The sequence below is a fragment of the Bidens hawaiensis genome, unplaced genomic scaffold (genome assembly GCF_021521415.1).
Source record: "Bidens hawaiensis isolate Kalapana, Puna unplaced genomic scaffold, B.hawaiensis_p1.1 tig00000955_1, whole genome shotgun sequence".
In the NCBI taxonomy this organism is placed as follows: domain Eukaryota; kingdom Viridiplantae; phylum Streptophyta; class Magnoliopsida; order Asterales; family Asteraceae; genus Bidens; species Bidens hawaiensis.
In genome coordinates, this window is record NW_027491057.1 from 79,299 (window position 1) to 151,387 (window position 72,089).

The window sequence follows — 72,089 nt, forward strand, 5'->3', positions numbered from 1 at the left end:
GATTATATGAGGAATAGAGAGGGGTGACAGCTGAGAATGCTTCTTAGGGTTTAGGTAAAGTTTGTGGTAGAGATTATGAGTCTTGTTTATAAAAGTATATAAAAAATGAACCATATTTGGAAGATTTACTCGTTTAAGTAACTAAATACGATACTAATGACCAAATCAATGAAATAAGTTGTAGATTTTGTGCATTATCAGTAATTTATGAATATGGACGTGTATTTTAGTTATAATCATTTTCTTGGACCTTAATTTACTCGATTTATGCAAAAAATAAGCGATTTGGATGCTAAAAACAAATAGGAAACAAAATAAGCTATTTAGTGAGAAAATATAGTACAATAACTAACAAAATTTGGTTTGGACACCAAGAAAACAAAATTGGACCAGCTATAACATTTCTTGGAGTTTAAGTTTTGTTAATTTAATAGAAAATAGGAAAGAATTTACAAAATTAGTCCCTGTAGTTCTCGAAAATACGATTTTTAGCCGTTTTAAGCGATTTTAAAGGTTTCTAAGGATTATTTGGCATGATTGAAAGTTATGAAATTACAAAATAAGTTAAACCAAGTTAAATACAAGTTTTAATCAGTTTAAAAGATCTGAATTACATTCTCGAATTGGTTTAAACAAATACGAAAAATCCGAGATGTTACAGTCTCCCCTAATTTAGGGAATTTCGTCTCAAAATTAAGGAAAACTAGAACACAATCATTTTTGAAAATAGTTTAACTTTTAAGGAAAATATCATAACATAGAACTTCTAATAATCGAAACAACGCTTCAAATGACAATCCGATAAGGGTATTTATATGTAGAATGCACCAGCGGTGTATCCACCATGTCCTTATCATCTCATCATTTATACCGTTACCCAAGCTATCTTAGGTTCTAAATCATGACACACAATTGTACGTATTATGATTCCCATGCGTGGACTTGAATAATTATGTTCCGGACCATAATTACTCTTATCGTCGGATGGTCCGCATAACTCGTTTCATCATATGGGTCATAAAACATTTAAAGCCATCATTTTGAAAGAAGCAAACATTTTGATAATTTTAAATCCAAGAGATAATTAATAAATGTTCGTGCTGGATTATTAAAACCGTGTAATTCATAATATATGTTTTGATTAGTAGAATTTGGAAGATCAAAAGAAAATGGATTTCTTGAAACAGACGCTATAATGGATCATGATGGATATGAATAAGATAATAAGATAAGAGCATAAAAGCCTAACAAATTATAAAGGAAACGTCATTCATAAAATGAAACGTGCAACATAGTTCGACTTAAGATCATCGAACGTCATAAATAGCCAAATAGTCGATACGATGCATAAATGGAAAGGATAAGATAGTCTTAAAATGGAATTAATAAAGCAATAAAATCTTCAAAGTCTTCAAAGATCTTCAGTTACGATTGACTTGATTCCCTTGACTTGGAGCACTTGAGGTACTTGGATCCATGGTGACTTGAGCAGTCGGGATGGATGGGTTTGGGATAGCTTGAATAGGTTGAACTTGCACAACTTGCATTAGTGGGGTTTGATTAAAGTGAGTTGGGTAAACTTGAGCTTACGGGTAGGGAGTTTGATAAGGTTGAGTCATGTTTGAGGAACCTTGGTTGACGAGAGGAGCTTGCAGCGGATATGGTTGATGGATTGGGACTTGAGGAGCATTGGTGGTGTAGTAGGGGGCAGGCATAGCCTGAGCTTGATGTGCATGAATAAGTCGAGGGCACGCATTGCGAAGATGGCTAGGATCTCCATAATTATAGCAAGTACTGGTGTTAGGAACACCGGGTTGAGCATGTGGGGTAGTTTGAGTACCGGGCGGTGCACGGAAAGTGTTAGCAAGGTGACCATAACGGTTGCAGTTGGTGCATAAGCGACATGGAGATTGAGGCAAGTTATGGTAGTTACAAACGGAGCATAACGTAAAAGGTCCGGTATAAGTGTTTGATGTAACACAAAGTGTACATCTTATTGCATTGAATTATCCCCATATTTTGTGTTAAACTCCATGCAAATTCATTGTTTTTGGTACTTATTTGAGTCATTTGTGCATTTGCAGGTCCGGGCGCTCGCCCGACAAAGAAAACATGAAAAGAGGACGTTTCGGGGATAAAATACAGCATTCTGCCAGACCTGCACGCCCATGCCAGCCAGTGCACAACCGTGCATGCCTGTGCCTAAACAGAGAAATCTGACTTTTTGGTCAGATTAAAGCAAGAAGTTGACTTTCCAAATTGGTGCACGACCATGCATGCCCGTGCATGACGCCCGGAAAGCTTAAATAGACCCCCATTATCCTCACTTTGGGGTGTGGAGTCTTGGGGATTTTCTCTCAACCAAGTGTAGCATTTTTAGGGGATTCTTGGAGGCTTCCACCAACATAATATTGATCATTCCATCCTTCAATCCTTGCTTGATTTTGGTTTGCATTTCTATGTTTAAGAGCATGTTTTGTAAGCTTATTTCTAGATTGATTGTAGTTGTATTAAGCCTTATGGGCTAATAACATTTACTATCTAGACATTGTTGAAGCTTTTACTATTGTGATTTGTAAGTCCCCCCGGGGCGTCGCCGATCGATACGAGATCCGCACGAGGTCTAGGAGTGCGGAATCCTCCTAGACTCGTTTAATGGTGTAGAAGACGAAGAACACGATTACACACATACAAACACACGAACAAACACACGAATGGGATAAACACATCTGCAGATCTTTTATATAATAACCGAAACACATTACATACCAAACACGAAAACAAATGATGGCTGACCCGAGGTGAGCTCTACCTCGGGCCGTCCCACACGACTCTCCCTCTCGGTTTCTTTCTAGACAAATAAACTGATCACAAAACACTCTTACTTTTTTCGATACTCAAACCTAAACAAGACACATATATATATATCGAAACAACTTCGCGGGCTTGGGCTTGGGCCAGTAGGCGAAGTTGTACAACTTCGCCTGTGGCGAAGTTGTTCTAACTTCGCCTATGGCAGAAGTTGTTACAACTTCGCCTATGGCGAAGTTGTTCTAACTTCGTACTTCGTTTCCGCTGATCAGAATTGCATAGCGACGGTCACAAAATGCACCAACAGACTCCCCTTTGACCGTTGCTCTCAATTCTAACAAACACAAAAGATCATCTGTTACAAAACATGCACCAACAGACTCCCTCTTAACTGATGATCTTCTGTTTGCTCTTCAACCAGCCGTGTCTGAAACTATCTTGTATCTTCACAAATCTACTAATCACCCAGCGTCTTCCATATCAGATCTCCCCTTCAGTGTAAGCTTCTTCGACTATATAGATTGAGGTCTTTGAAATGCATGCATCCCCGTGCCTAATTGATCATCTCAACCAATCACGTGAGTCCTTCTGACTTCACAACACGTGAAGTTCTTCTAACTTCACCAACACGTGAAGTTGGGCTCCCTCCACAACTTCACCAACACGTCGGCATACGATAAGGTTTAATCTTCAACTACTCAACATCAAGTGATCAATTTCATCACAAAACCACCTTGACAGAATCTAACACACATGACCATTAATTAATCTGAAGCATCTTCAATCACCAGGGATAACGATCAAGAACATATAACACTTTAATTCCCGATTAAATCCAACTTGTTCCAGAATTTTTTCACTTTAATAAATAAGCATCACGTTTCAGGATCCAATTCTCGAACGCCTTGAAAATAACATAAATAATATGCTCTGACCGCAATCCAGTAATGACGAAAACCTTCAGTTCAATTTGACTTTCTTCAGTTGGTCAATCTCGAACAACAACATTTTCATTGCCCACAAACACCCAAATATGTGTCAATATCCAGTTTCAATCAATATCCCATTCACAACCTCAACTCCATATCCAGAGTTGACACGTATTTGTTCACACGTAAGACCAAGAGATAACAAGTTTCACTCGTTGACGGAACAACGTCTTCGGTCTCACAATAATCGCATACACCTGGCCATACAGACGAAAACTCTTTTTTTTTTTTTAAACTTCGCCTAAAGTCAACTTCGCCTAAAAGTCAACTTCGCCTGTCCATAACTTCGCCTGTCCATAACTTCGCTTAACCTTATATCTTCGCCTAAACCCTAAAATTTAAGCGACAACTTCGCATGAACCCCATAACTTCGCCTGCGGCGGCTGTTCGGCCAAAAACGCATCAGATTCGTGCCAGAAACACCAAAACGCAGATCTCGAACCATAGCATAAGAGCCTAAGGCTCTGATACCACTTGTAAGCCCCCCCGGGGCGTCGCCGATCGATACGAGATCCGCACGAGGTCTAGGAGTGCGGAATCCTCATAGACTCGTTTAATGGTGTAGAAGACGAAGAACACGATTACACACATACAAACACACGAACAAACACACGAATGGGATAAACACATCTGCAGATCTTTTATATAATAACCGAAACACATTACATACCAAACACGAAAACAAATGACGGCCGACCCGAGGTGAGCTCTACCTCGGGCCGTCCCACACGACTCTCCCTCTCGGTTTCTCTCTAGACAAATAAACTGATCACAAAACACTCTTACTTTTTTCGATACTCAAACCTAAACAAGACACACATATATATATATATATATATCGAAACAACTTCGCGGGCTTAGGCTTGGGCCAGTAGGCGAAGTTATTATAACTTCGCCTATGGCGAAGTTGTTCTAACTTCGCCTATGGCAGAAGTTGTTACAACTTCGCCTATGGCGAAGTTGTTATAACTTCGCCTATGGCGAAGTTGTTCTAACTTCGTACTTCGTTTTCGCTGATCAGAATTGCATAGCGACGGTCACAAAATGCACCAACAGACTTCCCTTTGACCGTTGCTCTCAATTCTAACAAACACAAAAGATCATCTGTTACAAAACATGCACCAACATGATTTTTATCTATGTATGGTTATGGTAATTTGGTTTTCTTTCAAGGAAATGTTGAAGTTATGAGTTGATATTGATGGTGTTCATGCTTGTTAGAATTGCATACCTTGTTACTCTTACAAATGTTTAGGCATTCATGTTGGAAAACTATGTTCTAGATGTTTGTTTGCAAACTTTGAATGTTCATGTTTCTTTGTTTACATTGCTAAGTTAGGCATGACTAGTAAAGATTAGTTTGGTTATAATATTATTGATGAGCATAAAACCCTACACTTGATATTGGAAAATTGATGAGTGTTGTTATAATTCTTGACTTGGTGATGACTTGCCAGTTAAAGTTTCATAAGTTGGTGTTTAATTCATGACTTTAGCTAATTTAGTGTAATCTTAGGTGGTTAGAATGTTGTTCATGCTAGCTTTCCTTTGATTATGAGACTTTGTTCTTTTGACAAAGAAGTTAGTCTATGTTTAATTCTTGATTGAAAACCCATCATGATGATTAATTGTTAGTATTAGGTCGCTTGATTGTAATCTAGTATTTATGTTTAGATTCATGATGTTTACCATATCATTGCTATTTTATCACATTGGTAGAGTGGATGCATGTCTAGGTAGTTTTGTTGGATTGATTGTTTCTTGTATTTTTACTTGATTTGTTTTCATTGTATGCTAGTTTAGTTAATTAAAAACTCAAATTAAGATTTCTTTGTTCAGTTGGTTATTCACAAATATTTAGTACTAGAAAATTACCGTATCCATGGATTGACACTCGGTTCTTGCCAACACTTTATTACAAACAATAGGTACACTTGCCTTTCGTGTGTGGTTTAGTTGTAGGTGAAAACCTATTTTTAAAACCCGATTTGTGTGGAACTTTTATCCAAATTTATATATATATTCACACACGTCAGTGTTCTTGTTAGGAGCATCTTGGTTGGAGGGTTGTGGGTTGGCTTTGTTAACAGCATAGTTTTGATGATTGGATTTACGCTTGTGGTGAGAAGGGTTACTAGTGGGTTTGGGTTCGGCCTTAGCATCGGTTGAGGAGTCGGTCTTAGAGGTTTCAAGAGTAGGTTTAGCATTTTTACGAGGTAGGGTTCCCTCTCTAACATGGTCATCAGTAAGCGAAGCAGCAAGAGCTATGGCTTCCTCGATTGAGAGAGGGTCTCGACTAACCACAGCATCACGGAAAATCGTCGGTAATCCACGAATGTACTGTCAAATCCCACGAATGTACTTTCGAATCCCACGAGATCTGTGTGAGAGTGATGTGATTGGTGTGAGAATGAAAATGCTGCAGACCTTGCTATTTATAGTAACTTTTGGACTTCTTCGCGTCGCGCGAAGGATGAAGAGTATGGCAGTTCGCGTGGTTTGCTGAGTCATCGGTTGGGTTGCCATGTGTCCACATGTGTCACCCATGCAAATCTTCTACTTCGCGTCGCGCGAAGAAATCTTATCTCAATACTTCGCGTAGCGCGAAGTCACTTAAAGTTGGTTTCAGTATTTGTCTTTTGCATAGCGTGAAGATCTCGTTTCTGGTCCGTTAGCGTCGGGAGAAGGACTAAGTTTTCATATTTTCACTTTTGGTCCTCGTGCTTTCCAAAAATACTAAAGTGGTACTTATGCGACTCGCGGCGATGCGAGCGTGCGAGTGCAAAGTGCGCCATCAATGCGCCACATTGCTCCCATCTCCGGAGTCCCGCGTTCGTGTTCGAGTTTGAGTCCGTGCGCGTCGGGTGCTTTGCATCCTCCGCTAGGACTAGGGAGAGTGGTTAGTCACATAAGAACATTACTATGGAAACTTTCTTCCTTATAAAGAGCTTCCATTTCTTTTCTTCTTTCCACGTGGGATGAAAGTTCCCTTTCTTATTTATACCCATGTGGAATGCTTCAATTACTTCCATCTTTCTATGTGGGATGGAATTTTTCTCATTTCCTTAATATGAATGACTCTAATTTCTTGCTATTTGTGCTATACTTTCTTTCCTATAATGTGGGGGGAAAATACGTCAGCGATATGCTGGTGAATTGTTGACTCTAAAAATATTTAATAGATATTTGACTGACAAGATAGTTTTCTTGAACAATCTCAGAAGAAACGTCTCTTATTTCTGGGAACTTGTGCCACTGCCATACACACACAATTATGGTTCTCCGGGAACTGATGCCCATTGGAGAACTTTCGTTGTGTCTGTTAGCCTGTGGCCACGTAGCCTTGATTGATAGGTTAACAGATATGTTTGGATCCAGACACATGTGTACTCGGTTTGAGTTGCTTTTATTTTCTACCTTGTGACTTAGGGATCACGTAATCCCTTAAATTTAGAGATCACGTAATCTCATATAAACATTTGACTGACTTGTTAAGATAATCAACCCGTTTATCTTAATTACTGAATGTAAAAGGTTTAACGCATTCACCTGTGATTGTCTTTTCTGAATGAGTGGTGATCTCGTTCGAAAACTTTTGTGAATGATAATTGGCCTATAAAATAGGTTTATATTAATACCCGAATCGTCTCTTGATCCAGCTACAGACCTTTAGTCTGGTTTTGATAGCTTTAAATCTTGACTTATCATTTGTTTGAATAAAATATTTAGACCCGTAGTCTTTTCATTTATTTACAAATCATGTGCTGAGTTTCTTCTTCATGAAGAAACATCTATTGATTGGTTTCTTCTTCAAGAAGAAACATTGAATGACTATAACCTTGGTATGTAAAATCTTACGTAAACATATTTATGATCAAGGTTTGGGCTATACCCCTGACTATGGTCTAAGCCATATAATAATAAAATAATACTTAAAAAAAACCCCTACCTTACACGGTTATTCAGAGTTTATACGCCTAAGCCTGTACGGGCAGCACTTATACTATCTATCGCGTATTGAGACTTAAACCTTCAGAACCTTAGGGCTTGGCACGCACTACGAGAACCAGCACGTAAAACGATGTTAAGTGCGTGAGAGTGATGTGATTGGTGTGAGAATGAAAATGCCGTAGACCTTGCTATTTATAGTAACTTTTGGACTTCTTCGTGTTGCGCTAGAAGAGTATTTTGTCTTTAATGTAGCGCAAAGATCTCGTGTCTGGGCCGTTCGCGTTGCGGGAAGGACTAAGTTTCCATATTTTGCGAAAATCTCGTGTCTGATCTGATTGCGTCGCGTGAAGGACTAAGTTTTCATATTTTTACTTTTTGTCCTTGTGCTTTCCAAAAATACTAAAGCGGCCCTTATGTGGCTCGCGGCGATGCGAACATGCGAAGTGCAAAGTGCGCCATTAAAGCGCCACATTTAGCCCATCTCCTGAGTCTAAGTCCGAGTCCGTGCGCGTATGGTGCTTCGCACCCTCCGCTAGGACTAGGGAGAGTGGGTAGTCACATAAGAACATTACTATGGAAACTCTCTTCCTTATAAAGAGCTTCCATTTCTTTTCTTCTTTCCATGTGGGATGAAAGCTCCCTTTCTTATTTATGCCCATATGGAATGTTCCATTTTCTTCCATCTTTCCATGTGCGATGGAATTTTTCTCATTTCCTTAACATGAGATGCTTTTTTTTTCTTATCTCGTTTCTTTCTCTTTACTTGTTGTAAGAATATTTTTAATTGTTCAACTTTCAAAATTGATATTTTTAGTCCAAAATAAATATGGGATTTTCTAGGATGTTACAAGTGGGATGTGATGTGGACTGAATGTTATTAGGCTGATGTTGAGATACGGAGTTGGCTAATTCGGTGCCTGATGGGTTGTGTTGAGAGGTGGGTGGTGTATGTGGCTATGTAGAGGGTGTGTCATCAGTTTGTGTTTGTGGCCAATATAGGGGGTGGAGACCATTGGTGAGGAAGTGATATGAGTGTAGGGTGGGGTGTTTTATGTTAGTAAATGGGAAAGTAGTTTCATCAAATTGAACATTTCGACAAATGATGATTTTATGGGTTGTGAGATCGAGGCATTTGTACCTTCTATGTTGGTTGGGGTAACCCAAAAACACGCAAGGTATGGAACTGAAATTGAGTTTGTGAATTTTAGTATGTGGTTAGAGGGGATAACATAGACATCCGAACACCCGTAGATGGTCATATGATGGTATGCGATTATAGAGAAGTTGGGTAGCGGATTTTGAAGTTAAGAGCTTTATTAGGTAAAATATTTAAGAGGTATATGGCGACTTCTAAGGCGTTATGCCAAAAGGTATTGGGTAGGTTGGAGTGAGCTAAGAGTGTGCGAATTATGTTATTGATCGAGCGGATTTTGCGTTCCGCTTTGCCATTTTGTGAGGATGTGTAAGGGCAAGAGAAGCAGAAAATCATACCGTTTTGTTGACAAAATTGTTGAAAAGAGTTGGTATATTTTTTCTCATTGTCACATTGAAATTGCTTTATTTTTCTATCAAATTGAGTTTTGATTAACTTTGAAAATTGGACAAAGGTAGGGTAAACTTGGGATTTGTGACTTAGAAGATACGTCCAAAGAAAGTTTGTACAATCGTCTACAAATACAATATAATAGCGGTGACCCCCGGTGCTAATTATCAGGGAAGTCCATAAATCGTTATGCAAAATATCAAATGGCAAAAATGTAGACGAATATGAACTCATGAAAGGAAGTCTAGTACTTTTCCCAAAAACACACGATTGACAAAGTTTAGAATTCAATTTTCCATACTTAATAGAACAAGAATTTTTAAGGGAATGCAATAAAACGGGTCCTGGGTGACCCAAACGTTGATGCCAGATGTCTTGTTAAAGTACTGCAAAATTTGATGGAGAACGAATCTTGGAGAGAAGTTGTGGTGTGAGCGCATAGAGATCCCCAGAGCTATTTCTGCGTAGGATACGAGCCTTAGTCTTTAGGTCCTTCACAATAAAACCATATGGGTCAAATTTAATGGAAACTTGATTGTCAGTTGTAAGGCGGCGAACAGACAAGAGATTTTTTATTATATTAGGTGAAAGAAGTACGTTGTTTAACTTTAATGGTAGATAAGGAGGGGGAAGGATTTGATTGCCTTGTCCAGTCACGGGAATGGTATTACCATCACCGACAATTATGTTTCGTGAAATGCCAGTATAAAAAAAAGAGAATTCGCTGATCCAAGAACCATTGTATGGAGAGCCTGCTCAATATCGGTCGGTGTTTAGCCCATAAGATAAGCTTGGGTAGGTCGTGATCCAAGAATTCGATGAGCCGAAAGAGCAGACTGGTTTGATATTGGGTAGGGGCACTGCCAAGGAGTTTGAGCCTGGTGGGCTAGACCTGGATTAGGCCACAAGCCCGGAAACGGAGCACACGGAGCATAACCATAACCGGTTTGAGATGGAGGCTGAGGGTATGAACTATGGCCTCGGCCATGTGTTTGATGACCGCGTCCCTTACCGCGACCATGACCGCGCCCCCGGTCAGATAAGTAGGGTTGGTTTTCTGGTGGTGATGTGTCAGTTTTGGAGGTGCCGACATGAAGGGCAGTACCCATGGTTTGAGCCGAATGCATAGCCTAAGCAGTTTTGTGAGTTTTTTCATGACATAAACGGGACCGAACTTCATTGAAATCAGGAAGCATTTTGCTTTGTCGAATAATGGTAGCTATCATCTCATACTGTTTGGTCAACCCCCCGAGAAGTTGAAGGACCAGCTGGATTTGGGAGAGGGGAACGTCAACATTGAACAGTTGATTAGACAAGACTTTTACTTCTTGACAATATGCCGCCATATCTTTAAAATTTTCGAGGCGGGTGTTTGTGAGTTTTGTTTGAAGATGAAAGGCTCGAGAGCTTTTGTTGTCCTGAAAAAGGTTTTCTAGAGCTATCCAAGCGTCATATGCAATATTTTTCTTTAGGATTGTTTGGAGAAGATCAGGGGAGATGGTGCCGTAGATTTATTGAAGGACTATGGAATCTAATCTTTTCCAGGAGTCTTCGGTGGGTGGGGCTTTATCAACTTTGTCTTTGTCAGTTGCAGCAACAGTTGAAGTGGACTTGGGCTCAAGGTGGCCGGCTACCAGGTATGCCGTGCAATGAATGTTAAATAACTCAGACTAAGTTATGTATTAGCCACTTTCATTATCAAGAATGATTGGAATGAAATTCTTGATATGTGAGACAGTGATGGCAGGGTGGATTAGACAGTGATGGCAGGGTGGATTTTAGAATCCATTGATGAATAGGGAGAGGATAATTGAAGATTGAAGAAGGTGCAGGATCGATGAAGATGTTGAAGACGCTGATTAGGGTTTAGAAAAAACTTGCTTTGATACCATGATAATCACGATAATATTTTCCACAAAATCATTCTGATTAATCTCTCCCTATAAATAGGTTGTACAATGATATCTCATATTTTGAGATAATATATTGCAATTAATATAAGCATATCTAGCATAATAATACAGTGATTCTATTAAAGTAAAATAGTTATATGTATATCATGAATAAAGGAAAAGAAAAACAAATCTCTATGATAATCTTGTAGGAAGTGGTTGAACATTATGAAAACTTAAATTGTATAATGTAAAGTATACTACGAATCACAATGGTTGATACTTTTTCTGATAATCTAATATAACTTGTAATAATTAACTTGGAGTCATATTATTAAGATCACTATTGACTCATGCAAATTGTAACTATTAAATTTTGAAATTGCAACATGGGATATTGGGGTGAGTCATGAGTATAGTGCATGACTAATGAGCGATGACTATTGACTAGAGACTTGAGAGAGCTTTATTTTAATGGACAAGTTATGGTCTAAGTATAATGGGCTTGAAAGCCCAATTCAGAGTGTTGTTGGACTTGGGACTTGTTAGGAGAATCTTGTGTGTCACACCACAATCTAAGGCAGAAATGCCGGGGTGCGAGCCGATTATTCACAGCTTGAAATGCTATCATAAATAAAATGTGACACTATCTATTAAGTTAATTATTTTCAAATACAGTGCACAAATATTCAAAACACAAATAAATAATTTAATACAGGTAATCCAATTAAGATTTAAATAATAATTGTCTTCATTAAAACCCTAAGGTCTTTTTAAGTGTCCATACTTCAACTTCTTTTCAATGACAACCTGCATATGCGTAGAAAATAGAGTTTGTCAACAACACATATTGAGTGAGTTTATCACCAGTTTTTGCAATGTAATAATATTAATATAATAAATAAAAGAAATAAGCAAAACATAATAAATTCGGTAAGTAAATAAACCATGAGCAAATAAGTTGTCAATTAACCATTGCCAAGCAAATCGGGCGCCGGTAAATCAACCATGAGCAAATAATAAGACCGTTGCGAAGCGAATTGGGCATGGGTCAATAATATGATCATACTACAAATATGAATATGTTGGACCTCTCTGAAATACGAATGAATAAACAAGTAAGCAGGTAACATGTATATTTGATCAACCATACACAATTACATGTTTGCTATTTTTGAGATATGTAGATAATATGAAATATGAATAAGTACTCATATGTCCCCAAAACTTTGTGAAAATTCCGTAAAATAGGGGAATGATAAAACTCACCTTAATTCGAAGGCAAGTGAATAAATTAATGTTAAGCGAGTTAATAATTAAGCAAGTCGTCCACTACGCATCAAACGAGATAAACAACCAGAACCTGAAACTTTGAGATATGATAATATAAGTAAAAATAAATGAACTCACTCGTTTCCGCTGGAATCGATCCAAACGGACGTCTAGAACTCCGGTTATGTTAAATTGAAGATTTAAGCGAGCTGTTACTGACCAGAATCCGAACAGAGAGTCGGAAGTCGGTTTTGGTCAGCAGCCTTAAAATTTATTTACGAGAATAAAAGTCTTTTGGACCAAAATCTAATTCCGATAAGAAGATATAGTAATTGAAAAATCATTAAAATTGACTTTTATGCCCCTAAACGGGTCGGAAAGCAATTGACCGACAAAAACCCATCAATCTATGAAATTTATTGAGGGATTTTGTTAGTTGGATAAAAATAAACATTTTTCATGAAGACAACTTACCCAAACGATGAATGGAACAAGAGATAATCGAGGTCAAAGTGATCTGGAATATCCAAGTCAAACTGTAGATGAAAGAACTTGAACAAACTTTATGAAATTGATATAGGGAATGGGAACTTCATGGGATATAGGGAGGATGGCTGGAAATCAGTAGTTTTTAGGGTTTAGATATGTGTTTTGATTAAATATAATAGGTTATAGCTTGTTTATGAAGTAATCCGCTCGATTAGGAAACAAAATAAGCTATTTAATGAGAAAATATAGTAAAATGACTAACAAAATTTGGCTTGGACACCAAAAAAATGAAATTGGACAAGCTATATGTAACATCCTAAAATTTATAATGTTGAATAAAGAAAGTTACGTTTAGTGATTTCGCGTTATTAATTAATTAATATCGAGTAAAGAACGGATCATGGACTTAGATTAATTGAGATGGGTTAAATGAGAATGGGCCTTAGGTCCATGGGCTTTAAGGGATATAAATATCCCCTAAACCAAGCTAAAACCCTAAATCCTCATTTCATTTCCATCTTATTCTCTAACACACTCCAAACACACACACACCATAAACGAGCAAGACCCGAGAGAGAGTAAACGTTAGTTGGTATTAGATCTTATTACACGAGATCTAGAGTGCATAAACAAGCTAACCAAGATCGAACGAGCGCTAAAGGTATGTTCTTGACCTTTAAAGTTTACGTAGTATTGAACGTTTTCACTTAAGATCCAAGCTTTATAGTATATACGGGATATATATACGACCGAAAATGGTTAGGGAACGTAGTGGGTGATGTCAAACCATAACAAGGGTATTAAAATCGCCAAAATGCTTGATAAAAACCAAACCCGTAGCTGAACTGGGCAACTTCGCCTGCGAACTGGGCAACTTCGCCTTCAAAGCTTAACTTCGCCTACGGCCAAGTTCGCATAACTGGTAACTTCGCCTACGGCCAAGTTTGCCTAACTGGTAACTTCGCCTAAGGCCAAGTTCGCCTAACTGTTAACTTCGCCTAAGGCCAAGTTCGCCTAACTGATAACTTCGCCTAAGGCCAAGTTCGCTTAATTGATAACTTCGCCTACGGCCAAGTTCGCCTAACTGATAACTTCGCCTAAAGCTAAGTTCGCTTAAGGTTTAACTTCGCCTAAAGTTAAGTTCGCTTAGAAAATAAATTAAAAACCTAATGGAAAATGTGTTAAGACAGTTAATGTAAATAAAATCTTTCCAAGCTGACCTGGCAGCTCGACCCTAGCCAGGGGCTCTGCCCCTTGGACCCTGCTAGGGGCTGCCGCCCCTAGAACCCGCTGCCAGGGGCGCTGCCCCCGGACCCCCGTTCGTTGTGGGTAGTAGTTAAGACTAGAAAGATGATATGAGTAGTGATAGTTAATTGATACGTATACTTGTTATACAGTCAGCCGTGCACAACTGAAGAAAGGGATTACGATTAACGGTGAACGTAACCGTGTTCAGGTGAGTTTCTAGCCCCATTTACGTGTTATGTTTTCGGGGCTGCGTGCATACTCAATATGTTTGTTAATACGCTTATCCTAAGAGATAAGTGTATGCCTTATGTGAATAATGTGAAATGTATGAATGATTGCTTGATGGTACGTGAACGATCTTCGGATATTGCACGTACTGTCAGGTTGTAACGCTAAGTATAAGGTAAGTATTATATGTATGCTTATGTGTATGAATGTGATAAAGTTAATAAAAGAAGGAAAGGATGGTTGTATGGTTACGAAGAGGGTACCGGGCCCTAATAATACTCGAGTTATGATGTATGGTTGTATGGTAACGAAGAGGGAATCGAACCCTACTAATATTCGAGAACTAGGGAACCGAACCCTACTAATATTCGAGGAAAGAGGGTACCGAGCTCTAATAATACTCGAGGAAAGAGGGTACCGAGCCCTAATAATACTCGAGGAAGGAGGGTACCGAGCCCTAATAATACTCGAGGAAGGAGGGTACCGAGCCCTAATAATACTCGAGGAATGTAGGGCTTAATGCTCTTTATAACGTAAGATATGAAAGTAAGTTAATACAAAAGAAGTATGAAAGTATGAAAGTATTAATGAAAGAATATAAGTTTATGTGTATTGTATAGTGTATGATTAACTAGAACTCACTCAGCGTAGCTGACTTTTAGTATGCACGCAGGTGAGTAGGATGAGGCAGCTCGCTTGAGGAGACACGTGGCACTGAATAAGAGGCTGGCATCGGAAGACTCAAGACGTTTAAGTTTAATGTTTCGTTCATTTTGAAAGACAAAATGATGTTTTAAGACAAGACGTGTTTTGTTATGAAATGTTTTATGAAAGCTTTTATATTCCGCGAATGTTTTAATTAACTCTGATATTTAGAACTGCGTTTATGAGTAAATCCAACACGAAAGTAGGGCTACCGGTAACTGGGCCTTACACTATAACATTTCTTGGAGTTTAAGTTTCGTTAATTTAATCAAAAATAGGAAAGAATTGGCAAAATTAGTCCCTGCGGTTCTCGAAAATGCGATTTTTAGCCGTTTTAAGCGATTTTAAAGACTGTTAAGGGTTATTTAGCATAAATGAATTATAAAATTATAAAATAAGTTTAACCAAGTTTAAAATCAATAAATACAAGTATTAAATAGTTCTAAAGATATGAATTACATTCTCCAATCGGTTTAAACAAATACGAAAAATCCGAGATGTTACATTGTGGGCCCATCTGCAATGTATTGTGATTAGAAAGGAGAATTTAGTGGTGAAAAAAAGAACCCAAATTCGGAACCGGACCCGAAATGAAAACCCGGAGCCGGATTTTTTATACCCATGTTTTTAATACCCGACCCTACCCGTAGGGTATGGATAGGGTATGCATTTCAGTATCAAAACCCGTACCCGATTTGTACCTGGTAATTTCCAAAAACTGAAATCGGATCCATAGCTGAAACCGGGTTTTTCCAATGCCTGAAACTGGGTTTTACAAATACCCGATCTATACCCAAAATTACCCGAAAAATACATGAAAAATACCAAAAGAATATCCCTAAAAAGTGCGACCCATTAACAAAATCCAATCTAACACAAAAATACCTGGAAAAAACCCGAAATAACCCAAAAATAGGGTTTTAACAATAGCAGGAAATAGGGTATTCAAAACCCGGTTTTAGAGTACCCAACCCAAACCCGATACGTATGGTATGATTTTTAGATGCCATACATGGACCCGACCCCAACCCAGGTATTGCTAATACCCGATTTTTGAACCCAGTCATACCCGAACCCGGTTCCATACTCGGAACCGGGTATTTGAAAAACCGATTTGTGCACCTCTAGGCGAATTATCTTATTTTTTTAACGGTGACTTTCTAGTATTTAGGCCACCACACTCTTCAAAGTTGGAGAGCTCCGATGCCCCACTCTACCCAGACTACGTTGTTTTAACTGGGACCATGCTGGCTTAAGAGTTTGTCCTGGGCATACCCTGGAAAGCCATTCCGCCGGCTGCCACTTGATAGGCATTGTGCTGCCATAGGAGCAGAACTCTCTGCGTAACACACGGTGAAACGAAAATCTCGGTGGGCTCAAAATCCGAACTGACAACCCTATACAAGGCCTAGCTCAAATCCTTCATTACCAATATCATCCATAGTAACACAAGTGAAAATCGAGCTTGGGATTCCACTAGAGAACCCAAACCATTCACCCACTAGGCCATAGGCAATTACCTAACTTCTTTTCTTTTCTTTCTTCTTTTTTTTCTTTCTGTTGAGGCTCTGCTTTCACTTGTCTGTTTGGTTATAAGCAATAAATGCATTATGCAAAATTATAGCTTTTTATAACTACTGCGAAGATTAACCTTTCTTTTTCCCTCAAGTTAATTATTTATTTTATTTAATATCACATGGGGCTGTTTGTTTGGCACTTATGAGACCATTCAGATGTGGATATCTGAATCAGTGAATGTGCTTGGTTCATTAAATAAAACGTCTTAATAGTTCAGTGTAGCTTTGAACCATTCAGCTTCAAAAAATGGCTGAACCTACATAAATATGCCCATTATACCCTAACATACACAACGCTCTTCTTCTTCACCAGCTTTCTACTTCACCACCATCTTCGTCAACTCTCTACACCTTCGCACCATCGACTACCGCCGCTGCCGGACTCGAAACCACGTCTCTTTTTTGCTCCATCGATATAACTAACCAGGTTTAATATTTATTTTTGATTCAATCAATTTCTATTCCAGTCTTAGTTGATTAATATTTAATTGATTTCTGATTTCTATGTATGAGATTTATGTTAATCCATTTATTTTATTGTTTGATTCAATTGATTCAGGCGACGCTATGAAATATTATAAATATAAATAGAAGCAAATGAATGAACTTGTAAGTGCGGGTACATAGCACATAGAGTATACATGCAGTTTGGGCCCTAAAATAAACTATAACTATACTAGGCCGATACGTCTAACAACCTATCTTATAGTTACGGCTCTGATACCAATATGTAACACCCCGGCTAAAGCGGAATACACCCGAGTGTGACGTACAGATCACTCATAAGCTCGTAACGCTATTAAAGCGATAATAATTATATTTAATTCATTTCAATACATCACAAATACACAATCCAATATTAATACAATAAACTTTGAATTTTCGTCTCTTGTAACCTAATGGTTCAACTATTCTATTCTTCGATCCTTAAACTTCAACCTGTAGCACGTTGAAAATAATATATTTCGTCAACAATAATGTTGGTGAGAATTCATATAGTTTTTTCATATATATAATATGAAAAGTGTAAAATTCACATGTCAAGATGTATTGCCTAAATCATAAAGCAAAGAAAAGTAAATATATAATATTCCCGTTCACTTGATAAAAATCAAATCTACTAAGGAACCCCGTTCGCCGCGCTACTTGGAGTATAGAATAATGATACTGCCATTTAAAAATGGACGGCGCGGATACCCCCCATCGGAACCTCCGGCTAGGAGTATGTGTATGAATCTCCACCAATAAAACAATAAACAACTAGCACATAACCGCATAGTTTACAAGCAATATGATTAAAAACAAATACATACAGGACACGCATGTGAATTTTGGTTTGCAACATGACACAATGAAATCAAAGTTTGGAACGTGCTACACCCAAAAACGTTAAAAGATGAAAAATGGGGTTATGAAAACTCACCTTATGAATCGAGTCGAAGTTCTACGAATGAATGAGAGCGTCAAGGGAGTCGAAGCAAACGAATGGGTGACGATCAATCCACACGAACTATAAATAAATAAATACGAATTTTAACGACCAATCTATCGGGATCATTATGTCTACTTTTAGTGGAAAAATCATATTTTAAGGCATGGATTAATTTTATGTTATTTTTTTTAAGCTTAACTAATTTTTAATGATTTACCTTACTTTAATATTGCAACTTTTGATTATTATATTAATACTTATGTTTTAATGGAAATGCGTTTAATATTATAATATTATTAGTTATTGACGAAGACGCAAAGTCAACATGTTCGGGATTCTAGGATTAATAATTATAAGTTAGAAAATTACTTAATATTTTAACGAAATGAATTTTTAATAATTTAATTGTTACGATGTGGGTTATATAACTATTTTTAATTAACGTGTTACAGCTGCGAAAGTTCGGTTTTTAAGTGGAAAATGTGAGATATAATTTATACTTAATTTATATAATTTTTATTTAATTTAAACTAATTTTTTATAATGTATTTATTATTTTATAATGATTTAATATATATATATATATATATATATATATTTAACTATATAATAAAAACAGAAACAGTCTTATAAAAAAATATATGCATGACTTGGGTTTCGAACGTCTGTTGTTTACGAACACAGGAGGTTAACCAGTTGGACTAGGTAGCATATTCGTTTAAGGTTTGATTTATATTAAATATATAAACTTATTAAAACAGCTAATAAAATTTCGGTAACAAAACGGCTGACCCGGGGTTTTGAATCCGGGTCTGGCCGTTGGCACGTAAGAGTTCTAACCACTGGACCAAGATGTCATTCAGGTTAAGTTTTGAGAACGAGTATTAATATATAAACATACAGTATCATCTTCAAGATTAAAACCCTAGCTTTTCAATTCTCCGAAATGGTTCCATGTACGATTAAATTAAGTTAGGGGTTTTATTTCTCGGCCGATTACTAACAAAAACCATATAAAGATTACCTCGCATCGTTATGAATTGATGGAGAAACGTGGTTGGCCGGAGTCAGATTAAAACGGCTGGATTATAGATTACAGGGAGTTTATGAATGCGTTATGAGATTATGGATGAGTTTAGCTTGTTAAGAGGGTCTTATTTATACTAGTAATTGAGTCAAACACGAGTTTATTCCATGATTTGATCGCGACTTGTTATCCTGCGAAGGTTACGGGATTAAACAATCGATTAAAGGCGTTATAATATAATTAATATATTGATTTGCATTTGTTAACAAAGTCCAAACGAGTTACAACGGATTAATTGGTCAAACGAAAAAAAAGGTGATTGGGGTTGGCCGGAGCCGTTTTCCGGTGACCGGAAAACCGGGCCGGAAAACGGGCCGCAGGGAGGGGGGTTGGGATTTAATTTTATGTAATTTTGAAATATTTACACTTTAGGTCCCCCTAAGTTTAATGTTTCTTTTAAATCAAATTAAAATTATAATTACCTTTTAACACTTGAACTTTAGTATGTTAAATAAACTTGCTAGAGTATATGTATTTGAATTATTCTCATATTATGCCCGATAGTTGGCGAATCGATCAAATACTCTTTCGACCTCGGCGCTTCGTTATTTGACCACTTGAATAGAAAACGAAAGAATAACAACTTTAAATCTTCGGGAATATTGCATAATGATAAATAATAAATGTTAATACACCGAAACGACTCAACGGGTCGGTTTAAATACGAACAAAAATATTGACGAACAAATACATGCAACGGAAAATTAATTATAATATTATAATACACACACACACACAAAACCGAAAATTCAAAATGGGTCGGGTTTTCGGGTTTGAAAAGTAACGAATGTTACAGGATTCACCACTTTTAAGAATTCCGTCCCGAAATTAATATAAAAATAAATTTTACAAGAAAACAACTAATATGCGGAGTTGTTTAAAAGTTTTAACGATTTTTATATATACATATTTAAATAATAGCGTTGATCTTTGGATGGCCCGAAAGACGCCACAGATGAGAATATGTTAAGGACACTTATATATAGGATTTTCCAGCGGCGTATCCACCATGCCCTTATCATACTGCATATGTCCCGTCTTTCAAAATCATTCCAGATTTTGAGTTATTGCACACAACGTACTTATTATGTCTTCCATGCGAGGACTTGGATAATTACGTGTCGACCCATAATTACCCTTATCATCGGATGGTCCACATAACTCGTCTCATTGTGTGGGTTTATAAATATAATAAGTCCTTATTTGAAAACTTTAAAATTTAGGAACGATGAACTATACAGATCAAAATTTAGTAAAAATATATAAACGAAACCTTGAGGTCAAATATCAAGATAAATAATGAAATGTCAGGGTTAACAATAACCAAGGAAATAATTAAATAAATTTAAATAACGGAAATTTCATAATTAAAGAATATCTAAACAAATGGTTGGAGTATTAGAGTCAAAAGGGGAACCCTTGATATTAAAGATATCATGGTAAATGAGAAATATTCATCATAAGTTGAATACATGAAACATCGGGGTCATGAAAGAATAAAATTTGCCGAAACATATGATAACCATAAGAAATTATCAACGAATTAGGATAAGTAAAAACAATGATGCTAAGATGTTAACATTAATAATTTTGAGGAAGTTAAAACGTCACGGGGAGGGGTTTATGTTTAAGACATCCGCATTGAGATGTTGGTAAAATGCAATTAGGATATCAAATCCTTTGAAATTTTAACAAGTACACGAGGCTCCTATTAGATAGCTATGTCTTACATAGCCCCAGTTTGAAAGTAAACCGGTCTTAGACAGCCAAAAGTGTGATTACGGTTTCTATTAGATAACCATGAGCATGGTCCTGGCTCCCGCTAACGCTTACGTTTGGGGTTAACCGGTCATAGACCGCTAAAAAGAGTGATTACGGTTTCTATTAGATAACTGTTTTGGTTAAAAATCGGGCTAAGGATCAATGAACCAAATTCGTATGTGAGGATTGGTGCTAGTATGAATATGCGTAATCAAAGTAACTATTATAGACGATGAACACGAAAATTTATACGAGGAAAAGCCCTTGGTAACTAGTATCCCGCCGGCATAAAAACATCGGGTAGTGAAAACTATCACTACCAATTATATTAAACTCAAAAGAATTACAAGAGATGGAATCAAGGCTGATCGTGATTACAGAGTGTTTTTGCTAAGAGTTCTAAGTGTGCTGTGTTATGTTGATCAGCCATGGTTCAGTATATAAATACAAAAATAATTATAACGTATATTAACTAACTCCTACAAATCCGACCACGTTTGTTTACTTTTTCTTCATGACCGTTCAAGAACATGGACGAGCTGGATGGACCTGGTAAAATATGCTTTCCATAAAAGTAGGAATTCCAGTAAGCACATGTTTTATCTGCAAAATAGATTAGAATAAAACTTGAAGTCGACTGTTGAGGATCCTTTAACCACTCAGGATCCTTTGTCCTGGTAACAGTTTCCAATGATAATTGATCTTTGAGGATCAAATATCCTGGTCCCAACAATTGCCCCCAAACATGATAGGTGTGAATGGGGTATAGTTGTCATGTTTATCCCGATGCATTTTTGAATCGGACTGTTAGCGATAATGTGATGTGACCATTGCCTGCAAGTGTATCATTATCCCTGATAAATAGGTCCTTAATCCTTATAATTTCTCCTTTATCATATTCAAATTCAATCTCCGACGACCATAATCCTCAGGTATTCACCACTTTTCTCTCAAGTTTTTCCTTTAATATTTTTCGCCTTTCCAACATTTTCAATCATGCCAAAGAAAAAATTGAAAGCCACTTATTGTTCGAACCCTAGGGAAGTTATTCCTGAACTTAAGCCCCAAGATCTTCTCGAAGACCTTTCATCCGAAATCTGTAAGTTTACAGACGAGGAGATTGAGAGTATTTCCAGTTGTTTTCCCGAGGGAACTGTTTTTAGACCCTATGATCCTCAGGTTAGAAGCGATTACATCTCCAGTTACTGGGTTTGTTTTCCAGCACTCCCTTTCCTACTTGGCTTCTCTTATCCTTTCCCTGATCTCACAAAAACCCTCTTTTCGTTTACCGGCATGAGCTATATCCAGGCTATGCCAATGATATGGAGAACCTTGCACACCATTGAGAGACTGATTGAAGAAAGGGACCTTGATTTCAATATCTCAGCATTATCTTATCTGTACACCTTAGTCACCCATGGCTCCAGCAGATTTGTGTTTAAGAGCAAACCATTCCAACCTTTTCCGATCACCAAAACCACGCATAATGACCGAAGTTTGAAAAACCAATTCTTCTTCGTTCTGAGAGACTCCATTCCAAATGGGAATCAGCTACCAACCAAATGGATCCTTAAGGTTAGGATAGTGGATCTTGCGGATAGAGGATCCTGATATTATTGGTTGGCTAACTGTAGGTTTGTTGTTTCTCATGCAGTGTCCAACTTCTCAGATCTTGCTACTGACCCGGACGGTGTTGAAAAGGCAAAGGTGTTCCTTTCGCTGGATCCTTTTGACAGGACCTTCAAGACAGTTGTTGAAGAGGTAAGCGATTCAGACGAGAAGACTGCCAGTTCCTCAGAAATGATGTCAAGTAAGTTAGAATTTATCCCTCAATTGTAAGTTTAGTAAATAAGAAAAAATAACAGATAATAAATAACTTATCTTTTCGCAGGCAGGTGCACAGAAGTCCTCATCCAAGCCTTCCAGGAGTTTGCTAGGTCATTTCCAACTGGAAGATGTCGACAGTCTCATCTCCTCCCGTTCCTCTGAGAAGAAACCCATGAAAAGTTCTAGCCTCGCACCGCCAAAGACCATGACTACCCATTCCAAGGCCATCATGAAAAGAAAAAGAGATTCTGACATGGAGATCCACAGTGCCCAACATATCTTTGATCAGCTCTCAGAGGTAAGGATCCTTTATTCTTAGTCATAAACTTTTCAGTTGTATTTTTAACTTGTAAATTTCTTGCAGGCTGTGGCCAGTTTCAAGGCTTTATACGACTAAAACATGGCCAGCACAGAGAAGGAACTCGCCAAGTACCGTGCCGGGATATCCTTAAAGGACAAGCTGATCATAGAGCTGCAGACTGAAAAGGGCACCTTGGAGGATAAGCTGGCTCTCGCTGACATCCGGGCTCAGGAGCAAGTGGTTGAAGTCACCGAACAGGCCAAAGTGTGGGCTAGCAAAGCGGTGTTAAAGGCCAGGATCAAGATCGCTGAGGAGGCCGAGGACACTGCTTTTGACAAGTCCAACTGGAATGTAGCTTTGTGGAAGAAGACACTGGCTGGGTTTGGTGACGAAGGTGAGGATGCTGGAGGCGACAAGGGAGATGAGGATGCTGGGACGAGAGGAACAAAAGAGGATGCTCTTGAGGTCAAGGGTGCTGGTGAAGGTGATGGGGGTGAAGCAAAGGAGTAGGGCGCAAATGGGCGATGATGGATATGAAGACAAGGCCGGAGCCCATTTTTTTATCAAGTCTTTATGGTATTTGTTGGTGTTTTTATGTGGACAATATTAGCTGTAATCCTCAGGATCGATGATCCTTATGACAATTATGAAAAGTGGTTAGGGTGGAGGGATCCTCTTTTTTGGGGATGAAACCTTAATCGCCTTTCTTTTCTTTTGTTTCCGTATGGACGTATGTTAAGTTTGATGTAACCTGATTCGTGTGGATGGTCCATGTTTTACTGGTGGAGCCCGAATCACCTTTTGCTTATAATAATATAACTCCTTTGGTTCTTGCTTTATCATCTGGGTCATTAGGATAGAGGATCCTTTACACTTTAGGATTTTCTTCTTGTATTATTTACCTGTTAGAACAAATAAGCAAGAGAAAACGTAATAGTCAGAAAAGTTGGATTGAACTCCAACTATCTTGGGGACAAGCCCAATAAAACGTGGTGACAAGCCTAATGAAACGTGGGGACAAGCCCAATGAAATGTGGGACAAGCCCAATGAAACGTGGGGACAAGCCCAATAAATACGAGCGACGAGCTGATCCTTGCTGTTGGCCCAAATATACGCGGTGACGAGCCTAACCTGTCGTTGACCTTAACTTGTGTATATGGTATGTTTACCATTTAATTCGTAGGATCCAAGATATGATTTTTAGCCATGAAATTGTCAGCCACGTATAGTGCACTGGTCCCGCAGCCTCTAATCATACCCAGATAATCGTGTGCTCCAGGCGAGGGTGTAGAAACCCTAATTCGGGAGATAAGGTGAAAACTTTATAAACCTGGTGACAAGGCCGATTAAACTTAGGAGAGAGTTGGCCAACCCGTTTTTTCCACTTGAGGGCCCTATTGCTCGGCATATCTGCAAACTTGACATACTTCGACAAAACAAAAGCGCAACATAATTAATATAGACATAAAGTAAAGTTTTACCAGATTCAGGATTGAAGCAAGTGACTAGGATCCAGGATCCTGATTAACAAAAATATTTTTTTCAAATGAATTGCATTCCAAGCCCTTGGGAGGAGCATGTCACCTTCCATATTCACCAAACGGTATGCCCCCTTTCCAGCCTATGACTCGATCAAGTAAGGACCTTCCCATCTGGGTGCTAACTTCCCGTCAACGGATTAGTTGTATTTTGGAACGCCTTTTGAAGAACTAGGTCTTCCACTTCAAATCTTCTAATTATGATATTCTTATTGTATGCACCAGCCATCTTTTGTCGATAGGCGGCCATTCTGAATCTTGCTTGATCTCTAAGCTCTTCCACAGTATCTAGATCTTGGATCAGATTCTTGATGTTTGTCTGAGGATCACGGATGCTTGTTCTGGCTGTTGGATACACCATTTATGTGGGGATCACTGCCTCAGCTCCGAAGACTAATGAGAATGGTGTCTGTCTTGTGGCATTCTTCGGAGTTGTCCTATCTGCCCAAAGTACGTAAGGTAGTTCCTCAACCCATTTCTTCACTCCAAGCTTCTTCTTCAGGTTGTTGATGATGACTTTGTTGCTTGATTCTGCTTGGCCATTTGCTTGTGGATGGACTGGTGTTGAAGTGATCATTTTGATTCCCTAGCTGTCACAAAAGTTAGTAGTTCTTTTCCTAATAAATTGGGAACCATTATCACAAATAATTTCAGAAGAGATTCTAAATCTAGTTAATGTTACGCTTGATAAAGGATATAACTTCCTTTTCCCTAACTTGAGGGAAAGCCTCAGCTTCGATCCATTTAGAGAAATAGTCTGTCATTGCTAACATGAAGACTCTTCCACCTGAAGCTGTAGGGAGCTTACATACTATATCCATTCCCCATTTCATGAATGGCCACGAAGAGACGATAGGATATAAGGGTTCCGCCGGTTGATGTAGAATGTTGCCATGCCTTTGACAAGCATCACACTTCCTGGAGTATTCCATAGCATCCTTTTTCATAGTATGCCAAAAGTATCCGGTTCTTAGAATCCTGGAGAATAATGCTCTGCCCCCTGTATGGTTGCCACAATCTCCTTCATGGAAATCTTTCAGCACTTCTTGGATCTCGGATCCTTTGATGCACCTTAAATACTGACCTGTAAGGGATTTCTTATATAGCATATTATGTACAATAGTATGTTGTGATACCTTGGCCTTAAAAGCTTTGGGGTTCTCTTCTTTTAGTATTTCTCCATCTTGAATATACTTCATTAACGATAGGATCCAAGATGAATGGTCAAGTGAATGATCCTTAGGATCCGTGTGTTGACTCCCATCTATTTCCATTGCTTAGCATTCCTCAATTGCGGGGGATAGGACATGGATGATAGGGATTTTTTTATTCTCCGAGAGCTTCAAAGCTGAAGCTAGGTTTGCTAAGGCACAGGCCCTAGCATTTTCTTCTCTTGGTACCTGCGTAATTGTAAAATAATCGAAGGATCCTGCAAGATCCTTTACTATATCTAAATATTTAATTAGTTTCTCACCTTTGACTGCGTATGAGCCATTGAAGTGATTAGCAATTAATAATGAATCTACAAAAATTTGAAGATACCTGATTCTCATTTATTTGGCTAGTTGTATACCTGCGATGAGTGCCTCATATTATGCCTCGTTGTTAGTGGCTTAGAATTCACAAGCTATCGAATGGGGTAGTATGTCCCCCTGTGGCGGTTTCAGTAGTATTCCCAATCCTGTTCCCTTGACAATTGAGGCCCCATCAGTGAAGAGTGTCCAAGGATCCTTGGTTTCTTCAAGTTGTTGAACTTCAAGATTGGCTTGTTCTTCTAAATCGCTACTGAAATCAGCCACAAAGTCCGCTAGTGCCTATGACTTAATCGCATTTCTATGCTCATATTGAATATCATATGCACTTAGTTTTACAGCCCATTTGGCCATTCTACCCGACATTTTCGGTTTTCTAAGGACATTTTTTATGGGATAATTAGTTTTTACAACAATAGTATGAGTTTCAAAATAAGGTCTTAACTTAGTTGAGGCCATGATTAGAGCAAGAATAAGTTTTTCCAAATGAGAGTACCTGGACTCGGCATCGAGGAGACTTTTACTTACATAATAAACAGGATGTTGGTTACCTTCGTGATCCTTTACCAAGACTGCACTTAAGGCGGTTAGGGAAACGGCTAGATACAGGATTAACGGTTCTCCATTCACAGGCTTCACAAAAGCTGGGACTGAGGATAAGCATTCCTTTAAAGCGGTGAGAGCGGCTTCATGTTTCTCCGTCCACTCGAATTTCTTGTTTTTCCTCAGGATGTCATAAAAATCTTTACATCTTTCTGAGGATTTCGATATAAACCTGTTAAGTGCTGCCACCCTTCCTGTTAATCTTTGTACTTCTTTGACGTTTGCTGGAGATTTGAGGTTTAAGATGGCTTGGATTTGCTCTGGACTCGCCTCTATCCCCCTTTTGGTTACTAAATACCCCATGAATTTTCCGGCTTTGACACCAAATACACATTTAGCAGGATTTAGCTTCATTTTGTATTTGCCAAGGATGTCAAAAGCTACTTTCAAATCCTTAAGGTGATCCTCTGCCTTATTTGACGTCGTCGATGTAGACTTCCATGGTGTCTCCCAACTGTTCCTTGAACATCATATTGACTAGTCTTTGATATGTAGCATTCTGAGACCAAGCAGCATAGCGATATAACAATATATGCTCGCAGGGGTTATAAATGCTGTATCCTCTTGATCAAATGGTTCCATCTGGATTTGTTGAAATCTTGACGAAGCATCCATAAAGGTCAACATTTCGTGCCCTGCGGTAGCATCCACTATGGAGTCAATGTCGGGAAGAGGGAAAGGATCCTTAGGACATGCCTTATTTAAATCAGTAAAATCAACACATACCCTCCACTTTCCGTTTTTCTTTTGAACTACAACCACATTGGCTAACCATTTTGGATATTTTACTTCCCTAATCATACCTGCCTTCAGCAGTTTCTGTACCTCTTCTTGGATGATCGCGTTTCTTTCAGGAACGAATTTCTTTCTCTTTTGGTGAATAGGCCTGAAAGAAGGATCAATTCCGAGTTTATGGGTTATTACATCTTTAGAAATACCTGTCATATCTTCGTGCTTCCACGCGAAGGTCGACTTTCTTCGGTGTAAGAAGGATACTAGATCCTTCTCAATGGACTCTTGTATTTCAACACCTATTCGGACTTTGCCGTCAGGATCCTTTGGATGCAAGACTACTTCCTTAGAGTCTTGTTCCCTAGTCTCCATGACATTTCTCCTCGCTTTCTGTAATTGCTATGCTTCTCTCAGCTTTTTTGTAGGCTTCATTGAAGAAGTGTAGCAGTCTTTAGCGTCTTGCTGGTCGCTCTCGTTCTTTGCTATCCCCCATGGGGTAGGGAGTTTTACACACTGGTGGTTGGTAGAGGGAACCGCCTTCATTTCGTGTATCCATGGCCTGCCAAGAATAACATTGCAACAAGACAAGGAATCTATAACACAAAATTTTTGAACAGAATTTACTCCCTCTATATATATGGGTAATTTGATGTCCCCCAATGTGCTCTTCGTTTCTCCACTGAATCCTACAAGAACCGAAGATCGTGGGACAATTTCCGACTCTGGGATATTCATTCTTCTAAGTACTTCTAGCTGGATGATATTAACTGAACTTCCTCCATCAATGAGTATCCTGCGTACATAATGGTTAGAAATAAATAAAGAAATGACTAAACCGTCGTGGTGAGGATCCTGAATGTTGACTTGATCATCCTCATCGAAGGAGATAACTCTTTGCTCAGTTGTTTTAGAAGTCCTGATCGGCCTTTCGCCATTCTCCAATTTGCATTCTTTGGCGTACGTATTTGCAGCTGAATATGATGTTCCACAAATGTCGGATCCTCCAAAGATCATGTTGATAACTTGAGCGTCTGGGGGAGGTGGAGCAGCCTTTTTCGGAATTGGTTTAGGATCCTGGTTCCTGGGCTTTTTTCTTCCGAACAACTCCTTAAGGTAACCCTTGCAAAGGAGGTAGCTTATCTCCTTTCTCAAGGCTATACAATCCTTTGTCATATGGCCGAAGTCTTCGTGAAAGGCACACCATTTTGATTTTTCTTTAGGGGGCGGTGCCTTCTCATTCTTCCTTGGCCATCTTGCTTTGTCTCCCAAGTTCTTAACAGCAAGTATCACTCCTCCCATATCAATGGAGAAGCAATAATCGGATATTCTTGGACAATCTTCATCATCCTCCCCTTCTACAGCGTTGATCTTTTGACCATTTGGTTTATTGTATGGCTTAGAGTTGCTGTTCCTGAAGTAGGATCCTTGTTTCTTGTCTTGAGATTCATTTTTCACCAGAGTGCTCAGTTGATCTTGTATTCTTTGATCCTCCTCCAACCTGATGAATCTTAAAGCTCTGTTTCGGACTTCATCTAAATTCCTGCAAGGGGTTATCACAAGATCTTGATAAAATGGAGAGTCCTTTTGTAACCCCATTTTGAATGCCTCAACAGCTATCGGGACATCCAAATTCGGAATTTCCAAGGCCTCTCTTCCAAACCTTGTGAGGAACTGCCTAAGAGGTTCCCCACGAGGTTGGACAACTCTATATAAATCACTAGTTAATTTTTCGAAAGATCTACTACATGAAAATTGACTATTAAATAGATTGATTAAATGAGAAAAGGAAGTAATAGAATAAGGAGGAAGACTTAGCAGCCATTTAAGGGCGATCCAGTGAGGGTTGAGCCAAAGCCCTTACACAAGCAAGCCTCCTTCAATCTTTCTGGAATTGGGTTGATTTCCATTCTCTCACGATATAAGGCCACATGTTCCTCAAGATCCGTAGATCCATCGTATAGTTTCATACTAGGGGCAGTAAAGCGCTTTGGTATCTCGGCATCGCAAATTGGTGGAGCAAACCTGGATATGTTATGGCTTCCTGCTAGTAATTCGGGAATAGGTTTGATGACTCTAGGCACACTCGATATCATATCCTTGAGCTTTTGTAGCTCACGGGCTATGGTTTGGTTGATCCCAGTATCCTACATACCACCATGATTAGTGCCAAAAGATAGATTATCATAAATGTTACCTCTCGTGTGATCAAAAGATCTAGCTCCATAGCTGCATCCGGTGTCACACCCTCAAAATCCACAAACGGAGTTTTACCGTCAGAGGGTGTGAACTAACATGATCGGAATCATCAGTTATAATCAAACCATAAAATAAAGTTTCAAAACCATGAAAACGTTTACGAGTAATTAAATGCGGTAGCGTAAAAACCTTTAATCTAAAGTTGCGTCACGCAGGACGACTTAAAACCAATGATAACCGTTAAAAATAAGTTTGCATAATAAAAGCGTTTTCAAGCAATGCATGTCCTAAACCGCGTGTCCGCCTCGGCTACCTGAGAATAACATACTAAAAGTGTCAACACAAGGTTGGTGAGTTCACAAGTTATGTAAAAATAAATGTTTAGCGTTTGCGTTCAGCGTTTTGCGTTACAGCGTTTTGCGTTACAGATAGTGTTACGTTAATTATATATCTATAGGTAGCTAGCCTATAAAGCAAGTATTACTAAGTGTTCGATACCGAAGCTGACTCGTTTATTAAGTGCCTTGTCACCAGGTCCTCCAGACCATGGTACGTGTTAGCCAAAATTACACCCGCTCGACCTCCAGTCGAGTTTAGCGTTGGGTGGGGTTTGTCAAACCCAGTAGTACTACTCAACAGTGACTCGCTATTCTAAATATTAACCGGTTCGATGTGTAGGACTTCAAATGTTTCGTTTGCCACTTAGCCTTTACAAGTGATATATAATTTATAACAAAATCTTAAATGCGTTGTGGAGTATGTTATCTCCCCCAAGTTAAAAGCGTTTGAAAACAGTTTAAAGAGGGGAAAGTGAAACTCACTGTTTGCGAAGAATTTCCTAAATTAAATCACCAAGATGCGCGTCACAGAAAAACTCTCTCTAGCGTTCTAAAACAACAAAGAGATTTTTTTCTAAGCGTCGGAATATTATCGAGTCTCTAGACCCGGCACATAATACCTATGTACATAACATGTTTCGTGTTTCGTTTGTGAATCGTGTGTGACTTTAACAATGTATTTGTGATACGTTACATGTGTAAGCAATCATTTACGTGTCACGTATTCATAAAGTACATCACTAGCAATTACTTCCCGTAAGGGCAATTTGGTCAACACATAACAATTAACTAGCAACTATTCCCCATAAGGGCAATTTGGTCAAATTATGACAATCAATTAGCAGTTATTCCCCGCAAGGGTATTTTGGTCAAAACATAACAATTATATAGCAAGTATCATGTTTCATGCATTTTCACACAACTCAGCAGCTAGTTTCACCGAGACAGAAATCCTACTAGAAAGATTGTACTATTTCACCGATCATAGCATCTCAATTAATTTACCAAAAATCATCACATAAGCATATATGTCTTAGGTTTCCAGAACATATTTTATTATATTTTTATTCCACATAGTTTTCTCACAATCATCAAATCATTACAGCAAACTCATAACAGTCAAGTTCATGCGCAACAGAATTTTATTTGCAATTCCCGTTAAACGAAAAATCCAATAAATGCAAGACCACTTGGGTTAGGTTCCTAACTCAATGAGTCAACTTCCAGAAGTGGAACCAACCCAATTAGTCTCGTAGTTCATGAGATATAACATTTACAAAACAACCTAACAACAGGTCTAACAGCTCAGCTTTGCACAACGTTTTTGTAAAATCATAAAAGTTAATTTTTACTTGTCCAAAAATTACAAATTTATACTCTATAGAAACTAGACTCAACCTAGTTTACTGTAGTACCAATAATCCCAAAAATTTTCACATTTACACTTCGTTACAGTCACTTAAACATCAAATACACATTCTGTCCAGAAACTGTTTGCATCCAAACTCAATATATTAACAACCTATGAACTATCATGCATTCATATAACACTCTAAACTCCATAAACACCATCCATGCACATCAATTACCCATTACATACATGATTAGGGTTTTTGTTTGAACTCCAATCATATACACAACAATTAACATGCAACAACATTCAATCTAGTTATCAAATCGTTATCCAATCAACAACAAATCATATTAACTATACATACATGAAATCGGTCAAGCTAGGGTTTTCAATTAACCCATTAAACATCAAAATCAAGCAATAAGGATGTAAAGGATGATCAATTATACCTTCCTAGCACCTAGTTCTTCAATCAAAAGCTTGAATTGAGGGTTGTATGTGTGTGTAAAGTCGACGGCAGCCAAGGGTTTGGGGTTAGAGGTTCCGATTGGGACTTGGGAGAATAATAATAATAGTTAGGGTTAAGTTATTAAGGATATATTTATAAACATAACAAGTTACACTCAAGTCCCTCCACTTTCAATTGTTGTTTCTCTAACTCAACTAACTTAGTTCTTGTTTCTTGTCTAGCATTACACACAATATAATCAAGTAACACATATGTTAACACATAATTATCACATAAATATTATGTTGACGTTTTTCGTTTATTCATCAACCGTTTGCGTCAACTCGTTTGCGTTTCGGTGCAAATCCCAAAAGACTACACATGTAGTAAGTGTTAAGCATCATTTAAACCCTAGTTTAAATGTAATGAAGTGTGCATTATAGATTCAATGATCTTTAAGTTTGAATTGACGGAGTTGAGTTAACGGAGTTAACCTGAAATTGACGATTGTCACATCCGGGGTACACTGTTTCAGCATCAACAGTTGGTCCAGTAGGAGCAGCGGTTTGCATGTGTATGAAGTCGCCTTCATGGACCTCCAATGGCCTGGACCGGGGTTCCTTCAGAGGATCTTTTCCATAAGGATAGTAGGATTCTGGATGCTGATGGATGATGGATTCTGTTTGGAAACCCAAGGATCCTGGTTGAAAGACTGAGGATCCTTGAAGTTGTTGGGTGGAGGATCCTTGACGGAATCCTAAAGGTCCAGGTTGGAATGCTGAGGATCCTTGCAAATGGTGATTGAAGGATCTTAAGGGCTGACCCAACGATCCTTGTTGAAGGATAGAGGATCCTTGCGAATATTGGTCGGAGAATTTTTTCTTGGAAAGGTCCGAGGATCCTTGTTGAGGATAAGTGGATGCTGGGCATCTTTGATCCGGGAAATCTGGAGTACTGAAATCAAGCATCCTCGGCATAATGGGGCTTGTGTTTTCAGCAGCCTTCTTGATCCTCCTGATTTCCTCAATCTCGTAGAGGATCCTCTAGTTAGTCTTGTTTTGCTGCTCCATATAACTCTTCATTTGTGAACACAAAACAGAAACATCATTGTTAGCCGTTACAGTTTGGGAGACAGTACTGGATTTTAATCTGGAGAAAACAGCAGTCTCCTTCTGAGCGACTGTTATAGGTTTTTGTGGCTTCGTAGTGCCAGGTAGCGGTGGCAAAGTCACTTGAGCCGGGACACTTGAAGTAGCGGTTGTGGGAATAGCTTTTCCTTGAGAGGCAATTGGGTGAGTGATAATAAAGGATTGAATAAAGGTAATGATTTTTTGTGATTAAAGCACCAAAGGCCCCACGGTGGGCGCCAATCTGTTTTGGTTAAAAATCGGGCTAAGGATCAATGAACCAAATTCGTATGTGAGGATTGGTGCTAGTATGAATATGCGTAATCAAAGTAACTATTATAGACGATGAACACGAAGATTTATACGAGGAAAAGCCCTTGGTAACTAGTATCCCGCCGGCATAAAAACCTCGGGTAGTGAAAACTATCACTACCAATTATATTAAACTCAAAAGAGTTACAATAGATGGAATCAAGGCTGATCGTGATTACATAGTGTTTTTGCTAAGAGTTCTAAGTGTGCCGTATTATGTTGATCAGCCATGGTTCAGTATATAAATACAAAAAAAATTATAACATATATTAACTAATTCCTACAAATCCGGCCACGTTTGGTTACTTTTTCTTCATGACTGTTCACAAACATGGACGAGCTGGATGGACCTGGTAAAATATGATTTCCATAAAAGTAGGAATTCCAGTAAGCACGTGTTTTATCTGCAAAATAGATTAGAATATAAATTGAAGTCGACTGTTGAGGATCCTTTAACCACTCAGGATCCTTAGTCCTGGTAACAGCTGCCAATGATAATTGATCTTCGAGGATCAAATATCCTGGTCCCAACAATAGCCATGAACATAACCATGCACATGGTCCTGGTTCCCGCTAACGCTTACGTTTAGGGTTAACCGGTCATAGGCCATTAGATTGAATTAATTCAAGAGTTAACAAAATCTTATTCTATAGATAACGTATGGAATGTGTGTCGTGCTTTGTGAGAATAGTAAATTAGATCAATCAAATGCAAACATAAATTCACCAATACCATTGAAAATTTAGTGTACATGGAGACATTATTCAAATGGAAAGAACAAAAACAAAATTACAAATGTAAAAGGAAAAGAAAGTTGTCCACATCGTTTGTCTTCTCGAGGGTAGGTGTGTCTTTGGGTAAATGGGCTAGTGTGGGCCGGTCAGCCGGTGCCATGATTTCTTAGCTGAAAATCATTGGCGTTGATGTATACGCGTCCTTGCGTACCTTTAGGCTGGTTTGACCTACTTGGGTTTGATCGGTTTGGTTTAATTGGGTTTGAATAGCTTGGATGGGTTGGGCTAGAATTGGTTGGGCTTGATCGGCTTGTGCTTGATTGACTTGGGCTTATGGTTGGAAGGTTTTGGCTTGATATAGTTGTAGTTGATTGGTTTGGTTTGGTTAGGTTTGGATTTGATAAACGAGTTTTGGGCATGCGTTGCGTAGATGATTTGGGCTACCACAATGATAGCAGGCTCGTAGGGTTGGAAGAGTGGAGGCAGGTGGTTGGGCATATGATTGTTGCGGTGGTTGAATAACGGGTTGTGGGATGAAGGGGTGGTGTTGAGTATGCATTGATGCTCGACATGTGTTGATGTGGTGACCAAAACGATCACAGTTGGAACATCTTCGGCATTGAGCGCTAGTGGGGTGTTGGAATTTACACGTGTCACACAAAGGGTGTGTTCCCGTGTAAGGCTTTTTGTTAGATTGGGTTTGGGTTGACTTTGTGTTAGTTATGGCATAGTTTTTGTGTTTTGTTGTGGTTGGTGTAGGTGGGTTAGGATGACTCAGGCTTAGTTTCTTTTGGTTTTGATGGTGATTTCTCGGTGTTTTCCTTCAAACCCTTCATTGTCAAAGTCCCAGCTTTGACATGATTATCAATGAGGGTTGCAGCAAGGTTAATGGCGTCACTGAGTTCTTTAGGAGAACTGCTGAGGACACTGTCTTGGATTTCTCTCGGTATTCCTCTGATGTACCTGTCGATGGCACGCGAATTAGGGGTAACAAGGTGTGGCACCAACACGCTAAGTTCATTGAAACAGGAGGTGTAAGCAGTGTGCTCACCGAAAACCTTCAAGATGTCAGTTGACCAAAGAGTTCTCTGGTTGACCAAGAGAATTCGGTCAATCAGCACCGAAAGCCTTTGGACACAACCCATCATCTTCTCCATTTCGCCAATCACCATTGATTACCAAACCTGCAACTTTTAAGCAACTCCTGTTAATACTCGACTATATCAAGATATGATTGTCGATTAGAGAGTCTGAGTTCTTTGGATGATTTTGAAGATGAAGGTTTTTAAGTGTTTGCAAATTTCAAGAGTAATCAATAACGTATCAAGAACCTTCTATTTAAACTCTTGAGATACTCATCTGGGCCGAGAACCCAGATGAGCCGAGAACAGCTTTCTGGGCCAATAGAATTGGGCCGAGATCACACAACTTTTGAACACATTTGGCCAAACAGAATGACCCAAGAATCATGACTAGCAACCGTCAAATTTCATGGGCGAAAAACAATCCCGATTCATGTTAAAAACGATTTCTTAAGGCATTTGCTTCGACATGAGTAAACATGAGATAAATTTTAAAAATTAAAAAAAAATAAAATTAGAACAAAAAACTAAACTAAAACAAAAATAATTTACCCATATGGCCTTTAGTAGATTTAACAAATTTTGGGATCAAATTTCAGCTATTTTAAACAAGCAACCCTTTTTATGTAAAGATCCGAACAAGAAATCATATTGATTAAGATACTTTCACAATGATTTATTTTCAATATTATTATGACATAGTGAAAAGATTGATAGCAGGTAATTAGAAACTTAGCATGATTTTCATTGCGCCAGTGATATGCTTAGATTTTAATTAGGCATAAAGCTTATGTGGACATCACTTATGAACCTATGATGCCCTTTATCTCTTCTCAAAGCTTATTTGGCTTTCCCCAGATCACCCCAATTTGACTCCAACCCCCTAGTGCTTGATCAAAGTTTTCTTTTTCTTTACAAAAATATTTTAAGCTTTAAGGTTGAACGTTGGACTTACATGCCATCCGAACTTACAAGCCTTACACTTAGGGTGTTTAGGAAGTATATGTATGCCACACCCCTGTAATTCCCTGGGGCCCCTTAAAGCTTTTAGAAAACAAATTTGAATGACATAATTTTCACACACACACACACAGATATATATATATATATATATAATGCTAATAAGGAAATACAATACTTTTGGCGATCAAGACACTAGTGGGCTCGTACATGACTGGCAACGTTGTAAAAGTAGGTTTACAAGGCCGAGTACTCCCCGAGTACTCGCTACAAGGTACGTCGTCGAGGGGAGTTTCTTTAACTCCGCCTAGTTACTAAGAATTGATCAAAGATTGTCAACCTCATCCAGAATCACATTTAGTCGGTGGACTTGAGCCGATTTTGACATAAAAAATAAAACGTAATTCTTATTTCTATAATATTAAAGAACAAATATCATTTTCTAAATTAATGATTAGTAATTCTTAGAATAATTTATAGTGTATTTCTTCTATTTATATTGATATTTACATATTTTTTTTATAAATATTAGTAAAATAATGATATTTGACATATTTATAATATCCAAAAATTAATTTTCTTTATATTTACCATGTCCGAGTACTCCCCGAGTACTCCGAGTACACCCAACTCCCCAGTTGACCACATAGGGTCCGCCTAGCAACTTTTGCAACCTTGATGACTGGGTAATTGCTTTTTTTGCCTATCATTCGGAGAGATGTATCTAGAGACATGCAAACATCTTCAAAATGACTCTCCACAATAAGTTTATCAGATTTAGTTTATATCACTTCAAACTTTTACTTATCATGGAAAGCTACCATACACATCAATGACTATTCAAAAGCCTTTTTAGCTTAATAACTTCACACGTTAGGCACACACAATCAATTTATCTATCATTTTTCAAAGGTTGGATCAATTTTCATTTGAAAATATTTGAGCTTCGATAAAGCTTTTAGCTGAATAATCATATCGCTTCCCAGATGATAACTTAGAAGACAATTTTAGATTCAATCGCCCCAGTCACGTTCAGTCTTCAGGTAAATGGCTATCCTATATGTCTAAAAGTAGACATTAGGACCAAACATATATTAATATATGTCCCTCAAAGTTAGGTAACCGACATAATTTTCAACGACAGAATTAAAAAAACAGATAGTTAAATCAAAAAAATTATTTTTACTCATTCAGTCGCCCCAGTCACTTTTAGTCGGTAGGTTAATGGCTATCCCGTGTGTCAAAGGTTGACGACATGACCAAACATAAGAGTATGCCCCTCGAACTTGAGTAACTGGCGTAATTTTAAGCGACAGAACGAAACAAAATTTTTTATTTTTATATATTTTTTTAAAGACACACACACACACACACACACTCTCTTTTTGTATTTTTGTTCTTTTTCTCCCCCTAAATTTGTACAGAAATTATGATAAAACAAGAAAAAATTTATGTACAAAATTTAACCTAAAAAATACTCAGTCATCAAAATGCAGCATCTTAAGAAACCCTACAAGCACATTAAATCTGACTGTTCCTACCGGTTTAGTAAATAAGTCCGCCACATTATTAACAGTGTGAACTTGTTCAAGATGAATCAATTTCCGGTAGTAATAGTTATGAATAAAATGAATTTTGATATCGATTTGCTTGGTTTTAGAATGCTGAACCGGATTTTTAATAATGGCAATGGGAGCATCATTATCATAGAAAGTAGGAGCGTCAATAAATTCCAAACTGTAATCCAGCAATTGATGTTGCATCCAGATAACCTGTGAACAGCAAGCAGAAGCAGCAACATACTCAACCTCAGCTGTGGATGTGGACACGGTTTGTTGTTTTTTACATTGCCATGAAATGAGTCGATCCCCCAAGAATTAACATCCAGCGGACGTAGATTTCCTGTCAATATCATCACCTCCATAATTGCTGTCAGTAAAAGCATACAGATCAAATTCTGAGTTTTTGGGATACCAAAGACCTAGCTTCGGTTGCCCATTCAGATATCTAAAAATACGTTTAACAGCAATTAAGAGAGAAAGTTTAGGATTAGCCTGGAAGCAAGCGCATTGATAAACTGCAAACATGATGTCTGGGTTACTGGCAGTGAGATACATCAGGGACCCAATCATCAATCGAAAGTATGTAAGGCCCCGAACCCGGTAACCCTACTTTAGCGTCGGATTTACTCATAAACACAGTTCTTACAAATCAGAGTTCATTAAAACTTTCGCGGAATATAAAAACTTTCATGAAACGTTACAGCAATCCTAAACTTGCCTTAATTAAACATTCTTGTCTTTCAAAATAAACGTCAATTACATTAAAACACCTTGAGTCTTCAAATGCCAGTCTCCTATTCGCTCACCATGTGCCCGCTCAAGCTAGTTGTCTCATTCTACTCACCTGCGTGCATACTAAAAGTCAGCTACGCTGAGTGAGTTCTAGTTAATCTGACGCCATACAATACATACACATACATACATATCCGAAGACACATATCCATACCTAACTAGTTACCCTTCTGTTCTACATACATACTTACTACTATACATACATACATATCTACAATCACTAACCTCAGTCTACCAAGAGTACGTTCATAGTCCGCCGTCTATACCTGTACTCAAGGTCGTGAACACGTAAATGGTCCGCAGTCCTTACCTATGTTCACCATTTATGGTACGTGCAAGGTCCGCAGTCCTTCCCTATACCATCCTACATCCACAACACGTACATGGTCCATAGTCCTTCCCTATGTTGCAACCTAAACCATAGCACGTACGAGGTCCGCAGTCCTCCCCTATGCTACCACAATACAAATACAGCACGTATAAGGTCCACAGTCCTTTCCTATGCTGATGCCTATCTATAATACGTATAAGGTCCGCAGTCCTTAACTACGTTGTCGTCTATTATCTGTAACACGTATAAGGCCCACCGTCCCTATCTACGTTTACATCTATCATCTACTTTACGTATAAGGCCCGCAGTCCTTAACTACGTTGTCGTCTATTATCTGTAACACGTATAAGGCCCACCGTCCCTATCTACATTTACATCTATCATCTACATTACGTATAAGGCCCGCAGTCCTTAACTACGCCATCACCAGCCGAGTCTATGTCCGACAAAAGCTAGAGGGATTTGCCATCCTAACTTACTATGTCGAACGTAGAACTCACATACCATTCGTGTACCTGTATACACATACTTCACATATACAATAATTACATTATAGCATAAGAACACTCTAGGCGTTCTTTATATCATTCATTTAACAACCATACCTCTTGTCGATACGTGCAATATCCGAAGATCGTTCACGCCCCGAAAAGTATTCATTTGTAATGTTCATACATCTTCGATATATAATATTCGTACCTTTATTTTTGACCTGACAGTACGCGCAATATCCGAAGATCGTTCGCGTACCGACAAGCAATCATTCATATCCATCACATATATCACATATGGCATACACTTATAACTTAGGATAAATGTATTAACAACACATCGAGTATGCACACAGCCCCGAAAACATAACAAGGAATGGGGCTAGAAACTCACCTGAATCCTGTTACGCTCTCCGTTAATCGTTATTCCCTTCTTGAGCTGTACACGGCTAACTGTATAATATTTACATGTATCAATTAACTACTACTACTACTCATGTTGTATTTCTATCTTTATACAGCCCACAACGAACGGGGGTCCGGGGCAGTGCCCCTGGCAGCGGGGTCTAGGGGCGGCAGCCCCTAGCAGGGTCCAAGGGGCAGAGCCCCTGGCTGGGGTCGAACTTGACTGTCTTAACACATTTTCCATTAGGTTTTTAATTTATTTTCTAATCGAACTTGACTTTAGGCGAAGTTAAACCTTAGGCGAACTTAGCTTTAGGCGAAGTTAAACCTTATGCGAACTTAGCTTTAGGCGAAGTTAAACCTTAGGAGAACTTAGCTTTAGGCGAAGTTAAACCTTAGGCGAACTTAGCTTTAGGCGAAGTTAAACCTTAGGCGAACTTAGCTTTAGGCGAAGTTAAACCTTAGGCGAACTTAGCTTTAGGCGAAGTTAAACCTTAAGCGAACTTAGCTTTAGGCGAAGTTACCAGCTAGGCGAACTTGGCCGTAGGCGAAGTTAAGCTTTGAAGGCGAAGTTATCAGTTTGCAGGCGAAGTTGCCCAGTTCGCAGGCGAAGTTCATCAGGCGAACTTAGCTTGCAGGCGAAGTTGTCGGCTGCAGCTACTGTTCGTCCTTAATCATCTTCGTTTCTTAACCAAACAACTCGATTTAGGTATCCACGGAATCGTCTGACCAGCGCCTACAAACCCCAACCATCAAATCGGCCTAACATCGACGTTTAAGGGGTGCGATTTAGGCATATAGGTTACGGGTTCTTTTATCAATCGATTAACCCATCAAATCGTAACCATTTTCAGTAAGTTTAGCTTTGTTGGATTCGTTTTTACCATACAAACACAAATCTATCATTTCTATACTAATCCAAACCTAAAAGAACAAGTTCTCGATATAAACGTACCGTAAATGAGTCGAACTACGAACACGAGCTGGTTTTGTTGCTTTGGTTCGTCACGACGATCTAGCACCAACGAGCTTGGGTCCTCGTTTTTGGATCTTGGTTCGGGTTGTGTGTTTTGGGGTGTGTAGAGATTAGGATGGATAAATGGATGGAATGGAAAGGATTGGGGTTTAAGGGGGTATTTATACTCCCTTAAGCCCATGGACCGAAGGCCCATATTTCCTTTTGGTCCATATCTAATCCCATCTAATTATCCTACTAAGTCTTCATATTTTGCTATTATTATTATCGTTCCACTAACTCGTTTATTTCACCCGACAAAATAATATAATAAATATTAATTTAGAAATTTCGGGATGTTACATAGTACGTTTGATCTACGGGTTTCCCTTCAAGATTTGATGAAAGAAGAGGTCTTTCTGCCATAGGAGTTACCACACTCTTGGAGTCTTGAAACTCGAACTTAGCCAACATGTCCTCGACGTATTTCCCTTGATGAAGTAGAATAATTGTCGAGCTTTGACGTACCTGTAAACCCAAAAATGTCATTATCTCCCCCAACGAACTCATCTCAAACCTTTTCTTCATCACTTCTTCAAATTCAGAACAGAGAGCAGTGTAGGTAGCGCCGAAAATGATGTCATCCACATAAATCTGAACCAAAATCAGATCCTTTCCAACAGTCTTAATGAACAGTGTCTAATCGATGGTTCCTCACTTGTACCCATGCTCCAGAAGATGAGCCGTCAATGTCGCATACCATGCCCTAGGAGCCTGATAATAGCATAAAGGGCCTTGTCCAACTTGTAGACATGCGACGGATGCTTTGAATCCACAAAACCCGGTGGCTGATCCCCATAAATCTCCTCATTCACTTCACCATACAAAAACGTTGTCTTGACATCCATCTGATAAACCGTGAACCCCATGTAGGATGCATATGCCAAGAAAATCTAATTGCCTCAAGACGAGCCACTAGAGCATACACCTCAGTATAATCCAAACCTTCAACTTGACAAAAACCACGAATCACAAGTCGCGCCTTATTTTGAACAATAACCCCAGTATCATCTTGCTTGTTACGTAAGACCCACCTTGTATCTAACGACTTCTTCCCAACGGGCAACTCAACCAACCTCCAAACTTTGAGTTTCTCAAACTGATTCAGTTCCTCATGCATGGCGTCTATCCAACTTAGTTCTTGCAGAGCCATCTCAACCGACTTAGGTTCAATCTGAGAGATGAAACAAGAATATAAGCAATTGTTGATAGGTCCTGTCTGACTTCTGGTAGATACGCCAACTTCAAGGGGACCAGTAACATTTTCAATTGGGTGATCCCGCTGAATTCTTGACGGAATGGAGTGATCAGGAATGGAACAGTTAGCCGGCAGATTTGTTGATCAACACGCAATTTTGAACATAACAAGCAGTGTTGACCGCTTCAGCCCAAAAGAACAACGGTAACTTTGAATCACACAACATAATTCTTGCAGCTTCGATCAAAGTACGGTTTCGTCTTTCGGCAACACCATTTTGCTGTGGAGTACGAGCTGAGCTGTACTGACGAAGTATTCTTTTCTCGGCACAAAAGTAAATTAATGTTGAGTTCTTAAACTCTATGCCATCGTCACAGTGAATTCCTTTGAGCTTCAGATTCAGTTGATTTTCCATAAGCACTACAAATATCTTGATCAATTCTGCAATTTCACCCTTATTTAACAAGAAAAACACCTAAGTGAAACGGGAGTAGTCATCGGTGATAACCAAACAATGATTACTGCGAGAGACGCTCAGAATGTGAACCGGACTGAACAGGTCCATATGAAGCAGTTGAAAAACGATGGAAATTGTATTGATCAGCTTTAGGTTGTGTGCTTTGCGATGATGTTTGCCTAAAGCACAAGCCACACATTTCTCAATTATCACAAAATCTCTAACAGGCAGACCACGGACTATGTTGTTCTTTGCAAGACGGTTCAAGGTTTTGACATTTGCATGACCAAGGCGACAATGCCAAAGCCTAGCATTGTGTTCCGACACTTTTGAAAATAAACACGTAATTTCGTCAGGAACATTCTTGTTCATGTCAATCAAGTATGCATTATCTTTTCTTTGAGATCAAACCAGAACCCAATCCTCTGGTATAATGATACTAGGCTAGAATCAAACACTCTTTGTTGGTAAAGTGAGTTGAAAAACCCTTGTCACAAATCTGCGAGAGCTGAGCAGACTGTGTTTCAACTCCAGAACATAGTTTACATTCTCAAACTTCAGAACACCATTACTCACAGTACCCTTCTGAGTAATCTTTCCCTTCTCTTCTCCCGTAAAGGAAACATACCCTCCATTAAAAATTTGAATGTCGCTTAATTGAGAGATGTCTCCTGTCTTGTGCCTGGAATAGCCACTATCAACATACCACGGTCTAATGATATTCCTCCATAGCTATTCCTGCACGATGTGTGAGATTAGTTAGTTTTAGGTACCCAGTCCACAGTCGTTCTGGGTAGGCCTGACATGTTCAAACGTGTCACGGGTTGCCATGACATGTCTTCCTGATTATCAAAGATTGAACAAAAAGGTTTTGATGACTTGGTCACCGGAGATTTAGGCAACCATTTGTATTTAGGTTTTAAAACTTTATTGTTTGTACAAATGGTTGGCTTCGTCTCTGGTTTGCGGACGGATGACACAGTTGACTTTGACCTTCTAAACGATTTCGATTATGAGGCCCACTTGGGTCTCGGAGCCGAAACCGAGTTTCCGTTCCGCTTTTGAACCGAATTAGGATTGGTCTGACCGGAACATGACCTGTCAGCCTTGTTTCTCCTCCAATCACAGTCAGAGGGCTTTGCCTTATAATACCTTGTTTTATTTTAGTTAAAATTCTTGTAGGTATTTTGAGGCATAGTCCTCTGATAACGTCTGTAATATGGGACATACGGGAGACGTGGACAATTTCTAGCAATGTGACCGGGAATGCCATAATTAAAACATGTTTGTCTTTCAACAAAAAAATTGTTGTGGCCGATTCCCGGTCTTGCTCTGTTGTGTGAGCTTGTTTGTCCTCCTTTGGACTTAGTACTAGATTTCTCACAGTTGTGAGCACATGAACCTTTTTCTTTAACAAACTTAGGTGACACATATTTATGCAGATTTTTATTTTCATCAAGTTTATTAGAGAGCAGATAACTGCTTTTAAAAGTTTTTGAAAAATCAACCACACAATTGTTTTTGCTCTTAAAAATAGAGCCCACACAAACATCAGTAGCAACATTATTCAAAATAGGCAAATTCAAAGAAACATGAGAATCAATAGGTGAATCATCATCCTCATCAGTCCAATCCTCAATTATTACTTCATCTGCATGTGAAGTAAACACATTAGAATCGTTCACCCCAGATGTTGATTCAGTAGTGTTGACTGAACTAACCTTACCTTTGCCATTTGCAGTTGACTTACCATATTGCATGCAGATTTCCTTTTCTTCCTGTTCTTTGGTAAGAGTAAGACCAGTGTAGTTATCATTATATGGAGGGGGAACCATGTTGTACCCAATACCCACACCCTTAGTTTTCAATCATTGGCTCAACGACAACACTGGAGACATCAAATTTCTTAAAATTGAATTCAGCATTTTCAAATTTATTAGTTAATTTAGCTATCTCCAACTTGGATGCATCTAACTCGGTGGTTAGTTCGGAAATTTTCTTTCTAGAATCTAGGTGGTGATAGCATTTTATGCTGAAATCAGATTGAAGTTTCGAAAAATCCTTTTGCTGTGCCTCTAGTTTTTCCTTTAAAGCCTTTTCCAGTTTCTTAAGGGCGAGATTTTCATTTTTAATTCCCTCCATTTCTCTAAGCATATTACTATTGTGAACTTTATACAAATCTACCTTATTAATACATGATTGAGTACACAGTACCGAACTTAACTCGGAGGAGTTGGAGGAGGTGAAGGTCATGAAAGCATGCAGAAGATCCTTAACCTGCTCCTTAGCTTCATTCTCTTCTTCTTCGACATCGACGTCAACCTTAGCAAAATTGGTAGTTTGATTGCTGATATCCAGAGCTGCCATCTGATCATCCCAAGAAAAGTGTTGAGCCACCAAACCCCGCTGACTTTCACTTGAACTAGTCGCATTCTCACCTCTACCACTATTCATCGGAACTAAAGCCCTCCCCATGTTTCCCCCCTTGGACGGATTTGTGCATTCACGAGCAAAATGACCCAGCTCATGACAGTTATAAAACCTTAAAGTACTCTAGTTAAACCCCACCTTCTGATTTGCAGTCATATTCCTGTTGTTTCTGCCTGTCCTCTTTGTAAACTTTTTGGCTCTAAACACAGCCATGGCAATTTTCCAAGAGATATCCATCTCCTCCACATCATCAGGATGGATCTGATCAAGTTCACCAGCTACAACGGGTTGAACCAGATCTCCAGCAAGAAAGGCATGGTAGCAGTTCATAAAACCTGCCATCAACACAATGTTTTCTTGAGTCTCCTTCGAAATAGTAGGAATTTGAATGGCAGACTGGCTGGAGGTGGCAGCAGAAGCTTGAGGCTTGGTTGTAGGAGCTGATTGTGGAAAGAAAGCAAGAGCAGGCTGTGCTGGTTGTGGAGTGAATTGACCTTGAGCCGATTTAAACATTGAGAAGGTCTGTTGAGACTGCTGTGGTTGAACTTGCTGACCCTGAGAAGACTTGAATATTGAGAAGCTGTCTTGTGAAATGAGAGCATTGTTGGAAGCAACACTATAACCAGCAGCATTGTAGAAATTGGGATGATTAATTGCACGCTGCTTGTCATCCATATCACAAGCCTTAATAATAGCCATTACTTCTGAAAGAGTCAGCCTAGCTAAGTCTTTTGTCTTCTTTATGACGGCCACATTCATGTCCCAGCTTTATGGCAAGGAGTTGACCAACTTGTTATTAATTTCAGCAGAAATGAGGTTTATGTTTGCTGATCTTATTTCTGTGACCAACGATATAAACCTGTGAAGTTGTTTCTCCAATGACTCTCCCAGAACATGATTGAACATGTTGAATTTCGGTCTCAAGAGGCCTTGTCTGCTTCTCCTCATGTCTTGATGTAACAACTCGGGTTTCCCAACGTGATTGAACATGTTGAATTTATACTTATTACCCGACCGTTTTATATTCGAAAAATTTATCACCGAAAAATAGTATCACGTTTATCGAGAAATTTTATATTTGTTTATTAAAGTTAATAAATATATATATAACACTTTGGAAAATGAACATATTTAACCCAAAAATATACTTTAACCCTTTATTGTTCCATTACAAATTCTCAATGACTAAAATGTAAGATTAATATATCATCTTCATAACCCATTAACCCAACCCGTAACCCGGTAACCCATCACTCGTTTACTTATAACCGCGACCCATTTAGTTAACTTGAACCACAATCTTCGATCTAAACTTGGAATTGAATCATGCTTATGATTTCCGGTATCCTAATCGGCCTAACTAACATAACTAATTAATAAACAAGATCGTTTATAATATGAATTGATTTATAAACCCAAACCGTCTTAACCTAATACGATTATATAACCTAGGCTTCATCATATTTCAATTGATCTCGTCTGCACCTCCTCTATAACCAGACGACCTAAAACCCTAACCCTAATTGTTTGAGTTCTGGCCGTAACCCCTGTTCGAACTCCTTCTCGTCACCGAAAACTGAGTTCATCGTGTTCCCTGATTTCAGCATCATACAAGGTAATTAGATCATGCATATTGTTCGTATATTGCCCGTAAACATTAACCCTAACATTAATTGGACAAACATTAAGCGGATTGAACGATTACAGATTAGGGTTCATAATCAATTTGGGTTTTATCAATTTCTGTATTTATTAATTTGTTTTCATTCTATAACCAGCTGACACCCTAGCCCAGTTGGCTAGGGTGTGTGTGCTCAAGTCTGTCAGCCCATTAGGTCGCGGGTTCGAGTCCAGCCAGCAGCAAAATTTTTCTATTTTATTTCTTTAATGTTTTTAAATTGTTTTATTGATATATAATATATTATAATTAATAGTAATTATTAAATAAACAATATATTGTTAAACCGGCATCATAAAATAAGCATTTTGTGTCAAATGGTTTCTTTACAAATTTTTGTTTGTATATATATATATATATATATATATATATATATCTCATATTAATACTAAATCGTTATTATTTTCATTACAACCCGACACTTATATTGAAGTTCTCAAACGTTTTTATCAAGTTGCCCATAATTTATATATATATATATATATATATATATATATGTATTATTAAAGCAAAACTGTAATAAATGTATTTAGACGTATTAATAGTGTTAACTATATTTTTACCATCAAATTTCGTTAAGAATTCTATAATATAAATTTTATAATAATTATACATTTGAACGTGTATTAATATAGTATATCTCAACCCAGATTTATTCAAACTAATTATTTGTATATTTGATTATATAATAAACAATGATCCTTATAATTAAGTAATAGCTAATAATATTATTTTTTTTACAATAACAATGATCCGTAGTGATCAATCGTTCAATCCCTAATGTACTAATCATGAATATAACTCAAATCCTATCGAAGTCCTAAATTCTTTATATATATTACATCCTTTATAATTCATTCATATTATTATTTAATTAGGATTCTTGTTGGTAATTCTCGAAGAGCGTGATTTCCGTTTTCTTGACGTATTCATTCCCGTTTGGCTTAATCAATCAGAGTTTTATCATTCCCCTATTTTACTCGATTTTCATAAACGTTTTGGGGATATATGCGTATATAATACTATACATACATATCTATATATACATACATATCAAAAATAGCAAACGCATCATTGTGTGTGATTAATCAAATCTACTTGTTATGTGCTTATGTGTTATTGTATTGATTCGCTTGACATATTCCCTTGGAAGTGTTCTCATTCTATTGATTGTTTTGGTCAAAAATCGGTCTAAGGATCACGTAACCAAATTCGTAAGTGAGGATTGGTGCTAGTATGAACAAAATAATCAAAGTAACGATTGTAGACAGGGAACACGAAGATTTATACGAGGAAAAGCCCTTGGTAACTAGTATCCCGCCGGCATAAAAACCTCGGGTAGTGAAAACTATCACTACCAACTATATTATCAATGAAAATAATGATTACAAGTGATGAACTTCAGCTAGAAATGAATACAAAGATGTTTAGAATGTTCTAAGTAAGCTATTCTCGTATGTTATGTGTTGTGTGTGTTTTCTTGCTTTGTTCAGTATATATAGAAGGAAATACAAATGACTAGTAACTAATTATGCTAAAAATCCGGTTGTAATCTTCCATATCTTCTCTTGGCCGTTGCAAAATGGAGAAAACGTGTGTAAAGACTCGGTAAATGCGGCTTCCACAAATGTAGGACACGTAATTGACAAAATCAATCACCTGCACATAAGATAGAAATATTTTCGGAGATAGCTGTTAAGGATCCTTGAACCATACTGGATCCTTGGTACTGGCAGCAGACATTTACGAGCGCTGAGGATAAATGATCTTCCAGGATAAAAGATCTCGATCCCAATAGTTATGATCAGCCTTTTTTTAATATATAAATACAAAGGAAGATAACATCTACTAACTAACTCCTATAAATCCGGCCACGTTCGTTTACTCTTTCATCTTGACCATTTAGGAGCGTGGACAGCAAGGAAGACCTTGTAAAATATGCTCTCCGTAAAAGTAGGCTTTCTGGTAAGCACATGTTTAACCTGCAAAAATAGATTAGAATATAACTGAAGTCGACTGTTGAGGATCCTTGATCCATCGAGAATCCTTAATCCTGGAAACAGTTGCCAAAAATAGCTAATCCTCAAGGATCAAGAATCTTGGTCCCAACAATTGCCCCCAAACATGATAGGTGTGAATGGATAACAGCTGTCATGTTTATCCCGAGAAATCTGAGTTGGAAGAATCAGTTCTTCTTTTTCCTGAAAGACTCTATGCCAAATGGGAATTTGTTGCCAACTCGCTGGATCCTCAAGGGTAAGATAGCGGATCCAGAGGATATGTGATCCTTCTATTAATGATTGGTTAATTATAATCCTGTTGCTCTTTGTGCAGTGTCCAACTTTTCAGATCTTGCCGCCGACCCAGATGGTGTTGAGAAGACAAAGGCGTTTCTGTCTTTGGATCCTTTTGACCGGACCATTATGATTGTTGGTGAAGAATTGGGTGATTCAGCCGAGAAGACTGCAAGCTCTTCAAAAACCATGTCCAGTAAGTTAGAATTCATTCCTTAATCATAAACTCAGTAAAGATAAGGAAAAACAATAGATTATAAAGGGCTTATCTTTTTTCGGGCGGATGCACAGAAGTTATCATCCAAGCCTTCAAATAATCTACTGGGTCAGTTCCAGTTAGAGGATGTCGACAGCCTCATTTCATCTCGGTCCTCTGAGAAGAAGCCCATGAAGAGCTCCAGCCTTGCACTGCCAAAGATTATGATGATTCGATCCAAGGACACTGTGAAGAGAAAGAAGGAGCCTGATGTGGAAGTCCACAGTGCCCAACATGTGTTTGACCAGCTTTCGGAGGTAAGGATCCGTATTGGTATAACTCTGAAAGACAAGCTCAATGCAGCACATTAGGTGGAGAAGGAAGCTCTGAAGGACAAGTTGGCCTTCGCGGACATCCGAGCTCAGGAGCAGGTGGTGGAGGATACGGAGCAGGCCAAGGTGTGGGTGACAGAGGCGTGGATAAGGAGTAGGTGAAGGTAATGAGCGATGAAGGACACAAAGCAAAGGCCGATCAATGATCCTTAAGACAATCATCAAAGGTGGTTAGGGTGGAGGGATCCTTAGCTTTATGGGGATGAAGCCTTAACCGCTTTTGTCTTTTAAATTTATGCATGGACATGTGATAACTCTAACTTAGCTTGATCTGGTTGGATGGTCCACGTTTTGCTGTTGAAGCCCGGATCAACTTTTGCCTATATTAATATAACTCTTTTGATTTCTGCCTTATCATCTGTGTTGCTAGAATAGAGGATCCTTTATTCTTGGAATTTTTCTTCTTGTATTATTTACCTATTAGAACAAATAATCAAAAGGAAACATAATAGTTAGAAAATTTGGATTTAAATCCAACTATCTTGGGGACCAGCCCAATAAAACGTGGGGAGAAGCCCAATATAGCGTGGGGACAAGCCCAATAAAACGTGGGGACAAGCCCAATAAGACATGGGGACAAGCCCAACAAATACGGGCGATGAGCTGATCCTTGGCGTTGGCCCAATTTAGCGCGGTGACGAGCCTAACCCGGCGTTGACCTTAACTTGTGTATATGGTACGTCTACCATTTAATTTGTAGGATCCAAGATATGATTTTTAGCCATGAAATTGTCAGCCACGTATAGTGTACTGGTCCCACAGCCTCCAATCATACCCGGATAATCGTGCGCTCCAGGCGAGGGTGTAGAAACCCTAATTTGGGAGATAAGGTGAAAACCTTATAAACCTGGCGACAAGGCCAACTAAACTTAGGAGAGAGTTGGCAAACCCGTTTTTTCCACTTGAGGGCCCTATTGCTCAGCATTTCTGCAACTTGACAAAACAAAAATCTAACATAATTTATATGGACATAAAGTAAAATTTTACCAAATGAAGAAGATTATTGGGATCCAAGATCCTGGTCAAGATAAATATTTTTTCAGATGAATTGCATTCCAAACCCTTGGGAGCATGTCACCTTCCCTATTCATCAAACGATATGCCCCCTTTCCAGCTTCGGATTCAATTAAATAAGGACCTTCCCATTTAGGTGCTAACTTCCCGTCGGCAGGATTAGTTGTATTTTGGAACGCCTTTCGAAGAACTAAATCCCCAACTTCAAATCTTCTGATTCTGATATTTTTGTTGTATGCACCGGCCATCTTCTGTTGGTAGGCGGCCTTCCTGAACCTTGCTTGATCTCTGAGTTCTACCACAGTATTCAAATCTTGAACAAGACTGTCTTCATTTATCTGAGGATCACGGATGCTTGTTCTGGCTGTTGGATACACCATTTCGGTGGGGATCAATGCCTCAGCTCCAAAGACTAATGAGAACGGCGTCTGTCCTGTGGCATTCTTTGGAGTTGTCCTATCTGCCCAAAGCACGTAGGGTAGTTCCTCAGTCCATTTTTCTTTCTTCGTTCCAAGCTTCTTCTTCAGGTTGTTGATGATAATTTTGTTGCTTGATTTTGCTTGGCCATTTGCTTGTGGATGGACTGGTGTTGAAGTGATCATTTGATTCCCCAACTATCACAAAAGTTAGTAGTTCTTTTCCCAATAAATTGGGAACCATTATCACAAATAATTTCAGAAGGGATTCCAAATCTAGTAATAATGTTACGTTTAGTAAAGGATATAACTTCCCTCTCCCTAACTTGAGGAAATGCCTCAGCTTCAATCCATTTAGAGAAATAGTCCGTCATTGCTAACATAAAGACTTCTCCTCCTAAGCTGTTGGAAGTTTTCCCACTATATCCATTCCCCACTTCATGAATGGTCATGAGGAGACAATGGGGTATAGGGGTTTTGCCGGCTGATGTAGGATGTTTCTATGCCTCTGACAAGCATCACACTTCCTGAAGTATTCCATAGCATCCTTCTTCATAGTAGGCCAGAAGTACCTAGTCCTTAGGATCCTGGAGTATAATGCTCTGCCCCCTGTATGATTGCCACAATCTCCTTCATGGAAATCCTTTAAAACTTCTTGGGTCTCAGGTTCTTCGATATATCTCAAGTATGGACCTGCAAGGGATTTCCTGTATAGCATATTACGTATAATAATATATTGAGATACCTTGGCTTTGAAAGCTTTGGGATTTTTCCTTTCAGGATCTCCCCATCTTTGAGTTCCTTGATTGTTGTAGAAAAGACATGAATGATAGGAACCTTCATGTTCTCGGGGAGCTTCAAGGCTAAGGCCAGGTTTGCCAAGGCATCAGCCCCTGTATTCTCTTTTCTAGGTACCTGCGTAATATTAAAATACTCGAAGGATCCTGCAAAATCCTTTACTATATCTAAATATTTCATTAATTTTTCACTTTTGACTGCATATGAGCCATTAAAATAATTAGCAATTAATAATGAATCTACAAAAATTTGAAGATACCTAATTTTCATACCTTTGGCTAGTTGTATACCTGCAATGAGTACCACGTATTCTGCCTCAATGTTAGTGGCCTGGAATTCACAAGCTATCGAGTGGGGTAGTATGTCCCCCTGTGGCGATTTTAGTAGTATTCCTAATCCTGTTCCTTTAACGTTTGAGGCTCCATCAGTGAAGAGTGTCTAAGTATCCTTGGTTTCTTCAACCTGTTGGACTTCAAGATTGGCTTGTTTTTCTATGTCACTACTGAAATCAGCCACAAAGTCTGCTAGGGCCTGTAACTTGATTGTGTTTCTAAGCTCATATTGAATATCATAAGCATTCAGTTTACAACCCATTTAGCCATTCTACCTGAAATTTCTAGTTTTCTAAGGACATTATTTATAGGGTAATTAGTTTTTACAATGATAGTATGAGTTTTAAAATAATGTCTTAACTTAGTTGAAGCCATAATTAGAGCAAGAATAAGTTTTTCTAGGTGAGAATACCTGGATTCTGCATCAAGGAGACTTTTACTTATATAGTAAATTGGATGCTGGTTATCTTCGTGATCCTTTACTAGGATTGCGCTTAAAGCAGTGAGAGAGACGGCTAGGTAAAGGATCAAGAGCACTTCCTTAGAATCCTCTTGGACTCTTGTATTTCAACTCCAATTAGGACTCTGCCATCAGGATCCTCTGGGTGCAAGACCACTTCCTTAGAATCTTGTTCCCTGGTCTCCATGACATTTCTTCTTGCTTTCCGTAATTGCTATACTTCCCTTAGCTTTTTTGTAGGCTTCATTGAAGAAGTATAGCAATCCTTAGCATCTTGTTGGTCGCTTTCAATCTTCGCTATTCCCCATGGGGTAGGTAGCTTCACACATTGGTGGTAAGTAGAGGGAACTGCCTTCATTTCGTGTATCCAAGGCCTGCCAAGAATAACATTGCAACAAGACAAGGTATCGATAACACAAAATTTTTGAATAGAATTTACTCCCTCTATATATATGGGAGTTTGATGTCCCCCAGTGTGTTCTTCATTTCTCCACTGAATCCTACAAGGATTGAGAATCTTGTGATGATTTTTGACTTTGGAATATTCATTTTTCTAAGCACTTCTAACTGGATAATGTTGACTGAACTCCCGCCATCAATTAGGATCCTGTGAACATAATGGTTAGAAATAAACAGAGTAATAACCAAACCGCCGTGATGAGGATCCTGGACGTTGACTCGATGATCCTCATCAAAAGAGATGACTTTTTGCTCGACCGTTGTAGAAGTCCTGATCGGCCTTTCACCATTCTCTAATTTTCTTTCTTTGGCATGCTTTTTTGTAGCAGAATAGAAAATCCCGCATATATAGGCATGCTTTTTTGTAGAAGTCCTAATCGGCCTTTCACCATTCTCCAAAGATTACATTGAACTTGAGCGTTCGGGGGAGGTGGAGCAGCCTTTTCTGGGACTGGCTCAGGATCCTGGGTCCTTGACATCTTTCTTCCGAACAGCTCCTTGAGGTAGCCTTTGCTAAGGAGGTAGCTGATCTCCCTTCTCAAGGCGATATAGTCTTCTGTCATGTGACCGAATTCTTTGTGGAAAGCACAACATTTGGATTTGTGTTTTGGAGGAGGCGCCTTCTCATTCTTCCTTGGCCATCTCGCTTTGTCACCCAATTTCCTAACAGCAAGCATTACTCCTCCCATATCTAGAGAGAAGCAGTAATCGGATATCCTTGGGCAATCTTTATCATCTTCTTCTTCCTCCACAGCGTTGATCTTTTGGCCATTTGGTTTGAAGTATGGTCTGAAGTTGTTATTCCTGAAGTAGGATCCTTGTTTCTTGTCTTGAGTTTCACTCTTTGCCGAAGTATTAAGTTGATCTTGTATTCTTATTCTTTGATCCTCCTCCAACCTGATGAATCTTAAAGCTCTGTTTCGGACTTCATCTAAGTTCCTGCAAGGGGTCATAACAAGATCTTGGTAAAATGAAGAGTCCTTTTGTAATCCTATTTTGAATGCCTCAACAGCTGTTGGGACGTCCAGATTTGGAATTTCCAAGGCCTCTCTTCCAAACCTAGCAAGGAACTGCCTAAGAGGTTCCCCACGAGGTTGGACAACTCTATATAAATCGCTAGTTAATTTTTCAAAGGATCTACTGCATGAAAATTGACTATTAAACAGATTGATTAAATGAGAAAAAGAAGTAATTGAATAAGGAGGAAGACTTAGCAGCCATTTGAGGGCGGATCTAGTGAGTGTTGAGCAAAAGCCTTTGCATAAGCAAGCCTCTTTTAGTCTTTCTAGGATTGGATTGACTTCCATCCTCTCACGGTATAAGGCTACATGTTCCTCAAGATCCGTGAATCTATCATATAACTTCATGCTAGGGGTGGTGAAGTGCTTTGGTATCTCAGCATCACAAATTGGTGGAGCGAATCTGGATATGTTATGGCTTCCTACTGGTAATTCGGGAATAGGTTTGATGACTCCTGGTACACTTGATATCATATCCTTGAGCTTTTGTAGCTCACGGGCTATGTTTTGGTTGATCCCGGTATCCTGCATACCACCATGATTAGTGCCAAAAGATAGATTATCATAAATGTTACCTCTTGCGTGATCAAAAGATCTCGCTCCATAGCTGCGTCCGGGGTACACTGTTTCAGTATCAAGAGTTGGTCCAGCAGGAGCAGTGGTTTGCATAGTATGAAGTCACCTTCATGGACCTCCAGTGGCCTAGACCGTGGTCCCTTCCCTTAAGGGTAGTTGGATTCTGATAGATGATGGATTCTGTTTGGAAACCCAAGGATCCTGGTTGAAAGACTGAGGATCCGGATTGGAAGGCCGAAGATCCTTGACGGAGTCCTAAGGATCCGGATTGGAAGGCCGAAGATCCTTGTGCATGGTGATTGGAGGATCCTAAGGGTTGACCTAACGATCCTTGTTGAGGATAAATGGATGCTGGACACCTTTGGCCCGGGAAATCCGGAGTGCTGAAGTCAAGCATTTTCGGCATGATGGGACTTGCGTCTTCAGCAGTCTTCCTAGTTCTCTTAATTTCCTCAATCTCATCGAGGATCCTCTGGTTGGTCTTGTTCTACTGCTCCATATAGTTCTTCATCTGTGCATATAAAACAGAAACATCATTGTTAGCAGTTATCATTTGGGAGACAGTGGTGGATTTTGATCTGGAGAAAATGGCAGTCTCTTTCTTCTCAGCAATAGTTATAGGCTTTTGTGGCTTCGTAGAGACAGGTAGTGGTGGCAAAGACACTTGAGCTGAACCAATTGATGCAGCGGTTTTAGAAACAGCTTTTCCTTAAGAGGCCATTGAGTAATAATTTTGAGTATAGGGATTGAATAAAGGTAAGGATTTTTTGTGATTAAAGCACCAGAAGCCCCACGGTGGGCACCAAATTGATTTGGTCAAAAATCGATCTAAGGATCACGTAACCAAATTCGTAAGTGAGGATTGGTGCTAGTATGAACAAACTAATCAAAGTAACGATTGTAGACAGGGAACACGAAGATTTATACGAGGAAAAGCCCTTGGTAACTAGTATCCCGCCGGCATAAAAACCTCGGGTAGTGAAAACTATCACTACCAACTATATTATCAATGAAAATAACGATTACAAGTGATGAACTTCAGCTAGAAATGAATACAAAGATGTGTAGAATGTTCTAAGTAAGCTATTCTCGTATGTTATGTGTTGTGTGTGTTTTCTAGCTTTGTTTAGTATATATAGAAGGAAATACAAATAACTAGTAACTAATTATGCTAAAAATCCAGTTGTAATCTTCCATATCTTCTCTTGGCCGTTGCAAAATGGAGAAAACGTGTGTAAAGACTCGGTAAATGCGGCTTCCACAAATGTAGGACACGTAATTGACAAAATCAATCACCTGCACATAAGATAGAAATATTTTCAGAGATAGCTGTTAAGGATCCTTGAACGGTACTGGATCCTTGGTCTGGCAGCAGACATTTACGAGCGCTGAGGATAATTGATCTTCCAGGATAAAAGATCTCGGTCCCAACAGTTATGATCAGCCTTTTTTTAATATATAAATACAAAGGAAGATAACGTCTACTAACTAACTCCTATAAATCCGGCCACGTTCGTTTACTCTTTCATCTTGACCATTTAGGAGCATGGACAGCAAGGAAGACCTGGTAAAATATGCTCTCCGTAAAAGTAGGCTTTCTGGTAAGCACGTGTTTAACCTGCAAAAATAGATTATAATATAACTGAAGTCGACTGTTGAGGATCCTTGATCCATCGAGAATCCTTAATCCTGGAAACAGTTGCCAAAAATAGTTGATCCTCAAGGATCAAGAATCCTGGTCCCAACATTGACCACCGCCCAATTTGCTTGGCAACGAACTTATTCTTATTTGATCATGGTTGTTTTACCGGCGCCTGATTCGCTTGGCAATGGTGTAACCGACAACTTACTTGTTTATGGTTTGATTTCATTACCGCAGTTATTACGTTTTGCTTATTTATTATATTATCCTTATTTTATTGCAAAACTGGTGGTAAACTCACTCAACATGTGTTATTGACCAAAGCTCCATTTTCTACGCATATGCAAGTTGATTGAGTTGAAGGATGGACAGTTAGAAAGACCTTAGGGTTATATTGAAGATAAACTTAAATTTAATTGATTGTGTTTATTTATTTGAATTGTATTGTTGTATTTGAATATTGTGTATTATTTGAATTAAATAATTAATTAGATATTGTCACATTTTATATATGATAGTATCTTCGAGCTGTGAGCAATCGGATCACGCCCCGGCATTTCCGCCTTAGGTTGGGGTATGACATATTGGTATCAGAGCCGAAGGTTATAAGATAGGTCGTTAGAAATTGTCCTAGATATGTGTTAGGAACCCTATACGTGCTTATCTAAACTGCCTTATGTTAATTCATAAATTGTTTACAACTTGCTTATATTAATTATTTAAATTGTATTTATCTTGTTTATTTATTGCACACACACACTAATTCCGAGGTTATGCCTCAACTTTCAAAATATTTTTAAATCCTTTTAATTTTAGTAGATTACCTTTTATTGTGGGAAATTCCTTTAGAATTCACGTGTTGTGTTTTCCTCTTTCGCCTTGAAGCATGGGAGTATGACAAATCTCGTACAAACATAACTTCAAGTGGTACTCGTAATCGGCTAAACGGTTACGTGGTAACATAACCGGCTAAACGGTTATACTTACAAATTTTTGCTTTAAATTATTTTAAATGCTTAGTTGGGTGAAAATCTATGGGCACTCCAACTATTCATTTCTTAAATAATTTTCGACTTGATTTTTGGTTTGGAACGTATCATCCGGGGTGGTTCCTGAGATACACCAACTACTTATGATTGATTCGTTGAGTCGGTTAAATGCCATGTAACGCTCATTGTCCGAACAACTCCATTGATTCAATAATTCGTTAATTAGTTGGGTCAGTTAAATGCCATGTACACGCTCATGGGCTGAACAACTCAATTGTTTATTACTCTTTATTTGAATTGGGCCAACAAATTGCCATTGAACGCTCATGGGAGGCCAATTCACAAACTTTATGTTGTTTATTTAGTTGGGTCATTCAAATTGCCATGGAAAGCTCATGGGAGGTCAACTCGTTTGATATGCTTGGTTATTTTATTTTTGGAAAATTCTATAAAACATTATTTACTTAAATGCTTCAAACTCAAACATATTATTTTAATTCTTGACTCGCCCTCGAGTCTTCACTAATACTAATTCATATACATATATACACATACACATACTTATCCACATTATTTCGTATCAACTCATTCCTACAACTCACCTGACATCTTATACATTTTCATTGTTGATCCTTGTAGAATGTCTTCTCGCGCTCATCGTCGTAATCACCGTCGTTCGTCGAGCCCTCATGATCGCCGTCTGGCTGCTAGAATCACTACGGAATTCACTACTGCTTTACCCGAGATCGTGGCTCAACTACAAAATATCAACTCTAATGGATCTGCTACTTCGGCTACACCAAACAATTTCCACTACAAGAACTTTACAAGTGCTAAACCCTTATGTTGGCGAGGAGAATGCTACTAAGCTCCTCCGCTGGTTTGAACAAATGGAGAACAAGTTTATCCACTGTGAATGTCCGGAAGATAAGCGTACTAGGTTCGCAACGAGTTTCTTTGAAGAACGAGCTCTCACTTGGTGGAACTCTTATAAAGCCTTACATGGCGTTGATGAAGTTTTGGCTATGTCTTGGGAGGAACTCAAGGATGCGATGAAGAGAGAGTCTTGTCCCGAGCATGAACTGCAAAGGCTCGAGACGGAGTTTTGGGAGCTTAAACAAATTGGTGGTGATAATTCAACTTACTCGAATCGTTTTAAGGAACTTAGCCTGATCGTGCCCCACCTTGTGACTCCTTTGGCTCGTGGTATTCGCAAATACATTCATGGATTGCCGACGATCTTCTGTGATGCTGTGGTTAGCCGAGACACTCTCTCCATCGAGGAAGCTATTACCCCTGCTTCACTATCTAATGATCATGTTAGAGATGGAACTCTGCCTAGTAAGGATGCTAAACCTACCCCCGACAACTCCAAAGCCGATTCCTCCACCGATGCTAAGGCCGAACCCAAACCCACTGGTAACCTTTCTCACCACAAACGTAAAGCCAACCACCACAACTATGTTGTTAACAAAACCAACCCACAACCCTCCAACCAAGATGCTCCTAACAAGAAGAACTATACTGGGTCTTTTCCGTCATGCTCTGTTTGCAACTACCATCACCCGCCTCAATCTCCATGTTGCATGTGCACCAGATGCAACCGTTATGGTCACTTTGCTAACGTTTGTCGTGCACCGTCCGATGCTCAAAATACCCCACCTGCTCAACCCGGTATTCCTAAAACCCGTGCTTGCTATAATTGTGGAGATCCTAGTCACCTTTGCAATGCGTGAACTCAACTAATCCATGCACATCTAGCTCAAGCTATGCCTGTCCCCTACTACATCCCTAATGCTTCTCAAGTCTCGACCCATCAACCATATCCACTGCAAGCTCCTATCACCAACATAGCTCAGCCTTATCAAACCCCCTACCCGCAAGCTCAAGTTTACCCAACTCACTTCAACCAAGCCCCACCGATGCAAGCCGTTCAGGTGCAACCTATCCAAGCTATCTCAAATCCATCTACCGCTGCTGCTTAAGTCATCATGGATCCAAGTACCTCAAGTTCTCCAAGTCAAGGAAATCAAGCCAACCGTATCTGAATATCTTTGAAGATTTTGAAGTTTTTATTTCCTTATTTATTTCCATTTTAAGACTATCTCGTCTTTTCTGTTTTTGGTATCGTATTGACTCTTTGGTAATTTATGACGTTTGGTGATTTTGTTGAACTATGTTGCATGTTTCTTCTTATGAATGACGTTTCCTTTTATACTTTGTTAGGTTTTTGGTATTCTTACCTTATTATCTTATCCATATCCATCCCAATTCATTATAGCGTCTATTTCAAGAAACCCATTTTCTTGCGATTTCCAAATCCTATTCTTAATAACCAAAAGATATAACAAGAATTACATGATTTTATTAATCAAACTCGAACCTTTATCACATTTTGAATTTTAAAATTTTCAAAACTTTTGCTTCTTTCAAAATAATGATTTTAAAGGTTTTATAACCCACATGATGAAACGAGTTATGCGGACCATCCGACGACAAGAGTAAATATGGTCCGGAACATAATTATCCAAGTCCTCGCATGGAAATCATAATGCATACAATTGTGTGTCATAATCTAGAACCAAAGATAACTTGGGTAACGGTACAAATGATGAGATGATAAGGACATGGTGGATACGCCGCTGGTACGTCCTGTATATAAATGCCCTTATCGGATTGTCATTTGAAGCGTTGCTTTGGCTATTGGAAGTTCTATTTTATGATATTTTCTTAAAAGTTTAATTTATTTTCAAAACGATGATGTTGTGGTTTTCCTTAATTTCGGGACGAAATTCCCTAAAGTAGGGGAGACTGTAACAACTCAGGTTTCCCAACAAACGAATTTATACTTATTACCCGGCTGTTTTATATTCGGGAAATTTATCACCGAAAAATAGTATCGCATTTATCGAGAAATTTTATATTTGTTTATTAAAGTTAATTAATATATAAATATATATAACACTTTGAAAAATGAACATATTTAACCCAAAAATATACTTTAACCCTTTATTGTTCCATTACAAATTCTGAAGGAATAAAATGTAAGATTAATATATCATCTTCATAACCCATTAACCCAACCCGTAACCCGGTAACCCATTACCCGTTTACTTATAATCATGACCCATTTAGGTAACTTGAACCACAATCTTCGATATAAACTTGGAATTGAATCATGCTTATGATTTCCCGTATCCTAATCGGCCTAACTAACATAACTAATTAAGAAACAAGACGTTTATAATATGAATTGATTTATAAACCCAAACCGTCTTAACCTAATACGATTATATAACCTAGGCTTCATCATATTTCAATTGATCTCGTCTGCACCTCCTCTATAACCAGGCGACCTAAAACCCTAACCCTAATTGTTTGAGTTCTGGCCGTAACCCCTGTTCGAACTCCTTCTCGTCACTGGCAACTGAGTTCATCGTGTTCCTTGATTTCAGCATCAAACAAGGTAATTAGATCATGCGTATTGTTCGTATATTGCCCGTAAACATTAACCCTAACATTAATTAGACAAACATTAAACGGATTGAACGATTACAGATTAGGTTTCATAATCAATTTGGGTTTTATCAGTTTCTGTATTTATTAATTTGTTTTCATTCTATAACCAGCTGACACCCTAGCCCAGTTGGCTAGGGTGTGTGTGCTCAAGTCTGTATGCCCATTAGGTTGCGGGTTCGAGTCCGGCCAGCAGCAAAATTTTTCTATTTTTGTTTCTTTAATGTTTTTAAATTGTTTTATTGATATATAATATATTATAATTAATAGTAATTATTAAATAAACAATAATTTGTTAAACCGGAATCTAAAATAAGCGTTTTGTGTCCAATGGTTTCGTTACAAATTTGTGTGTGTGTGTGTGTATATCATATTAATACTAAATCGTTATTATTTTCATTACAACCCAACACTTATATTGAAGTTCTCAAAAGTTTTTATCAAGTTACCCATAATTTATATATATATATATATATATATATATATATATATATATAATAAAACAAAACTGTTGGTACATGTGTGTCAGTAGTTCATAGTCTAGCATTTGTAATCGAGTCTGTAATATAATTATGTTTATGATTATGTTTATGTTTTTGTACGTGCGAAGTTGTCAACAAGTTCGCTCAGGCGAACTTGTTGAACAAGCGAAGTTAAAGACAACTTCGCCTGAGGCGAAGTTGTCGTGTCTATTTAAACTGTTCGCTGTAACAGTTTAGGTGTTGGTTAGGTTTTCGTTTCAGCTGTTCACTTCGAGTGTTACGTGTCAGTGTCTGTAATAGTGACCTCGAGTCACGTGTTCGGTTATCAATATAACGTGTTCGTTCATTGCTCGTGTGTTTGGTTTATACATATTCTGCACTCGTATCTACCTACGCAGGGATTCCGCACCTGCGTTGTTAGCGACATCCCGTGTACGATCCGTCCAGGAACCTACAATTGGTATCAGAGCCATCGGCTCGATTGTAAGGTTCGGGATTTCACGCGGGTGTAGAAAACGTCTCGTTTGACCTATTCGCGGGACGTGTTTTTGTTAGGATTGTGTTTTACTCGTGTTTGACAGTCATTTTCAAGCCATTACATCGATCGAAAACTGCTAGATTGACGAAATCAGATCTGAACAGTTTCCTTGTTCATCGGGCGAAGTTATCGTTCTTCAGGCGAAGTTGCCGTCACTGGAAGTAGGGTTTCGGCGAAGATATAAGGATTAAGCGAAGTTAACCACAACTTCGCCTACCTTATAAGTTCGCCTTAGCGAAGTTATCCTCAACTTCGCTTACCTCCCAAGTTCGCTTATTTCCTAAGTTCGCTCATTCTAAGCGAAGTTATTTTTAACTTCGCCCAGTCAAGCGAATTTAAGACCCAGCGAAGTTACACTTTCCAGCAAAGTTAACTTTCAAGCGAAGTTATTCTTAACTTCGCCTACTGTGCTGTTTTAAAATTTTTTTTTTATTATTTTCAGGTTTTCAGGTTTTCGCAAAGATGTCGTCAATTAACATCTCCGATTTAGTCAAGATGGAAGTAGAAGCGGGGTCTGCCACTAAGGCCCCGAGGTTGATGAAAGGAACTGACTTCGTGGCATGGAAGGACAGATTCATCCAATACATTAAATACCAGGATGCAAAAATGTGGGAGTGCATCCAGGATGGATATATCCCCCCAACTATGCAATACGAAGGTCGTGATGTGGTTAAGAAGTACAGCAAAATGGAGGACGAAGAAAAGAAAATGTATGAGGCCGAGAGCAAGGCCCATGCAGCTATAACTATGGCACTTCCTCAAGAGGTTCTCCACACTTTCAGAAAGTACACTTCTGCGAGAGAGCTTTGGGATGCTCTTGAAAATAGATTCGAGGGGAATGTGGGTATCCGTGCATCGAAGATTAAACTTTTGAAGACCCAGTTCTCCGCCTTCAAATTTTTGAAGAACGAATCACTGGATGATATTATCACTAGATACTATCATCTAATGACAGAGCTTAGCAGTTATTCGATTGCTTACCGAGAAGAAGAGATCGTTGAAAAGCTTCTCGATGCTCTCCCACCAAAGTGGGAAATGTACACCGTTCTTATGAGGGATAACAGAGACTTTCCTAATTATGATCTGGAAACGGCAGTAAACAAGCTCAGAACTTATGAGCTTAATATGGTTCGAAAAGAAACACCAACAGATCAGATACAAGACCCTGGTATGTATGGTGCAAAGGTTAACTCAGGCTCAAGTTCGAGGCCTGAATCAGCTGCTTATTACTCAAAAGGGGAGTCAAGTTCTGACTCTTCTCATGAAGGAAACGTTTCTGTAAACTCGAACGGTGATGTCTGTTTCGTTGCTGGAGGATCAAGTACTTTAAAGCCTCAAGCATCCACAAGTGGTTTCTCTGCAAATGCCTCAAGCAATAATTATTCCAAGATGCCCATGAGTGTAAAATCTGCTGAAGAGCAGTTTGCAGTCTATGCATCATTTATTGCTTCCTATGAAAACTACATCCAGGGGAAGATTGTGGACCCTGCTGTTCTGGATGAGGATTACGACCAGATCGATGCTGATGATATGGAGGAGATGGATTTGCAATGGCAAATGGCAATGATTGTGAGGCGAGTTAAACGGTTCATGAAGAAAACTGGGAGAAAGTTTGTTGGTGGTAGGCCTGGATTCGACAAATCTAAGGTAAGGTGCTATAATTGTCAGCAATACGGACACTTTGCCAAAGAATGTAGAAATGAGAGGGTTGAACGAGGACAAGGTCGGCCTACACAACACACTGGAGTTAACAGAGAGATTAATGCCATGTTGACCAGAGAAGCAGGTGAGTACAACTGGAACCTGCATTCAAATGAATCTGGTGAGCAAGCGAACATGGCTGAGGCTGAAGTTGAAGAATGTGAGAAGGTTGTTGGAAATGAGAAAGCTACTGAAGAAGAAACCGCTTTCATGGCAGATGACAAGGATAATCGCTCCGAGGTAAGTACTAAGAATATTTGTACTAGTTGTGAGAATTTGTCTGAGCAACTTACAACGATAACTGATCAGTACGTCCGTTTAGATGCTGATTTTAAAACTATTAAAGAAGATCACCATTTTACGAAAGCAAGAGAAACAAGTTATAAAATTAAAATAAAAGCATGTGAAAAAGATATTCAAAGCTTAAAAACTAAACTTGCTGAGAAAATTGAAATAATTGATCTTAGTTATGAAGTCTTAGAAGAAAAAACTAAATTGATTGCTGATCGGGATAAACAGATTGCTGACCACCAGGTGAAGGTGGTGGAATTGAACCGCAAACTTGAGCAGTTCAGGAATTCCTCGACAATCCTTGATCATCTCGTGAGTGATCAAGGTACCTCTGCAAAGAGGGGAGGAATCGGTTATCACGAGGTTCCACCACCCTTTAACCACAACTATACTTATAATCCGAGTGTTCAGAAATCTGTTGATTTCGAAGTTCCTCAGACAACTCCAATCAAGATTACAAGTGTAGAACCAAGTGTTAGCTGTGGCGAAACAAGTTCGCCTGTTTCTAGTGTGAATATTTCTGTTTCGAGTCCAGTCTCATCGGATTCGGATAAGTTGTCCGAATCTGGTCAGACAAAAGAGAAGGAAGGGTTACCCACCGGTGGAGATAAAAATAAAATTTCTAAAAAGAGTTCTCCACTCAATCCGTACGTCCCACCTTATGTGAGACGAACGGCTGGTAACACTGCCTCTACATCCAAACCAACATTTGACAAGAAAATGGAGAGTCGATGTTGCTTTAGATGTAACAAGTTAGGACATCTAGTTGCAGATTGCCCTTTGAAGCCGAGATTCAGAGGTGTGAAGCCAAATAAAACTGAGTATAAGCGTCATTTTGTTACTGCTAAAAATGAAAACTTTACAAAATGCCAAAATGTAACGAATTCAAGTTTTCATAAAAACAAACCTCAGTTTTACAACCAAACCACAAGATATAACACTTTCAATTCACAAAGGTTTGGGAGGCTTTACCCTCAATCTGCAAGGAGATTTCCTAACAGGACTTACAGAAATTATCCTGATGCTAACTTGAGAAAGCCAGGGTACGGGACGTATCGATCCAAGACCAATTGGTCTTGGGTCCCAAGATTCTAACTCTTTGTTTTATTGTGCAGGAACAGTTGAACAGGGCTGCCAACAATCTTTGGATTGTAGATAGCGGCTGTTCCCGGCACATGACGGGCAACAAACACTTGTTGCAAGATTTAAAACCTGTTCAGGGAGCAAGAGTTAGTTTTGCTGGTGAGAGCGGTGGAAGGATTACTGGTAGAGGTACAGTGTCAAATGGAAGAATGACACTTGAGAATGTGAACTTTGGGGAGGAATTAAAGCACAATCTGCTGAGTGTGCCGCAGATTTGTGATAAAGATTACACTGTCCATTTCACGAAGAATGAAGCGATAGTTTTGAAGCCTGGTTTTCAGATACCAGACGAATGGATAGTAATGAAAGCTCCACGTGAAACGAATACATATGTGATGGACATGAGGTCTACTGAAATGGTCACTGGAGAATCTTGTTTAATGACAAAAGCAAGCGATTCAGAATCAGAATTGTGGCACAGGAGAATGGGACATATTCATCTTCGGAAGATGAACTTCATTGTCAAAAATGGGCTTGTGATGGGCGTTCCCTTAAAAAGTTTTAACTTTGAAGACAAATGTATAGCATGCAAGAAGGGAAAGCAACACAAGAAAACCCATCTCACCAAGAAGGTCAATTCTATTGCCGGTACTCTAGAACTACTTCATATGGATCTCTTCGGTCCAGTGAATGTAAAAAGTCTAGGCGGTACTTCTTACTGCTTGGTGATAACTGATGACTACTCGCGATACTCGTGGGTATATTTTCTGAAAACGAAAGACGAGACGGCTCAGATGGTGAAGAATCTAATTACAAAAGTTGAGAATGTCATGAGTAAATCAGTTAAATACATCAGAAGCGACAATGGGACAGAGTTCAAGAACTTTGAAATGGAAATCTTCTGTCTTCAGAAAGGAATTGAACATCAATACAGCGCTCCGTATACTCCGCAACAGAATGGAGTGGCTGAAAGGAAGAACCGAACGTTAATTGAAGGAGCCAGAACTATGCTGGCAGACTCGAAGCTTCATGTGATGTTCTGGGCTGAAGCAGTTGCTACAGCCTGCTATGTTCTGAATAGGGTGTTAACCGTTAAGAGACTTGGAAAAACTTGTTACGAGCTTATGCATGGAAGGAAGCCCAACTTGTGCGGTCTTGAACCATTTGGGTCTCCTTGTTCGATTTTGAAGACTAATTCGAAATTTGGTGAAGTAGCCGATGAAGGAATCCTAGTCGGTTATGTAGTTGGGACTCCCAACAGACGGGTCTTCAATACTTCGACTTGCAAGGTGGAGGTGGTTTGTAACACCGACATTACTAGTTACCAATCGCCAAAACCAAGCAATGGACCTGCTGAGCTTTTCGACTATGTTAAGCTCTTTAAGTCGTTTAACGTACCTGATTTAGAAATTTCTGAAGAAGACGAAAGAGCTGTGACGAAGATGATATTTGATGAGGAAGAGAATCTATTGCAACGACAGCTGATTGAGAAATCTCAACCTTCCACATCAAACACTATTGGTACCCCTATTGCCTCAACTGAAGATGAATTTATTAATCCTTTTCACTCTCAGCCAGAAACAACCATAGATGAGATCTCTTCAAATTTGGAAGATAATTTGCATGTCGGTGCTGTTCCGACCACGAGAATTCACAAAGATCATCCATTGGAGAATATTATAGGTGATGTGTCCTCCAGTGTACAAACCAGAAGTAGCTTGAATGAGCACACCTGTGTTTATACAAGCATTAAGGAAACGGGTATACTGAACGAATGTTTGTACTCTTGCTTTATAAGCCAAATTGAACCAAAGAATTATCAAATGGCTTTAAAGGACAGCTCGTGGGTCGAAGCCATGCAAGAAGAGTTGGCTCAGTTCGAGAAAATGGAAGTTTGGACTTTGGTTGAAAAACCAAAGAATGTGCACGCTATAGGCACAAAATGGGTGTTCAAGTGTAAGAGAGATGATAAGGGAATTATCGTAAGAAATAAGGCGAGGCTGGTTGTTAAAGGTTTTAATCAGCAAGAGGGTATTGATTACAATGAGGTGTTCGCTCCTGTCGCCCGGTTAGAAGCGATTCGATTGTTTTTGGCGTTTGCTGCATTTAAAAAGATGAAGGTATTTCAGTTGGATGTGAAGAGCGCGTTTCTAAACGGGAAAGTTGATGAGGTTGTGTATGTTGAGCAACCTCCAGGTTTTCCTGACCCAGACTTTCCTGATCACGTATACAGGTTGAGCAAGGCGTTGTATGGGTTACATCAGGCACCTCGTGCCTGGTATTCAACGTTATCAGACTACTTGCTGGAAAACGGTTTTGAAAGGGGATTGATCGACAGTACGTTGTTTGTGAAGAGAGAAGGATGTGACTTCCTGCTGGTTCAAGTCTACGTGGATGATATCATTTTTGCTGCATCAAGAGTATCCATGTGTCAGGATTTTGAGGCTGTCATGAAGAAACGATTCGAGATGAGTGCTATGGGTGAACTAACTTTCTTTCTAGGATTGCAGGTTGATCAGAAGAAGGACGGGATGTTCATTCATCAAACGAAGTACGTTCATGATGTGCTGAAGAGATTCAAGATGGAGGACAGCTCTCCATATGACACTCCAATCTGCGTCAATCACAAATTGGGTGCTGAATCAGATGGTGACGCAGATGTGGACCCAACTCTGTATCGGGCGATAATAGGTTCATTAATGTATTTAACTGCTTCTAGGCCTGATATAATGTTTGCTGTTTGTCTTTGTGCACGTTTTCAGGCAAATCCGAAAGAATCTCATTTGAAAGGTGCAAAGAGGATACTACGGTATCTCAAGGGCAAGCCGAAGCTAGGGTTGTGGTACCCAAAGGGAGGAGACGTTGAACTGGTGGCATATACAGATTCTGATTATGGAGGATGCAATCAGAGTCGGAAGTCGACAACAGGAGGCTGTCAGTTTCTTGGAGGAAGATTAGTTTCCTGGCAGTGCAAGAAACAGACATCAGTTGCAATTTCAACATGCGAAGCTGAATACATGGCAGCATCCAACTGCTGCTCTCAGGTTTTGTGGATTCAGCAACAATTACGCGACTATGGTCTGAATTTCTTACTCACTCCTATTTTAATTGATAACACTGCCGCCATCTCAGTAATTAACAATCCCGTGAAGCACAGTAAAACTAAGCATATTGACATTCGTCATCACTTCATACGGGATTGTGCTGAGAAGAAACTGATCAAGATCGAAAAAGTTGATACACTGGAAAACTTTGCTGATTTGTTTACAAAAGCATTTGATAAAGCCAGATTTCAAAACCTAATTGAGCTGAACGGGATGATCAATCCCGAGTAACCATGTCTTTCTGTTTATTTAAAATAAAAAAAAAATGTGTCATTATTGCTTAAAATTAGTCGGTTACCTCAGTTTGATGGACATATCCTCGGATATGTTTTGGTCCTCGTTTCGACTTAGAGAATGAGGATCGCCATTAACCGGAAGACTGAAAGTGACCGGGGCAGTTATGACGTGTGTTCTTTCAGTTGCTGAAAATTAGTCGGTCATTCTTAGTAAGAAGGACACATACTTGTATGTGGTCGGTCCAGTTGATCCATTGGATCCTCAGGATTGCCGTTTACCTGAAGACTTTGACGTGATAGGGGCGATTGAAATCAAAACTTTTAGGGGAAATGAAATTACTTTTCAAGTCTAATACTTCGTAAGAAGTTCTTTGCTTGTTTAACAGAAAATTGATCCAGCCTTGGAAAATGATATATATACTGATTGTGTGTGCTTAACTAGTGAAGTTATTAAGCTTAAAAGGCTTTAGAACAGTCATTGTACGTCATGGTAATTTTTATGGTGCGTAAAAGTGTATGTGATACTAACATAAGCTACTCGAATTTACATGGAAACTCCTTAAGAGTTTTGTATGTCTTCATACATATCTTTTCGAATGATAGGCAGAAAAGCGACTACCCAGTCATACACGAGCCCGTGAGTGTTCTGATTCCCGTGAATAAAGCATTTCAAGACACTGCAGTGATCCAGATTCGGGACTTGCAGTGGTTTAGTACTCTGAAGTCTATAAGTATGTATCGTTCAAAAAAAAAAAAATACATGTATATTTTTCAGTACTTATGAGTCTTTGAAACAATCAAAACTTCTCAATTCTGGAGTAAGAAGAGAACGGGAAGCAGACAACGAGTATCTATAAGTTAATCAGACACTATGGGTTGAAGTCAATTCGGGATGACTTGGGTATAGCCAAATACGCTTTGAGAATAGATAGAAGGCATCATTATCTCTGAGTTGTTGCCTACTTAAATTTTGAGCTTAACTGAACCTTAATCCGTATCACAGAAACGATGAAAACCATTTAAGTTATTTACATGCCTACAACCTGTTTCTCTAACTCATAATACAGCTAAACACGGATCCAAGTGACAGTCACGTAATTAGTATGATTCCTGTTAGGATCTTTTCTAAAAACGTAGTGGTCCCTGACTAGACTGAAATTTGATCCCTTATTTCGTTAAATTTTTATAAGTTTTTCTATTTTTGTAGTGGTATTATCTTATAACTGGTTACTTGGACATGATCATTTTTGTTTAACTCTTTTTGGAAGCTTCTAATGTTAAGTGCAAGATTCTTCAAACTTAAAGGGTTGATTTTGAAATAACGGGCGAAGTTGTTGAATTCGGCGAAGTTGTGCTTAACCTCGCCTAGGCGAAGTTAAGCGTAACTTCGCCTGAACAAACTCTGCCCTATATAAAGACTTTGAAACAGTAACAGTTTCATTATTCTCAACATTATTTCCGGCGAACTTACATATTTTCCGGCGAACTTACATATTTCCCGGCGAACTAGACTTATTTCCGTTTTCGATCCTTGATTCCAGTTTCTATTATTCATTGACGGTATGTGGTGTCAATATCATTTACAAAAATACTTACTCTTTTTCGTTTTACCCGGTTCGAGACCTCGGGTCGTCGAACCTTCAAAACCTAGATTTTCAACCTTGTGTTACGTGTTCATGGACGAGCTTTTCGTCTTAAAACCATTAATATATGTTGTTCTTCACTCCTGGATCGTCAAAACGTTGCGAAATCATCGGTTCTTGGCCGATTGAATCTGAACAGTCGCCGTTTCAGATTCAGGCGAAGTTAGGGTTTAGGCGAAGTTATCCACAACTTCGCCTGAAGCTTAATTTCGCCTGTGGCGAAGTTATCCGTAACTTCGCCTTGAACTCAATTTCGCCTGAGGCGATGTTGAGATAAGGCGAAGTTATCATCAACTTCGCCTATACCAATTCACTTAACAGTTTTTAGACGAACTTACAGATGAAGCGAAGTTGTTCCCAACTTCGCCTCACCTTTAAGTTCGCCTGTACAGGTTTAATCACAACTTCGCTCGTGGTACAAAGCGAACTTGTGAGTTGCTTACACATTGTCTAACTTGTTTTGTTTTGTACAGATATGGCTGCTGTTGGCGGTGCTGGTGGTGATGACGGTGATGATCAACGACAATTCTTTCCGGCCCATAACCAGTATATCATTTTAGATCCAGACGCAAGAGGCGTAGAAGACTACAGGGAGATTATCACGTTTCTCCAGAGATCAAGAATCTTTCATGCGATCACAAATACACTGCCCATTTCACTGCCTAACATAGAAGACTTTTAGCAGACAGTATACTATGATTGCAGGCCTGAGCCCCCGGTGATGCGAGCAACCGTCAATGGTCATGATGTGCAGTTTTCCTCGGAAGATATACGGTTGGCTCTGCAATTTGGTGAAGAAACAAGAGATGACCCAACGGAGTTCGTAGCTCCTTTTCGTGATGGAGCGTATTTGAGGATGGGTTATTCGGGTCCGCTGGGGGACTCGCAGAGGAGGAAAGGGTTTTTGCGGGATCAGTGGCGCTTCCTGATGCATGTATTGATTGTATGCATGTCTGGGAGGAAGGCAGGAACGGATGGGATGGGCGCGACGATGCAGTCTGCCATGGCTGCGCTGACTTACAACCGACGATATTCATTTAGTCAGCTGATCTTTTACGAGATCGATCGTCAGAGGAGGGCTGTGGCGCGCGAGCGATTTATCATGTATCCTCGGTTCTTACAAATGATTCTGAATCATGTCGCTCCGTCGCTACCGCAGAGACGCCCTATTAGATACGTCGAATGCGTGACGAAACGTATCTTTGCTCAGTGCCGCACTTCGAGCACTCGTAGCAAGCCTGAGCTGCGTCCCAGGCATACTCCATTATTCGGGTATCTCATCAACCCGGAGTATGTTCCTGCAGGAGGGGACGAGTTCAGAGACCCACAGCCACATCAGGCGGCAGCACCCCATGCTGTACCAGCTGCGCCTGTTGTATCTACTGTGGTTTCTGCTGCTGTGCCAGCTGCTGCATCTTCTGCTGTGCCTACTACTGAAGATGTCGATCTTGATGCTGCTTTTAGCGGCCATGGATTGTTTGATATGGATGTCTCAGTTTCTCAGGTCATGGATGTTACTAGAGCAGTTACTTCGGTAGCTGACTCCGATCTTGACGAAACGTTTGCTGAAGCGAGACTACTGATGGTGTCTCGGGAGAGAACTACGGGAAAGAGGCCGAGAACTGTTGACGAGGATGATGAGGAAGTTGATGAAGAGGAAGCAGTTCAGATTGTGCTCAGACGTTCACGAAGAGAACGGACAGGTATGGGTTCGGGAGCTGGAGAATCTTCAAGGCTGGTACGTTTTGCTCCACCTGCCTTGTCTGGTATGTCTCTTATTCCTTCTACAGCACAAGTTACTGCTGTCGAGACGTCGGCCCCAACAGTTGTGTCTCTACCACCCCAATCGCTTACTCCACCGGTGGTAGTTGCACGATTTGTTGAGTCGACCGTCACTACTACTGCAGGGTTACCAAGTGTACCACCTGCGGTCACTTCTGCTGCTGATGTCCCGCCAACTCCAACGCCTACTTCTGACAACGAAAGGATTGCATCGCTAGAGCGGATTGTTGCTGAACAGGCAAAGACCATTCACAGCCTAGTGGAATCCAATCGACTACAAGCAGCCCTCCTGGTTGAACACGGAAAAGTAATAGATGCCTTCAAGGCATTCTTGGCATCTCAGGGGGAGAAGACTTGTAGGGGAGATGAGTTGAGGACGAAACGGAGAGAAGATCATGACGATGATCCCAATGCACCGGAAGGTGCAGGTGGTGAGCTGCCAAGAACCTCTCAGGCTCTTGGGGCTTCCACAGCTGAGGGGGAGTCTACAAGTGCAGCCGGTGACGACGTTGTAGATGTTGATGATGATGCTGATGTTGAAGATGTTATAGATGCGTTGAAAGAGTTGGATGAGGATGATGATGAGTTTATGAATGAAGATGATGTGCTGCCTGTTGATGAGATCGAGAGGATCGGAGAGCAGATTACTGTTGAAAACGTGATAGAGGAGGGTGAGATTGTAGATGACTCCGTGGA